The sequence below is a fragment of the Anolis carolinensis genome, chromosome 2 (genome assembly GCF_035594765.1).
Source record: "Anolis carolinensis isolate JA03-04 chromosome 2, rAnoCar3.1.pri, whole genome shotgun sequence".
NCBI lineage: Eukaryota > Metazoa > Chordata > Lepidosauria > Squamata > Dactyloidae > Anolis > Anolis carolinensis.
In genome coordinates, this window is record NC_085842.1 from 61,041,513 (window position 1) to 61,113,601 (window position 72,089).

At 40.2% G+C, this 72,089-nt stretch overlaps 2 protein-coding genes and 1 long non-coding RNA gene across 4 annotated transcripts in view; 2 read left to right on the plus strand and 1 right to left on the minus strand.

Annotated features, from left to right (window-relative positions):
* Positions 1 to 2,864: 2,864 nt before the first annotated feature.
* On the plus strand, positions 2,865 to 23,701 carry zxdc (ZXD family zinc finger C). The gene is made up of 10 exons (XM_008105304.2): positions 2,865 to 4,013; positions 7,629 to 7,781; positions 8,619 to 8,697; positions 8,788 to 8,918; positions 13,982 to 14,152; positions 14,811 to 15,496; positions 16,301 to 16,385; positions 18,723 to 18,877; positions 20,041 to 20,139; positions 20,414 to 23,701. Exons 1-10 carry the CDS (start codon positions 3,038 to 3,040, stop codon positions 20,498 to 20,500), a joined length of 2,622 nt encoding a protein of 873 aa, XP_008103511.1. The 5' UTR covers positions 2,865 to 3,037; the 3' UTR covers positions 20,501 to 23,701.
* cfap100 (cilia and flagella associated protein 100) lies at positions 23,689 to 50,126 on the minus strand. 2 transcript variants are annotated; one of them, XM_008105305.3, is made up of 16 exons: positions 49,970 to 50,126; positions 45,341 to 45,494; positions 42,717 to 42,794; positions 41,996 to 42,102; positions 40,142 to 40,334; positions 38,874 to 38,941; positions 36,937 to 37,100; positions 34,647 to 34,727; positions 33,722 to 33,897; positions 33,068 to 33,245; positions 30,534 to 30,600; positions 29,381 to 29,532; positions 28,360 to 28,495; positions 27,660 to 27,862; positions 25,610 to 25,703; positions 23,689 to 24,227 (listed from the first exon to the last, which is right to left on the minus strand). In XM_008105305.3, exons 2-16 carry the CDS (start codon positions 45,405 to 45,407, stop codon positions 24,114 to 24,116), a joined length of 1,878 nt encoding a protein of 625 aa, XP_008103512.1. In that variant the 5' UTR covers positions 45,408 to 45,494; positions 49,970 to 50,126; the 3' UTR covers positions 23,689 to 24,113. The 2 variants fall into 2 exon arrangements, with proteins under 2 accessions (XP_008103512.1, XP_062825869.1); XM_062969799.1 differs by lacking the exon at positions 49,970 to 50,126 and adding an exon at positions 48,310 to 48,325.
* Positions 50,127 to 67,530: 17,404 nt separating this feature from the next.
* LOC134297183 (uncharacterized) overlaps positions 67,531 to 72,089 on the plus strand; it is a 5,706-nt gene continuing 1,147 nt past the window's right edge. Inside the window, exon 1 of the long non-coding RNA XR_010003943.1 lies at positions 67,531 to 68,243. This is a non-coding gene — a long non-coding RNA (uncharacterized LOC134297183). The remainder of the gene's footprint in view (positions 68,244 to 72,089) is intronic.

Sequence of the window (72,089 nt, forward strand, 5' to 3'; positions counted from 1 at the left end):
ATCTCTCTAGTCTGTCAAGATCGTTTTGAATTCTGCTCCTGTCTTCTGGAGTGTTAGCTATCCCTCCCAGTTTTGTGTCGTCTGCAAACTTGATGATCGTGCCTTCTAACCCTTCGTCTAAGTCGTTAATAAAGATGTTGAACAGAACCGGGCCCAGGACGGAGCCCTGCGGCACTCCACTTGTCACTTCTTTCCATGATGACGATGACGCATTGGTGAGCACCCTTTGGGTTCGTTCGTTTAGCCAATTGCAGATCCACCTAACCGTAGTTTTGTCTAGCCCACATTTTACTAGTTTATTTGCCAGAAGGTCGTGGGGGACTTTGTCGAAGGCCTTACTGAAATCCAGGTAGGCTACATCCACAGCATTCCCTGTATCGACCCAACTCGTAACTCTATCGAAAAAAGAGATCAGATTAGTCTGGCATGACTTGTTTTTGGTAAATCCGTATTGACTATTAGCAATGACCGCATTTGTTTCTAAGTGTTCGCAGACCACTTCCTTGATGATCTTTTCCAGAATCTTGCCTGGTATCGATGTGAGGCTGACCGGACGGTAATTGTTTGGGTCGTTCTTTTTTCCCTTCTTGAAGATAGGGACCACATTCGCCCTCCTCCAATCTGCTGGGACTTCTCCCGTTCTCCAAGAACTCTCGAAGATAATTGCCAGTGGTTCTGAAATAACTTCCGCTAATTCCTTCAATACTCTTGGATGTAGCTGATCTGGCCCTGGGGACTTGAATTCGTTTAGAGAGGCCAGGTGTTCCTGGACAACTTGTTTCCCTATTTGGGGTTGGATTTCCCCCAATCCTTCGTCCATTCCATGTTGCCGAGGTTGAAGATGGCTTTCTTTTTGTGAGAAGACCGAGGCAAAGAAGGCATTGAGCAGTTCTGCCTTTTCCCTGTCCCCTGTCGCCATCACCCCATCTTCTCCTTGCAGAGGCCCTATCGCCTCCTTTTTCTTCCTTTTTCTACCAACGTAAGCAAAAAAGCCTTTTTTGTTGTTTTCTATGTCCCTGGCAAGCCTGAGCTCATTTTGTGCTTTAGCCTTGCGAACCTTTTCCCTACAGGTGTTGGCTATACGTTTGAATTCTTCTTTGGTGATTTCTCCCCTTTTCCACTTCTTGTGCATGTCACTTTTGAGCTTTAGCTCAGTTAGCTCAGTTATGTTGATGTTGTTTTATTTATGTGTTAATTGATTTGTTTGTCTGTTTTATTATGGCATTAAATGTTTGCCACTTTTGATGGAAACCGCCCTGAGTCCCCTTGGGGTTGCTGTGAGTTTTCCAGACTATATGGCCATGTTCCAGAAGCATTCTCTCCTGATGTTTTGCCTGCATCTATGGCAGGCACCCTCACAGGTTGTGAGGCCTATTGGAAACTAGGCAAGAAGGGTTTATATATCTGTGTAAAGTCCAGAGTGGGAGAAAGAACTCTTATCTGTTTGAAGAAAGTGTTAATGTAGCAATTGGCCACCTCGATTAGCATTTAATGGTCTTGCAGCTTCAAGGACTGGCTGCTTACTGCCTAGGGGAATCCTTTGTTAGGAAGTATCAGCTGGTCCTGATTATTTTCTGTCCAGAATTCCTCTGTTTTCAGAGTGTTGTCCTTTATATACTGTCCTGCTTTTAGAGTTTTTTTTTAATACTGGCAGCCAGGTTTTGCTCATTTTCTCTTTTCTGTTGAAATTGTCCACATGCTTGTGGATTTCAATGGCTTCTCTGTGTAGTCTGACATGGTGATTGTTAGAGTGGTCCAGCATTTCTGTGTTCTCGAATAATATGCTGTGTCCAGATTGGATCATCCAGTGCTCTGCTATGTCTGACTTCTCTGGTTGAATCAGTCTGCAGTGCCTTTCCTGTTCCCTGATTCGTGTTTGGGCAATGCAGCCTTTGGTGGTCCCTCTGTAGACTTCTCCACAGCTGCATGATATACAGTAGACCCCTGCAGAGGTGAGAGGATCCCTCTTGCCCTTTGCTGAACATGGCATTTGTTGGATTTTCTTAGTGGGTCTGTAGATTGTGTGTATGTTGTGTTTCTTCATCAGCTTCCCTATGCGCTCAGTGGTTCCCTTGATGTATGGTACGAACACTTTTCCCTTGGGTGGATCTTTGTCTTTACTCTTGTGGCTTGTTCTTGGCCTTGCCACTCTTCTGATGTCTGTGGTGGAGTATCCGTTGGCCAGTAGAGCCCAGTTTGGGTGGTTCAGTTAATCTTGGAGGACCTCACAATCTTTGAGGCTGCCTGCCATAGATGCAGGAGAAACGTCAGGAGAGAATGCTTCTGGAACACGTCTATACAGAAAGGAAAACTCACAGCAACCCAGTGATTCTGGCCATGAAAGCCTTCATTATTACAGTAGAGTCTCACTTATCCAATACTCGCTTATCCAACGTTCTGGATTATCCAACACATTTTTGTAGTCAATGTTTTCAATACATCATGATATTTTGGTGCTAAATTCATAAATACAGTAATTACTACATAGCATTACTATTTATTGAACTACCTTTTCTGTCAAATTTGTTGTATAACATGATGTTTTGGTGCTTAATTTGTAAAAACATAACCTAATTTAATATTTAATAGGCTTTTACTTAATCTCTCCTTATTATCCAACATATTTGCATATCCAACGTTCTGCCGGCCCATTTACGTTGGATAAGCGAGACTCTACTGTATTATTATTATTATTATTGTATTATATTATATAACCCTGTTCAAAGCAGAAAATGTGGGGTTTTATTCAGCTGTGTGGAAGGGGCCTGAGAGTGTTCATTTCCGAGATACAGGTTCCTATCTTTCTTTGTCCTTCCTTGGCCTGGGAACGCTTCCCTTCATTCCGGATGGGAATCCTGGAGAGAGAGCAATCCTTTTCCATCGACTCCGTTCCAGCGGAGAATCCAGTCTTCCGGGTTTCTCTCGCTGCCGCGGCGCCTGGGCTCCAGATCTTCCCTTCCGCGATTCCACTCCGGGCTTCCCTGCTCGCTCGTCAGGCTCCGGTTTCAGCCCCGGCGCTGCTACAGGGACCCCCAAGATGGAAACGCAGGGGCTGCCTGCCGCCCTGGAGCCCGGCGCCGGGCAAAATGGCGGCGAGGGAGGCCTGGCGGGCGACGGGGCCCAGTCTCCTTCCTCCTCCTCGGGGCCTCCTCCGCGGCAAGCGGCGCCGGGAAGCTGGGGCCTGGACGTGGCCTTCCCTGTTCTCTTGTTACTGGAAGGGAAGAAGGTGCCGGAGCCGCCTCCGCAGCCGCCATTGCCGTTGCCGGCTTTGCCTCAGCCGCCTGCGGAGGCGGGAGAAGAAGGCCTCGGCCCACCTCCGGACAACGACGGCCTGCTCCTGGTGGTCAACTTAGTGCGGGACGCGGCCTCGAGGGACGCTCCTAGGCCCGAGCCTCCCGCCGAGGAAGACAAAGGCGAGGAGGAGGAAGGGGAGAAGGAGAAGGAGCCGTCCTTCTCGGGGACGCTCACCATCAACAACCAGAGCCTCCTGGTACGCTTCGAGAACGGCCTCCTCAGCTTGGGAGGCCCCGCCGCGCATGCGCAGGCCTCGCCGGCCCCTTCACGAGCTGCGGCCTCGTCGTCGTATCCCTGCCCGGAGCCGCGCTGCGATGAGGCCTTCTCCCGCAAGCAGCTCCTGCGCCTGCACCGCTTGTCGGCCCATGGAGGCGGAGGAGGGGAAGAGGAGGCGGCTTCCTCGGCCCCGGCGCCCCCGCCTCGGCCTTTCAGCTGCCCGGTGCCCGGCTGCGCCTGGGCCTTCGCCACGGCCTACAAGCTCCGGCGGCACCTGCACTCCCACGACAAGCTGCGGCCCTTCGCCTGCCCGGCCCCCGGCTGCACCAAGCGCTTCACCACCGTCTACAACCTGCGGGCGCACGGGCGGGCCCACGAGGCCGAGGCGGCGGCCCACAAGTGCGAGGCCTGCGGGCAGCGCTTCCCCACCGGCGCCCGCCTCGCCGCCCACCGCCGGCGCAGCCACCTCCAGCCCCCCAGGCCCTACCGATGCGAGTTCCCCGGTAAGACAGGTTACCACATTGGGGAAACAATCTCTTCCTGGGTTGCTGTGAGTTTTCCGGGCAGTATGCCCATGTTCCAGGACCATTCTCTTGATGTTTCACCCACATTTATGGCAGGCACCCTCAGAGGTTGTTAGATCTGTTGAAAACTAGGCCAGTAGAGTTTATATATATCTCTGGAAGGTCCAGGGTAGGAGAAAGTACTCTTGTCTGTTGGAGGCAGGTGTTATTTATTTATTTACTACATTTATATCCTGCCCATCTCACCCCGAAAGGGACTCAAGAGCAGCTTACAAATTATATGTACATACAATATATTATATTATTAGCATAACTCAATATTAGCATTATATATTACTGTATTGTACTATACAACTAATGTTATTAGTAATATTTCATGTAACATATAATATATAATTAATATTAATATTTTTTATTGTTAGTATTATTTTGTATTCCATTATATTTCAATATTTATATATATATATATATATACACACACAATATATATTATATATTATATTGTATATTGTATACAATATTATATTCTTAGCATAGCATGTTACTGGAGGGAGGGACTCCCAACTGATGGTACAGGAGACAAGCTGGAACTGCCTTCCTGGCTCCCTCCCCCTCTTTGCTCTGACCCTGGAGCATCAGATGGTGATGGAAGGAGGGGCCTCCAGCTGATGGCACAGAAGACAAGATAGAACTGAATAGACAAGATTAGCATTGAATAGCCTTTCAGCTCCAAGGTCTGGCTGATTCCTGACTGTGGGAATCCTTTGATGGGACGTGTTAGCTGGTCCTGATTGATTCATGTCTGGAAATCCTGTTTTCTGAGTGTTATTCCTTATGTACTGTCCTGAGTTTAAAGTTTTTTTTATACTGGTAGCCCAACTTTGTTCATTTTCATGGTTTCCTCCTTTCTGTTGAAATTGTCCACAAAAAGTGGAAGCAGCCAGGCTTTGAAGCTGCCAGGCTATTCAAAACTAATCAAGCTGGCCAATTGCAACATTCATACCTGCCTCAAGCAGACAAGAGTTCTTTCTCTCACACAGGACATTCCATAGATATATATACCCAACTTGCCTAGTTTTCAACAGACCTCATAACGTCTGAAGATGTCTGCCATAGATGTGGGCAGAATGTCAAAATGCTTCTGGAACATGGTCATATAGCCCGGAAAACTCACAAAAACCCAGTAATTCCAGCCATGAAAGCCTTTGACAACACATAGGTTGAATTGGTTGAGGCTTTTATAATAAACTTTATTTGTAACCCACCCTATCTTCCCAAGGGGACTCAGGGCGGTTTCCAGAACAAAAGTGGCAAACATTCAATGCCATAATGAACAAACCATTCATAACAATAAATAAATAGCATCAATATAAAACTTATAAACGTAAATGACTAACCAAAGAATACTTAAAATCAGGTAAGCCTCATCATACACATCTACATCATGACAAAATCCAAGTAATTAAAGTGCATTAAAGGTTTAAAATGGGGATGAGTGATGCTGTATAAAATAATGTAATGACAGGAATGGGAAAACTCCGAGTGTTTTGGACTTCAACTCTTACTACCGGCTGTTAGGAATTTTGGGAGTTGGAATCCAAAACATCTGGAGGGCCAAAGTTTACCCATGCCCGCTCTATGAGATATTTATTGAAAAACTTGCTGCTAAATGAATTTAATAGACTTTCCATGTTTTTATCATACAACCAATTAGGGAATGATATTTATAACCCAGGAACAAAAATTGTGTTACATAGTGTAATAATCAATAAAATCATACTGGTAGTCCCCGACTTACAAACACCTGACTTACAAATGACTTATAGTTAAGGCAACAGGAGTGAGACAGATCTCCCCCTCGGAAGGGAAATTCACTCCTGGAAGAGTTGTCATGGGTAAAGGTTGTTTCACTGAAGTTTTCTCACCAATCCTCGTTTCCACAACAAGCTACATTTTTCAGAATCTTAATTGACACAGGGACAGAAAATGAAGTGAAATCTCTTGAACAGGGGCACAGACAGCAAACGACAACATTGGGTGTTAACCTTTCCCTATGTTATCCAAAGCAAGCTTACACACACACATATGTATGGCTGGAGTTACATTCTTCAAATGTAGCTCTTTTTGACTTGCATACAAATTCAACTTAAGAACAAACCTAGAGAACTTGGGGACTGCCTGTTTTTGTGAATGGCTGTCATCTGACATTCTGAGGCTCAGCCATGCCCAACTGAAAAGAGTAGGAGTAGTAAGTAGTTATTATTCATTTGGTATCCGTTATTCGAAAACGGTGACACCTTTGCTTTCTGATAATCATAGTAATAGCAGTTATTATTACAGTGGTAGTTGTTATCACAGTTGAGCATCCATTATCTGGAATCCTTACAGTCCAAAATCCCAAAATAGTGAAACCTTTGCTTTATGATAATAACATTGGCCAACACAGATTTTGGTCGCTCAAATGTTAGACCTGTTTCTGGGTATATATATGACTTGATTTCCAAAAATGGCACCAGTTTTCCTCTATCAGCTCTAGTTTTTGATATGCAGAACATATGGCCTTTTTTAAGCCGCTATCTGCTTGCCCATACAAAACTATGATAACTATATTTAAGAAACTAGAGCCGATGCGATTTAGCCAATGCAGTTTTCTGAATTTACTTCTCAAATGACTCCAGGAGCAATACTAAAAACCCAAGATATAAAGAACATTTTTGTTGTTGGGCTGTGGTGAGTATCCCTTACCTGGAATCCTTATAAGTCCAAAACCCCGAGAACAATGACACCTTTTTTCACATTACAATAATCGTAGTTGTTATTGCAGTTAAAGCATCCCTTATCTGGAATTCCCATTATCCACAATTGGAAAATAGTCACACCTTGCTTTCTGATGATGATGATGATGATATTATTATTATTATTATGGAATCCTATAATTTTAAGAGACCCCCACCCCATTCTGTCATGCAGGAACACATAATCAAAGTACTCCTGACAGATGGCCATCCAGCCTCTGTTTAAAGATCTCCAGTTGTATGCAGCTTGTGCAAAATTTATGTTGATGCATTGGGATGAAAAGAGGTATTTCTTAGAAGCCTTCCTCAATCTTTCCTTCACATGGTCATAATAGCTGGGACTGGTGGAATATACGTAGTTCAGCACATTTGGAGTGCACAAGGTTGGGAACGGCTGCGGGAGAATAAAGGTTCTGGTCCAGTCTTTGTAATTGAAAAATTAATAATCCAGGGTTCTGTTTCCAAAAAACCCATCCAGAAGTTTACAAACTGAGCATAAAATTAGATGTGGAAGACAAATGCTATTAACCTGATGAGGAAACATAGCCAGGATTTTAAAAAAGAGAAACTTCACAGCCACTTTTAAAACTACGGTAGATATAAGGTGATATAAGTTGTACATATTACTTAGCAATTGAAAGAAAAATATTTGATAAATTAAAACCTCTGACTACAGGTGTTACCTTAAAGAAAATGATAATTACCATAATGTTTTCCAGATTTTTGTGAATATTAACCAGTTGCCTTATTTGTGCTGCTTTCCCCTTAGAACACAGTTTGACCTTTCCTTCTTTTCTAGGTTGTGAGAGGACCTTCATAACAGTGAGTGCATTATTTTCTCATAATCGAGTCCACTTCAGGGAACAAGAACTGTTTTCCTGCTCATTCCCGGGCTGTAACAAACAGTATGACAAAGCCTGCCGACTAAAAATCCACATGAGAAGTCATACAGGTGTGAGCTAGTGTAATAATTAAATATATTTGACATATAAGCTATACATGAATTAAAGGGTATCTGTTTCTTGAAAGTCTCTTCTAGGGAATCTAAGACCCCTTCTACACCGCCGTATACAATCCAGATTATCTGCTTTCAACTGGATTATATGGCTGTGTAGAAGGGGCCTCAATCGTCTGCTGTTAAAGAATCAAATAATTAAACTCAAAGCTGTTTAAATACAAAGGCAGGATTCACCAGAACTTGCAAGCAAGTGTGTGTACCTAACTGCCCAGTCATTTTGGCTCCTGTAAGTAGAAGGGTACTTTAGTTCTAACATATCTGTTGATTAGTAGATTATGAAACACTGGTTTATCTGCTTTCACTTGGGGGTGAGCCATTTGGAAACAGTTGAGCTATGTGCAACCACCATACTCATTATTTGCTTCTTGGCCATGTTTACATGAATGCAAAGTGAAAAATCCAAATTCTGTTGTAGTTTTGTGTGTGTGTGAATGCAGCAAAAAGAGAGAGAGAAAAAAAAGAAGAAATGCTGGGAGAAGGGATGCTTGATATATGAGTAGAATTCATTTTAAAATTGATGGTTCAATAGTCGAGAAAGCCTTTAAAGGTTGTAAGTACTATAAAATGATGCAGTCAGCAGTAAGGGTGAAATACGGGTTAGCAATTAGGAATAGCTAAATAGAGTGTCAAATTAATCTAACTGAGCTGTTATGAATGATCAAGAAATAAATCTGATAAATAAGTGACACAGCATAATTTCAGAATGAGTCTGTTGCTTTTTTCTAGGTAATAAGATAATTAAAATCTTTATTTAATTTTTTCTTCCTTCAGGTGAAAGACCTTTTATCTGTGACTTTGAAGGTTGTGGCTGGTCCTTCACCAGCATGTCGAAGCTATTGAGACACAAAAGGTGAAGTCTTGATTAATTTTATTGATACAGTGAACTGAATGTACAGATCCTCGTGCCCTCAGTGATGTAAAATACATTTAATTGTTGCAGGAAACACGAAGATGACAGGAGATTTACATGTTCTGTAGAAGGCTGTGGAAAGTCGTTCACAAGAGCTGAACACTTGAAAGGCCATAGTATAACTCATCTTGGTACAAAGCCGTTCGAATGCCCAGTAGAAGGTAATATTTGTGAATTGGTATCTTCTGCTTTTGTTTCCTTGATTGCTCATTGTGTGGAGAGAGACAGAGTAGATGAAATTATAGCAGTCTTGTGCATCAGGGTTGGGTTGCTGCTGAATCATGTTCTGGGAGAAAGATCTTATCAAGGCACAATTGAAAGAAAAGAGCTGGTACTTTTTGACTCAAGGGATAATTTCTCCATGACTACATTTTTCTTGTGAGGGAGGGAACTATTGGATCCCACACTGAAAAATAAGCAGTTTGTTTAAAAAGCCGTTATGGGGAAAGGATGTGATCCTTGACTCTAAGCAGCACTGTAATTGATGTCTCCTATTGAATTATTTACCATATATACTCATTAGGGTAGGGCCAAAAAATTGAATCCGTCGTATGTCAGATCCAATTTCTTTTGTCACTTTTGAACCCGGTTTCGAAGTGGGTTATTCTGTCGTGTGTATCCCACGATATCGAACCGGGATAGCCAATTTTTCTAATAGCTTTGTATGTTTTTCGGTACTTAAGCCAATAAACCATGCATTTTTAAAGCATCCAAACTTGGTTTGAGGGAGGTGCAGCCTAGCCTGGGCTTGCCTTGCTTCCCTGTGGCCAATTGCAGAAGGGAGGGATTCTTGTTTGCAAAGGGCATTGGTGGCTGGCTGCGGTTGCTATTCAGGAGAGAAATCCCCTTTCCTGTCCTAGAGTGGTTGCTTTCTATGGGGCTCTTAAACCGGGTTGCAAGAGGAGGGAGTCTCATTTGCAAAGGGCATTGATGGCTGGCTACTGCTTTGCTCTGCAGGATCTCTCTTGCAAACCACTTGCTCTTCCCCTTCGCAGCCTTCCCTCCTGCTTTTGCCAGAAGCTTTAAGTGAGGAAAGGGGGAAAAGGAGGGGGGGGATTAATCCCAATCCACGATCCAGATCTCTTCACTCCGGTTTTGTGCTGGCAAAACCTCAAACTGGAACTCTCCACCCAGATTGGTGTGTGACTGACTTTCCACTTCAGGGGGAGAAGAAAATTGGAAATGGGTGGGGAAAGCAAGCTATCACCCTGCTAAGGATTTTCCACAACCCCCCCCCCCCATTATTTTAAATTACTTTGATATTATTATTATTGGCACCCCACTTTTCTCTCTAGATTCGAGATGGAAAGGGAGTCACGTTAAAATATATATAATATTAATAGTATTCTGGGAAGGGAAAAGTTTGCATTCTTTTAAAATTTGCTCTATATTTGTGTGTATGTGTCGGAACACAGGCTTCTTAAAGAGCCACACACACAATACTCAGTCTTAACAAAAGATTTATTGCAACTAAAAAACAGGCTCAGAGACACTTAACTGCAGTGTCTCTGACCAAAACTCAAAGTTTTAGCCCAAACGGCTCAAAAAGAAGAACGGAAAATAATCCAAATTAAATGGATGGATAATCCGGATTAAAACGTAGTCAATGGAATTGGCAGCAAACAGCACTGTAACAGGCTTCCTGGAAGACAGCGCTACACACAGAAAGTGAAGAAAACCAGCCAAAGTTCAAAAAACAGCAGAACAGAAGGTCCAAACTAACGTCGTCTTCAGGGTGTTTACACAGGCCGCAGTCGAGTCAAACAAGGAGCCAGGAGCAGGGGAAAACCGCACTCACGATAACCAATCCGAAGTGGGTAACCTGAGCTGAAGTCAAGTCAATCCAAAGCCAGGAAGGGAGAAAGCTGCTTCCACGAAAAGCCAATCCAAACGTCATTACCAAAGATCATCAAACAGAGCCGAAGTCACCAGTTCAAAGGTCCAGGAAAAGCACACTCACGATAGTCCAGTCCAAATCCAAGAAACACAGGAACCAGGAACGCCAAGCTGTAGGGCCAGGACCCAAAGCCCAACAGGAAAAACAGGCAGGGACAAACCTACGCCAAAAGGACACTTTGCCTTCTGCAAAGGATCCCCATTTCAGACCCTACTTTTAACTTACACATCATTATCTGAAGATGAGCTGGCCTCCACCCCATCGTCATCTCCCACAGCTGTTCCTGTCATCATATGTGAATCCCGCTTATCATCTCTCCAGCTCCTCCAGCTCCTATCAAGACTTAGGTTTCCCCATGACCCTGGTGTATCAGCTGTTTGCCAATTCTCCTGTCCCGAAAACCCCACAAACGCATCACTAGAAGTTGGCTCTGCACACATATGCCTTATTTCTTGTACCCTAGTCTAGTCCAATGTGCCCTCTACATTTTCATCACTCTCAGGCCCATCATCCCCAGAGAAACCCAAAAACAACGACTCCTCTGTGGGAGCAGTAAGTATATCCCGGAGCTGCTTCCTCTCCTGTTCCTCATCTGATTCCTGCTCCCGAGTAACCCTCTTAGTTTCTCTATTCACATTCATCCCATCTCCTTCTTCAATCATTGACTCCTCATCACTTGAAAACCCTTCAAATGTGTCTTCCTCAGAAGGTGCCATAAGTATCTCCCGGATCCATTTCCTTTGCTCTTCTTCATCTGGCACCTGCTCAAGATTACCCCTTTTCCTCTTACTAGTACTTCTACTACCGTTTGTAATATTGCCAGCAGACTCAACTACAACAGTATGTGACATGTGTAAGCACCACTCCTGAGCGCGTTCCCTCCCCTCCTGGTTAGAAGCAGGCTAAGCCCCATCGGAAGAAATCCACTCCTATATTATCTTCTTATCCCAGATTATCTGGCAGTGTGGACTCATAATCCAGTTCAAAGCAGATAATCTGGGATGAGATCCTGGGATAGAAGAGAAGTGTTGAAGATCTACACTGCCCTATATCCCAGGATCTGATTCCAGATTATCTGATTTAAACTGGATTATATGAGTCCCCACTGCCATATAATCTGGGATAAGAAAAGGAAGGAAGGAGGAAGAGGGGGGAAAGGAGAAGTTTCCCTTGGCTTCCCTTTCTCTCTCCCTCTTTGGCACAAAGTTTCTCCAAAGCTTTGCAAACCTTCTCCTCCGGAAGGAGGAGGAGGAGGATAATATATGTCCCCACTGCCATATAATTTGGGATAAGATCCTGTGATATAGGGACGGCCTCAGGCTGGAATTACGCTGCCCTATATCCCAGGATCTTATCCCAGATTATCTGATTTAAACTGGATTATATGAGTCCCCACTGCAATATAATCTGGCACACAGACCCAGCATGGGCAGCTTTGAATCCTGGGGGAGTTTTGGGAAGGGTGGCCCAAGACTTTAAGGAATTTCCAGTTCACCCACATCCTTATACATTATCTCATGGGAACATTCACAAAAAACAAAAGACAGGTGTTTTCCTAAGACATAGTGTAACATTGGAAGCGGGCTAAGCCTCATAGTGAAGAAACAGTAGGCCCCTTTTTGGGACAGCATGGCGTAGTGCAGTGGTTTGAGAGTTGTACTATGATTGTGGCTTGATTCCCCATTCAGCCATGGAAACCCACTTGGGCAAGTCACACACTCTCAGCCCCAGAAATCCCAATGAAACAGGAAATAACACTTTCAAACCAGGAACAAATTTCCTTATTCAGAGGCTGATGGCCATCTGTCAGGAGTGATTAGATGGTGTACTATGATTTCTGTTCCTGGGTGATAAATGTCATTTCCTAATTAGTTCTGTCATAGAAACATGGCAAACATTTATTACACTTCCAAAACTTCGTCTTTGTGCAAGGGACATGGTACTATCATAGCACATTATGGTCTGCTGGGACACTGCCCACCAATTTCACTGAGTTTCAGCCACAAAAACAAATTTCTGAAGTAGAACAACGACTTTCAAAGTAAAGACAACCCAATGAAACAGAAAATAAGACTTTCAAAGCAGGAACAGATTTCTGCAATTATTTAAAAATGGTTTCTTGTATAAGCTATGAAAATTCACCAAAAATCAGAGGATAAGGGAAACGTTCTGAATTTTGGTGAGCTAGCAATGTTAAATATGTTCTACCACTGTACCAAGTTTGAAGAGGATAGCTCAAAAATGAGGGTGGGAGAGTCCTGTAAAGTGTCTCCCCCCCCCCCCGTGCTGTTTATGGCCACTACGCATGCACGTTCACCATTAATGAATTAATTACGAATATTCGTTAAGTTTCAAAACTTTTTGGGCCAAATTTCGGAAATAGTTTCAGAAACGAAGCGCCAGCGCCCCCTACTTTAGAAGCGAGTTTTGAACCATTTTTTTCATGGATCGCACATGCCTAATCATGTATACGTTAACATCATATATAAGTTGACTTGGGGGCCAAACCTATGGATTTTGATATGACCTGTGGATAAATTGAGGGCTAGTCTGCAGAGAGGAGAATGTAATTTTGCTTCATGGGCCAGTTGCATTTCCCCACGCAGGCATTCAAAAGGCCAGAAGCAGTGCCATAGTGAGAGTAGAGGGGTCATTGCATTTTTAGGTTTTTCCAGAACATACTGAGCTCTCACCTTTTGCCACTCTATTCACACACTGAGGTGGCTCCTTTTTTTTACTAAGAGTTAAGGTACAGTACTTACTTTGCCACATGGATACGGAGGTGATGTGTTGGTTGAAAAACAAATTGAACCTGAATCCAGATAAAGCAGAAATGCTTGCCATTAAGGGTATTAACCTGGGGGTGGAAGTGTGTCAACCAGTTCTGGATCGGGTTACACTCACCCTGAAGGACTGTTCTCAGCCTGGGAGTGCTTCTGGATCTGTCCCTCAAAATGTCAGCTCAGATAGATGTGATGGTCATGAATGCTTACAGCCAACTTACAGTCTGATATGCCAGCTGGACCTTTTCTACAATTAGAAGACCTAACAATGGTAGTACATGCACTGGTGACCTCAAGGTTGGACCTCTGTAGTGCGCTTTACATTAAACTATATGGCTTGCATTTTTCCCAATTTTCCAAGTTAAATGGATGTTCAGTAGGGACATTGATAATCATGTATTATACAAAGAGAAAAGGGGTCTATCCTGAGCATGGAAAGCAAGATCAGTTGCCATCTTATTTATAACTAGATCATTTCTGAAGTAAGGTCATGGGTCAGAATTGTATTTTAGATTTAGTGTCTAAACTTTACATCTTATTTCAGGCTGTTGTGCAAAGTTCTCAGCACGCAGTAGTCTGTACATTCACTCCAAAAAACACCTTCAAGACGTGGACTCATTGAAGACTCGTTGCCCTGTTTCAAGCTGCAATAAACTATTCACATCCAAGCATAGTATGAAAACTCACATGATCAAACAGCACAACTTTAGTACAGGTACAAAGTGCTTAATGTGTTCTATTGTCTCCATTATAGCTCAAGGAGAATGTTACTTCAGATCTGTTTCTGGTGGAATTTTACAATTAAATTACTGTATTACTTAATAGCTTGTTTGCCATGAAAGTTGTTTGTGTGTGGATGGAAGCTTGAATTGTCCTTCCCATGTGACTCACTCAAATTGAATGGTTAGTGCAGCCTTCTGTAGGGATGCAGCACCTCCCACTTAATCTAGCTGGCATGTGCAGAAATCGCATTCAAATCCACTATAGCTTCATGTGGCATTGACTGTATGAAAGTGATTTTTAATAGCAGCCATAAAACTGTGCATAGATAGAAATTAAGCTTTAGTTTTACCAATAGGAGATAGAATTTCTGGTAGAAAACAAATAACCTTAGGGGTCAAGCAAGCTGAAAGTAGTCATAGTAGTCATAGACAGAAATGGGTTACTAGCAGACTTTGGCAACATGGATTACTGCCTGACAGGAGGGGTTCTGGCATGGTTTAATTAGGATATCAGACTATCGGAAATTTGGAGCATGGCCAGGTAGAGGCAGTGTTTGGGATTCATTATTGGATTTTGATTCTTGTTTCTCATAGGCAAGATGTAATGTGTTGGTTTTGGAAAATAATCATAACAAATCTTTTCTCCCTCAGATCTCTTAAATCAGATGGAAACTTTTGGTTCACTTACACCTAGCAGTGAACTTGCCAATTCAGGACAAAGTGACCTCAGCAATGTAGATCTTGTGTCCCTCTTTTCCAATGTGTCTGGGAACACTTCCGGAATTTCAACTGATATGGCTTTGATAAACTCTGGAATTCTAACTATAGATGTTGCCTCTGTTGGAGCCACACTCGGAGGCAATCTTTCTGTTGGTAGCAATCCTCTTGGTCAGACGGTTGACCCGCTGATTCTAGTGGCTGGCAATGACATTCCAAACAGCCTGGATAGCTCTCTTCTGTTGGGAACCACCACCACTGTTTTACAGCAAAGCACTTTAAGTTTAGATGATGTACAGAATGTAAATGCAGAAGCCCTAGGCCCCTTGGCTTCTTTGTCAGCAAAGAGTTCCAGTCAAGACCTGCATGGCTTACCTTCCAGCAATAATCTCTCCGTAGACACAACCACTTTAACTCCGTCTAATAGTCTCAGCGGAAACAGCGGATCTGATTTATTGGCTCCAAGTAGATCGGAACAGACTTTGCTTCCTAGCCTGGATGTTGTGGGGCAGCAAGAAGGCAGTAAAGTAGTGACTCAGTTTGTGTTCTCCAACCCTCCAGGAAGTTACAGTGCACAGAAAGAAACTGATCTGAGCACCGTGACTGGCAGCTCCTTTCTGGTATGCAGTAACTCTCAATAACTGTAGTTTTCGTTAGTGTCTTAGTTTTGAGGATATTATATGACCATGTATGAGTCATCCTTTCTACCAGATCAAATGGGTTTGTGGAATCTTTGCCATGAATGAAGTCGTCATATATTTTGTACAATGTAAGTGATATAAATTGTGATTGGCAGTGCAAGTATTAAACCCGGTTACACTTGTGTGTATCATATCTGGAGGAAAGAGTATATCCCCACCACTGAGCTTAGTATTATTACTTCTCCCAAGTAGTTATAAGTATTTAACTCGGAAATGGGTGGATTAGGGTGGATTCAGCAAAAGAGTTGCCTTTTTACTGCCTATATGTTGTTCTCTCTTTCTTGGTATTGACTTTTCCTTTGTATAATTTGTTGCCATCAAAATGTTAAACTTATTAGCCAAGTTCATGGCATCATAGAGATGGAAGAGATCTTAAGAACTTTCCTGTCCAACCCCAGACCATGCAGGAAGATAACTGGATCTAACATTGGGTAAATGGATTTCATTTTGCTCAATGGAATTTCATATTCTTCTCCATTTTACAGCTCCATCCCCACATAGCTGCTCTAAAAGGTCCGATAGGTTTCTAGTACAGATTTTTAGGGTGGTGGAAACCGACAGGGTGGAACAGATTTGAAAGTTTTGAATACAACAGTCTAGAATATTGAGAGAAACTGCAAGGTTCCTATCAGTGTTGTTTGGGGGAAACGATATTTATAGTCTGAAACAAGAACCTTGGGCTCTTATTGTTTTGGTGACACATACACATTCTTCTCTCATCAGGAGAGTGGTGGGTCTGCAAGAACAGATTATCGGGCCATTCAGCTTGCTAAGAAAAGAAAACAGAAAGGAAGTGAGAACGACATTGGTAAGTACCGTTTCAGGAGATAGTATCATTTCCACAACGGAATAGGTTGAAGTGTTTGAACAAAACTGATGCAAGACTATTATCTTGTATCAGATAACAAATTAGTCTTATAGTGCCATGATTAGTTTTGTCTGTTCTGGTAAGCAGAGCTCTGGGAAAAAGAAATCCCCCCTTTTTTCAATCTCTTAAAGATTTATTTATTTTTATCCCACCATTTTCTTGTTATTGGAACTCATCAAATATGACACAATACAATTACAACATGAATATAAAAATTACAAACACGGAATATTTTGTGTCTTGAGACATAAAAATATTAAAATATGTTTATAGTCATATAAAAGCAGGCCCTCTCCCATGTTTCCACCAATTGTGCTTGACCTGGTGGTGAGCAGGCCTTCTCCAGGTGATTGTAGAGTTCTAACAGGTTTATAAAGATAAATATGGTCCTTCAAGCAACTTGTATCCAAACCATATAGGTCAAAACCTTGAATTTTGTCCAGAAACTATTTGGCAGCCAGTGAAACTGCTGCAACAAGGGAATTGTTTATATATTACACAGTAGGGCTGTGCAATCGATAATAAAAGTTTCAAAAGTCATTACAAAATTATAGGGCACCAGTGTTTCATTTCTATAGTGAAAATTCTGTTACTGTAACAACAGTAACGAAATTTCATTACTTTTTCGTTAGAGTACCGTATATACTCGAGTATAAGCCGACCCGAATATAAGCCGAGGCACCTAATTTTACCACAAAAAAACTGGGAAAACATTGACTCCAGTATACGCCGAGGGTGGTAAATTTCAGAAATAAAAATAGATACCAATAAAATTACATTAATTGAGGCATCCGTAGGTTAAATGTTTTTGAATATTTACATAAAGCTCTGATTTAAGATAAGACTGTCCAACTCTGATCAAATCGTTATTCTCATCTTTTTCAATGTAAATGTGCTTCTGTATCCTTTTAATAATAATAGAGTAAAATAATACATGTAATAATAATAATAATAATAATAATAAATAATACAGGAAAATAATAAATGTAATAATAATATCAGAGTGAAATAAAACATGTATTATTAATAATAATAATAATAATAATAATAATAGAGTAAAATAAATGTAATAGTAGCAACAATAGAGAAAAATAATAAATGTAATAATATCAATAATAATAATAGAGAAAAATAATAAATGCATAAGCTGACCCAAATATATGCCAACCAGGACCCTCACCCGAGTATAAGCCGAGGGAGGCTTTTTCAGTCTTAAAAAGAGGGCTGAAAAACTAGGCTTATACTCGAGTATATACAGTAATTGCACAAGTAGGGGACTAAAGGGGCTCCTTTCTCCCTCATTTTTACAGCTGTTGGGGTGAAACTTGCTACATTGATAGAACACATTTACCGTTGTTAGCCCATCAAGTTTCAGAACATTTTGGGGAATTTTCAAAGTTTTTATAAATACATACTTTTTAAAAAACTACAAGAGCTTCCTCCTTGAATTTTCTATACAATGACACATGATAATGAGATCATTGCCCCATTCATACATCTACTGATTTTAGGGATTTTTTAAAAGTTTTGACAAAAACCTTGGCGGGGGGGGGGGGGCATTGATTTAAAGCCACAACAGCTATCTCACTGAATGTCTCTCATATTAACCAATAGAACTTCCATTTAGGGATTTCCTCCAGCTCAACACAGATATGTACTTACTAGAAGTATCAGTCAGTCCTCCTCTTTGCAGATTCAACAATTTATTGGAACTCTGGCTGGCTGCTGCTCTCTCCCTATCCTGATTGGGGCTTTCTGATGCTGAGCAGAATTCTGGGAAATGTTGGTTAGGGCAGAGTCTTTTGAATTCTCTGGCATAGGGCTCCTTGCCTTCCCAAACTACATTCCCCAGAATTCTATGCTTTTTCAGTCTGCTTCCCAGCAAACTCTGCTTTGTCCCTGCTGCTTCCCTCTCCTAATGGCAAGAGGCCATTCATTTAAAGAAGAAAGACAGCCTTTTTGGTTTTGTTTTTCTTGCTTGCCCTGAAAATGAAACAGACTTTGGGAGACTTCCAAGATTTACAAAATTAAAATGAAAAAGTATTGGGTAAGTTTCGATTCTTGTTTTTGGCATAGGCCATGCCCGCGAATTGGATATTGCATCTTAAGTATGAATTTAACAAATTTCATATGACTTACGATGACTAACGAAAAAATTGCACACCCCTATTACACAACTCTTTTAAAATGTAATATTTATAAGTGCTGGTTTATTACAGATGACTTACTTCAGAACATGGTTTTACATTACAGCTATGTCATATAACTTTATTTCAGGAATCCCTAACAGTGGCATAAGAAAAGGCAAAAGTGATAAAGTTAGTTCTTGTAGCCATGGGAGTCGGCTATGCAACAGTGTTTTACCAAATGGAAGTCTGACTGTGAGAGATGCATCAGCTGGTACACAATTTGTTCAGATTCAGCTGCTTCAGGTAAGAAAATTTTACCTAATTTATGGAATTTTTCCTAATCGTTTATATAGGAAATGTTCAAGATAAATCTGACTTCAAAATATTAGAGACTGATTATTTTCACAGTGTACAATGAAGCATAACATAGTCTACTGCAGTAACGCACACCTGAAAAATGCTTTATATTCTTCCTTTTTCTTTTCAGTCACAGGACAGATAATTATTTCCTGTTCTTGTATTTATTGGAGACAGATTGCTTTGAAATATTTGTGCGAATGATGTTAGAATCTAGCAGTAAAGCTGCAAATTGGACGATGTGCCTAGAAAAACCTCTTTGTGTGGCAAAATGTCTACTAGAGTGTTACCAGAAATGGGATAAGCTGGGAAGCCCGATACCATGCAGTCCTAAGCTCTCTTGTGTCATTATTTTATCCCAGAAATGGCCATGGTGCTCTGCTACTCCCTAATTTGGCCTGGCAGATTTCTTCCCATTGAAACCAGTGAGAAAGTGGGAGGAAGATTAAGAACACTGACACTTCCCATGCCTATAGTAGGTTAACAGGATGTTGGATGTGGTAGAAAAATTGATGTTTGTATGTATGTAGAATTGCTGTCTGTATAAACCTGAACATCATGTTGGGAGGAAAAGGCATCTCTTCAAAAATTGGACTGTAATTGATATGCATTGGGGTAATGGTGGTGATGACCATGATAATACTGTAATCTTGGTAGTAGGGGATACTGGAGAAATAGACTAGCACCAGAAGATATTTTGTTAATGCAAGAAATAAAATGCTTTAAGATACTTTTCTTTGGCTTGGTTCTTTGAGCAAAGTCTTGGAAATCTTGCAGCTCAATCCTAGTTGTGCTTTTTTGGAAACAAATCTCAACAATTCAGTGGAAGTTGTCCTCAAGTACCTGTATAGGTGTTTCTGCAACATTAGTTTACCATATTAATGACTTTTTTCTGACTGGCTTCTTGTAATGATGGTTACAATAACGAGATAATGGTGTCGTCTGTCATTCAGTGCTGGTATGACGTATGTCTCTTTCACTGAAGTAGTATTGCTGCTCTCAGGAGGGCAATTTATGAATATATTGCCATGTACTGGTAGCAGAAGATTGGATGATTCCTGTGGCAATGTCCCTAGCTGGAAATTCATGATTTATTTCCTTTTCCTTAGGATGATTCCCCGGGAGAGGGAGATCTCCCTTTCCAGCTCAGTGCTCAGTCCTCTTCACATTCTCAGCTGACAGTGGACTTACCTGTCTATATCCTTCAGGTAGGACTCCTCAATGTTGCATATTGGATGGTCCTAATGCTCTGTGTATTTCCTGTCAGTTTTGCTCTCTGTAAAGGAACTGCAAAGACAAAGACGTCCCATAGACAGCTATGTGTTTTTGTTACTTGATATGTGTACACTAGGTATTGGATAAAATTTGCAAGTTTAATCCAATAAGCATAAATATCAGTGAGCCTTATAGAGTGCAGTGCAGGCAAACAACAACAGTGAATGTTATATGTGAATTTTCCTTTTTTAAAATTAATTTGAACAGGAGACACACAATTCTGCTGAAGAGGATGCCAGTTCTGACAATTCTCAGTTTACAGGAAGCACCATTAATCTACAAGACCTTGAATGAATGCGTTGGGGAAAGAGATTCAGTTATTCGCATGAAGCAAAATCTTGAGAAATAGACTTGTTTTTGCATCGATGGAGAGAAGTGGCAAACTGGGAGCATGCACACAGCGGTGCTACCTTGCGGCTTGCTTGATGGTTACTGTGCAATGAAAAATTGTTCAGCAATTTTTATTTGATTGGATTCTTGGAGATCTTGATATACTACTCTGTTTTGTAGTCAGAACAAATACCTACAGGAGAGTGTTTAGGTTATGCGGTGGATGACTTGGAATGCTGTCTTGGAGTGAACATACTGTGATGATATTCCCTACCAAATGAACAGTTATGCTTGGCACTTTTTTATGTTCAAAAGAAGCAGGCAATGAGACGTTTCCTTAATTCAGTTTGGGACTAAAAGGGTAGCATGGTGGTGAAGACTATTTAAAATCAGGGGTAAGGAAAGTATTGCCCGTGAGGTGCAAGTAGCCCAAGGGGCCATTTTTTGAGGACCCCATGGGTAAAAATAAATGGCCCATTTTTGCTTTAGAATGCCTCCAAATGTGCTTTAGGAAACATAGAGGATGTTCACACCACCTTTAGAGGCCCATTGGGCCCATAGGAGTCCAAATGAGTTTTGCAAAATATAAAGTACCTTTTTTACCTGGAATTGCTCCAGAATCCATTAAGAGGGCATGGAGTGCGTTTCCACCAGATTTTGTGGGCCAGTTTAATCCCAGGGCAAGCCTTTTGAAATGCAGACAGGACAAAAATTCCCATGCCCCCTAGAAGCAGTTGGCATTTTCATTCCTTTTTTGGCAAGAGCAGGTACAGCTCTGCAAGGTTTCCTAAGGGGCTAATGTGGTGATTCCCTACTTTTCCGCAGTTGCTTACCCTGACTTAAATGTTTCACCATAAACTGACAGTTCTCTGATAATGTTGAATGCAGCTCCAGGGAATCAGAGACAGAAGAAATAGTACAGTACTCGGGAGTAGCAGGCGGTGACGAAGAACAGTGTATTTCTTGCTCTTACTATATTGGTCGTATTGCATTATGCATTGTCCGTTAGGAGGCCGCCTGCCAGATTTTAATTCTTACAACTGTTGATCAAGTTTACAGTAATACAAGCCAGTATTGCAATTTCTTTTTAAGATGTCACTTTAATTATGTGTAGTCCAATCAGATCTATGTTTGGTCGGAAACAAATCTTGCTGAGTTCAGTAGGATTTAATACAAGTATTCAAAAAGTTGTATCCTTTGCATGTTGGCCATTTACACAGACACTTTGCTTACGCCAAAGCACATGTAACTAGTTTTCATAGTAAGTAATAAACAGGTAAGTAACTTGTTGACTGATAAGTGCATCTTTAAAAAGAAATCTGCCATTTTATTGTAGGCATTTGGAAGATAATTGTATGGACTTAAAAGAGCAAAGTTTAAAATTTCATCTAGAACAAAAAAGATCTCAATATTTGACAACAAATCTGGAAGCTGGAACTGTAGCCACCTGGCTTTAAGTCATACATATTTAGGTTGAAAAGCTGTGTGTGTGTGTGTATGCATTTCTTTTCCTTTTGATTGTGAGTGCAAATGCATTTCTATATATTTTTTAAGAAAAACAAGATTTCCTAAAGAAGAAGTCTTGTCATCTTAACCTTGCTTATATTTATTTGCAATAATGCACTGAAATGATATATGTCGATTAGAAATAACAGTGGTGTGGATGTCACCAGTTCCCTGGAGTCCCCCCCCCCCCTTCAAACTCCTATATTCAGAAGTTCATCACCAGTAATGAATGGATTTCTCTCTTGCCATCTGAACTTTCCTGACACCAGTAGATAAGAGGAGGCTGGTTAATTGTATTGTATTGGGCTATTGCCAGAAAGGTCTCTTGTCCTTCCTAGGGATTCTAGGAGACTTGGGGTCTTAGTTGACACCAGTTACTTGGTTCTCATGTCAATTCTGTTTTATGTCATCAAGAGCCTGATGTGGCTAAAGTGGCCTCGAAAACAACTGCTTCCCAATCTTTCCATATTGGACCACTAATCATTTTCACTTTAGCCAAATGGAAACTGGAGGGGGCAACCGATCCATAATTTGGAATTAGGTATGTCCTAATTACTTACTGTGCCTTTTCCATGTCCAAAAAAAAATGAATCTATTTGAAAACTTTTTGTAGGGATTATTTACCTTGCATTTTAATATTTGGGCATCATCCTTCAAAAAGACATTCTTAACTGGTTTAATTTTTCATTCTGTTGCATTATACAAAACCTGCCTGACCATTGTATTAACCCTTTACTGTACTTCTGCAGTAGCGAATATGTACAATACATAATTTTCATTATACAAATCTCCAAGCCAGAAGGAGTTATGAAACTACTACTGTTTAAAGCCTTTGGCTTTACCCACTTCTACAACACTGAAATTCAGTTTAAGAGAAATCGAAATATGTAAAAGTATGCTGTTTCACCTCAAATTCCTTAATGAAGTGGTTCACACACTTATCTTGCCAGTGATCCTCCGGAGAGCATGGGCACACCCTGCCCTTCCCTTTAGCATGAAGCAGGTGGCCCATTTACACAATATTCTCACTGTCCCAAATCTCTTTTTCAGGGAGACAAATGTCTCCTTGATATCCTTTTCTATCTGTTCCATTATCTTAGACCTGGAAGAGAGGAAGAATGGGGAGCATGTAGGCCCCAGGAACATTTTCATTTGATTCCCAACATTTTGAAGAAAACTTAGTTTGACTTAAAGTGCTTTTGCATTTTAATGGAGATGAGGGGGGGTGAAAACATGATAGTTTTGTTGCACACATCCCCTAAATGGTACATTGAAATACATTGAATTAAAACAAATATGGGGCTCAATTGTTCAAGATATGGTGAATTGTGGACTGGTTTGTGGGTAGCAACCCTGCACTTTTATCATTGAAAGAAGATCACTGACTGGTCAAGAGTATGAACTAGATCTCTCCTAAGTGGTGCTTCTCTTCTACAGAATCATGCCTGCTGAAGAATAAGAACACTTCTATGCGACAACATGTAAATGTGTTTCTTCTAAAAAGTTTCTTTACTTGGCTTTGTATGTTACTGTAAATTTCTAATGGCTTAAGGGTAAGCATCAGATTTATTCCAGCAAAGTCCATTGCTGGCAGTGGACAATTAAAACATTGCGGAGATAACAAGGACGAATAAAAACAACCAATGTCCAGTTTCACCATTTCAGTTTCATTGTGTGTCATTTTCATATTGACCTCAAAAGATTGACTCACTAAGATTTCCGAATTTGGAGACTTTCAACATTCGGTAGAAGAAATATGATCATGCCATTGTTGCCTCTTTTTTTTGTTCTAAAATTAGTATACAGTATGTGCAAATCAGCTTTCTGATGCTTTCTTTTGTGATCCTACTGCTTTAACAATTTTGAAAACCCGCTATGAAGGGATTTTGATTCAAACAGGATCAGCACTTTCTCTTCTCATCTACTTGAAGTGTGTAACTGGTATTAGGAAATGAAATTTTAAGGAAGTGTAGGGTTTTTTCTCAAATAATTTGCACACTATCTACCAAAATCTTCCCACTCAGTTTTGTCACATTCCGTATGCTTCAAAACTTCTTGCAGCTTTGAGCTGTTAAGTAAAGTAGTAGAGTAACTCTTCCTTTTCCTTGTCGATGAGCCCTTGATCATCATCTTCCTTCTCCCTGAAGGCAGGAGGCTCAGAACGGAAAATCAATCTTCTGCCAGTCTAAAAAAAAACATCAAAAGTGGTTGTAAATAAACTAAATTATAAATATACATAACAATAAAATCAGTTATCTGCACTTTAAAATAAATTTAGCAACTAGTTAAGTGGTAAATGTTTTCATCTATGTGTGGGAAGAAATTCTGTGTTACATAAAATTCTACTATTGAAGTAGTGCTTCACCCTTTCTGCCATAACCATCTACACTTTGGGCCAGTGCTATCAGCCGTCCTACACAGGTGGAACATAATCCGGATTTTTTTTTCTGGTGGAAAAGAGCAGAATGTCTCAAATGGGTGGGGATCAAGGCCTTCCAGATTCCCAACATTTCTCACAGTTGGCTAGGACTTCTGAGAACTGTAATCCAATAACATCTGAAAATCCACTGCTCTTAAAGATCTCACAGTTCTTTAATAACAGGGGTAATCGATTTCCAACAACCATATTAATGATTTGGTAGACTGTAAACAAGGCTACAGTAATTTGATATGAGGGGATTTTCTTTCTCGCAATACTATGGTAAGTGGTAAAAGAAAAGGAAGGGGGAAAAGCCTATGCACAAACAAACCTTACAATGAAGTAATGTAAGGTTTGAGTTTCTGTAGAAGGATATGTGTTTTCTTAATTGAAAATGTTCAGGTAACACCAAATCAGGATGACAAAAACAGATTGTGAGACTGGGTTGTTGTGTGTTTTTCGGTCTGGAGGCCATGTTCTGGAACATAGCCATACAGCCCGGAAAACACAACAACCCTGTGATTCCGTCCATGAAAGCCTTCGACAACAAATTTTGAGACCATCATAAATGATTTGAACTAGAAGAAGTGCCACATGTGGGCCTTTTAGCTAGAAAATAGTGTGTATGTGATTAAATACCCTAAAGGCACCAGTTTATGACTGATCTAGAAGCTATGCAGGGTAAGTTTTGGTTAGCAAGTGGATGGGAGGCTGCCAACAAATAACGTGCTTTATAAAATATTTCAGAGGAAAAAACGAGATGACCTCTGAGGATCCCTTGCCTAAGAAAATCCTATGAAATGCATGGAGTCGGCATAAGTCAAGTTTTGGACCACGGGCTACTTTTGACCTCTACAGTTGTAATCTCTAAAATTAGCTTTTGGTTGCTGTTTAGATGTGACAGTAAGCCATATAATATGGAGACAGTTATATTTATCACAGCCTCTGTTGTAAAATGTAAAGCCACCAACCGCAGAGTTATTTTGGGCATGTAATGTGCGGAATCAGTATATTGAATCAAAGCTTATCCTTTTTTATAAACACAGTTCAGTGGAGCCCTTGTAGGACATCGAACAGAAGAGCTTGTATAGATGAAACTGCAAAAGGGGGAACAAATTCTTAGCATGATTTCCCTTGTCTGAACATACCTTTTTCTTAACTTCTGCTTGTGCTCTTGCCAGAGCCCGCTGCAGCCTCTCCTCCTGCAGTTGTCTCTGCTGCCGTATCTTTTCTTCCCTCATTCTGGAAAAATGAAGAACCAGGTCAACAGTGAGCTATATGAACAATATTAATCTGATTCCTAATAAGTTAGTTACGGGCTGGGATCTAGGTGATGAAAGCAAAACGGCTCAGTGGGTGAGGTCAACAATCTGTCTCTTTAATTTACAATACAATCTCTACATCCATGAGGTATACATTCACAGACCATGGATATGCCTCAATGCTATGTAATCCAGGGAGTTGTAGTTTTACAAGGTCTTTAGCATTCTCTGTCAAAGTATGCTGGTGTCTTACCAAACTACATGTCCTAGGATTCCATTGCATTGAGCCTTTGCAGCTAAAATGGCGCCAAACTGAATTAATTCTACAGTTTAAATTAGGCTTGTGCATTTTGACTTAACCTCAAGACGTTTCTGCTATGCAGAATTTGGAGGACCTGCATATCTGTTTTTGAATGCCTCCTGAAAATAAGTGGGTGTCCGAAAGGGAAATTTTTGGTCTGCAGCTGGGAAATGCGGCTAGATCCGGCCCATTGGCAGCAGTGGGGGGGCTTTACAGGCTCTTCTTCCTGTCATTTTTAGGGCTGTTGGGATAAAATGGCCACACTTGGAGGACACATCTACCACTGCCTGCCCACCAAGTTTCATAACATCCCCTTAAAATTCCCAACATGGTATCCCCCTGCTGGCCCCACCCTGTAACTTCTTCAGAAGCAGCGGCAGGGCATTATTCCTTTCTGCCAAATGTCAAAGATGTACTTGTACATCATACACCACTATTACACTCTCTTTACTAATAAAAAAACAACAACTTCTTACAAAGCTTTTGCATTTCTTGTTCTCACAACATACTGGAAGAGGCCAGCAGCCCACTATCCACAAGCAAGCAAGCAGCATTTCCTCTTATTAGAAAAACACTCCTGTATGATCCAGAAATTATTAGGTAAGTACAGTAGATAGTTTTTTTTGAGAATGAGGCTTTGCTGTTTACTGGAATTTCGATAATTATTAATAACATTAATATTTTAAAAGTACTTTCTGAAAGAGAGGAGGGAGGAAAGATAAGATAAGAAGTTAAAGACTTCAGCAGAGGCTAAAACTCAGAGCCACCCTTAAAAAAGCACATCCCCCCACAAGTCCCCAAATGCTGCACACTTGCCCACCCACACTTTCCAACTCCCAGTCCCACTAAATATTCGGGAAAATAAAGTAAAATTTTAAAAAAATATGATGCTACAGAGAGGCCACGCCAAAAGCTAAAGCTGAGAGTGAGCGGCAAGGCAATCAGTCTGAAGCACCTCTCTCCAGAGCCAGGACACAACTGAGCATTCGAGGTGCTTGTCCCAATGGATAGACACAGCTTGCATAAGATGCATCGTGGCTTTGTTCTATTCTGATTCACCAACAGGGCTCACACAGGAAAACATGTGAACGCACGACAGCCTCTATGCACACCATGTGCTCCCAAATAGAGCAGAAGGAGCCACGACCAGCAGTCATGTAGTCTGGCTCGGTCGAAAAAAGCATGGCGGCGGAGCCCTTGCCATTAGAGCTGTCCAAAGAAGCCGAAGGCAAATAGCCAAAATGAATCTGTGCACAAGACTAGTGTAGATGTGTTCTTAATTTTTCTCAGCCTTTTCTGTGCTGACCCAGATATAACCAGCAGTAGCCCATTTGATGCTGATTCAATCACAAGCCAGTTTACTATAAAGCTTCATCAATTCACACATATCAGGGGCAATATGACTTTTGAGTGAGATTCCCTGTTGAGGAAGGAGTCTTTGTTTTCCCATTCCACCCAAGTCTGATCTAGGGGAAAATCTCAGACCTTGCAACTGATTTGGAAAAGCTGAAGGAGGCCATCATCTTTGTCCCTCTCCCATGGACAGAAGTGGGTGTTTTTTTTTTGGGGGGTGGGGTGGGGGGGAGCTCTAATTGCATACAACATACAACTCTCCCACTGTGATAGCCTTCTCACCTCATCCTTCTTTCTTTTTCCTTGGCTTTCTCAGCTTGTTCTATTTTTGCTGCAGGTACCCTCTCCAGACACTCCAGCAAGTCATCTAATTGGTGTTCTATCACCGTTAGCATCTGCAGGGTTCCTAGGTTTGCCTCATTTGCGCCAATGCAGCGTCGATAGACTTCTAACACCTTTTTATTCAAACTTGCCAGCATTTTGTCCTGCAGGCAAGCACAAATACTAATCTAGGACTGAAAAGAGATTGTACAGTTATATATATATCTCCCCCCTCCCCACTTCCTGCTGCCCTAATAAATTTTGCCAAGAAAAAATTGTTCACCTTAAGTTCACCTTAGAGATGCAATAAGTCAGAAATAACTTGAAGCCACACAACAATATACTGTACAATTATTTTACGTTGATAACTGTTCCCAACTAATACTGAAGATATTTTTTGGAAGAATAGTTATCTTCTCATTAGTTATCTTATGACCCCTCAGATGTTATTGAACTATGATTCCCATGAGCTTTTGTTGACATAGCAAATGGTGAGGGATGGCGTGTGCAGCAACATTTAAAAGCCCACAAGTTGTCAAATCTTACATTAGTAACCTTCCACTTTATAGACTATAGGAGTTGTCCACAAGCCAGATATGTGCCAGCTATTCTCCTAGCTGTTGTATTTTATTTGTTGACATGATTCACATACAGTATATACCTGAACTTCCGCTTTGTATTCTCCAAAGGAAAACACACGTGATTTGAGTTCTAGATCTGCTGCAGTCTCCTCTTCTTTAATGATGTTGGTCTGAAGAGTGACAGTAAGCTGTTTCAGCTGTTCTATTTCATTGTCCCTGATCCAAAAGAAATGGAAGGAAGTTTTATTGGAATTTATTTATCGCTCAAACACATTCAGCTTTCTAATAAATAAGTTCTAGATATCCTGGATTTACAGTGTTTTGTGTTCTATTTTTTAAAGAACAGATGGAATATCCTTTATGTGCATTGTTTAAAGAACCATGTGAAGGAAGTGGAAGCAGGATATTTGAAGTCACCTGTCAGCAGTGTAAGGACTTGAACATTGGACTATGACTCAGGAGACCAGGATTCGAATCCCTCCTCAGCCATGGAAACCCAGTAGGTGACCTTGGGCAAGTGCCATTTTCTCAGCTCAGAAAAAAGCAAAGGCTGCCCCCTTCTGAACAAGTATTGTCAAGAAAACCTTGTGATAGCATTGCCTTGGGGTTGCCATAAGTCAGAAAAAATTGGAAGGCATGCAATAACACCTACACTATATAACGAAATTTGAAATGTTTTCTGTTCCTGGACTGAAAGTGTTATTTCCTGTTTCCTGTGGTACTTCATTTGAAAGTATTTGTTATACTCCAGAAAATTAATTTTTGTGGCTGCCAGAAACCATGTTGAATTGGATGAGACAACAAGATATTCATCGAAAAACTATAGCAACATGTGCTGTAGGATGTCCCACAAAAACATTTTTGCAGTTTAATAAACTTTTTCCATGTTTTATGGCAGAACCATTTAGGGAATGACAGACATAACCCAGGAACAAAAATTGTGTTACATAGTGCTATCAACAGTTAGTAGCAAGATAACAGTCTAAGCTGAAGTACAGGTCACCTGTTTACATACATCGCAACAATGGCGCATTTTAAGTCCCTTTAAAATTATAGTGGATTGTAGTGATTTATTGTGGGTAGAAAGCTTCAATCGCTTACATTTTAGTCCGGGTGTTAGTCAGAGTATGTCGAAGCTCATCCATGGTTTCCTCTGTTTCTTGAGAATTCTGAATTAGGGACAGATTCTGTTCTTCCAGTTCAGTGAACAGATGTAACAATTGGTGTGGATCTGTGAAGTATAATTCAGGTTCCTGCAAAAGGAAAGATTGACACCAAGGGAACTTTTCTGTTACGTAGCCTGGAGAAGTGGCAGGGTGAGCAGATTAATTTTTCCTTTTTATCCCCTTTTTTCTTTCTTGCCCACCTACCAATAAGGAATTGGGTACCTTACTTTTAAAACCATCCTTCCATGTAATAGGTGAGATTTATTGATTGTAACTAAAGGGATATTGGATTGTGCCGTGACAGCATTACTTTGGTTAATTGCCTCCTTTTTGGATTAAGAAGAGAGAAACTGTTAGAATTATTTTAAAGATTGTATTGTATTTACAAAACGTTTAATTGGATGGTGATGTAATTATTTAAATTGTTGAAGGGTTGTAATAACATGAAAATTGGAAGCTTTTTTCTTTTGGTGGAAACATACTGGATAATTTCTTATAGTATGTAAAGTAGGTCATGATGGACATGTGGGCCAAGTTGGGTTCAGATCCATTGTCAGTAGGATCACAGTGCTCTCTGGATGTGGGTAAACTAGAACTTCCATTGTCCATGGTCAATCCTCCCCAAGTATGTAAAGTTGGTCATAGATCACATTTTGCACGCATACAGCTCTGTCTTGCTCCCCGCCCTCCTGTGGTTATTCCTGGAAAGAGGGTGCATCCCCATGTGACCTCTTTGCTGTTTTAATTATGGCAGCAAGTAACATTAAATCAAATAATATTAAATAAAGAGTAGCAAAAACAGAACCTTCCCATTTGAAGTAAATTGGTAAGATGATTTTTAGACAAACTTTCTTTAATTAGGCAATATTTTTATTTGATAAAATGTCCTAGTTGGAAGTACTGTTTATCTGTAGGGGACAGATAAATACTCTTCATGGATATCTAAAAATATGGAAAATAGTATTTTTACTATATCTGGGTCAGAAGCAGGCCCATAAATACTTCTGAGGGGGAACGTGGATAAATTAAACCAAAGATTTCAAATATAGTAAACCAAGAGTAATAGAGCTGAAATCATGGTCACTAGCCTCATCCTCTTCCTCTTCATTTAGCTCCTGAATGAGCTTCTCTTCTGATGGGGGATTCAGAACGCTCCTGCAGAGGTTACAACAGAGTTAGATGTATGTATAAAGCAACTACCTACAATGTACACTATGAATAACACAGTATTATATTTATTTTAGTTTATAGACTTCCCAAGGTCTTGTTCCTTTCAGTACACTGTGAGCCATAAAACAAAAACAAAATAAACCCAATAAAAATAGAATACCAAATCATTGCTGCAATTTTATGGTGCCTGGGAGACCTACATTGTGACTGAAAGAATATGCCATATTCTCCATCTCCAGGGGAAGAAAACAAAAACCACCTGCAGAACAGAAGATTCTCCTTCCATTGCCTACAGATACCTCTAAGGACCTCATCACACTGAGATCCGAATCCACGGGGCAGTGGGGGGGGGGGGGGGGACTGTTGCCCTGTGTCCCTCATCACCCACTGCACCTCTTATCCCATTCCATGGCAGGAAGCGTTGCCGCCCAGCTTTCCCCCATTCTTCTCTATGGAACACAAGAAGCCTCCCGTATTCTTGGGAAGTGTTCTATCATGCTGCCAGGGCGCTTCCTTTATGGAGCCCTGCCGGAAGTTGCCTTATGTCATCTGATGGTATCCAGTGGGCTCCAAGGAGGAAGCGTCCTGACAGTGTGGCAAGACACTTAATTCTCTCCATGTGATGAGGTGGTAAGTCCAGCCATTCACTCTTTGCAGAACTTAGCTACTGAAGAATGAGGAACGGAGATGTCTTATTCCAAAACTGGGTGGAGTTCTAGGCCTCTGCAAGAGTTCTTTCAATGCCAGACACTGGACATACTATACTACTTATCACATAAACATTATTGATGGTGAATCGTGCAACATATAGTGCACAGCAGAGCAGCATTCTAGCCCTTTCACTCTTCACAGCCAGTGGAAGAACTGGGTCACCATATCAATTCTTCCTGGGGGCAGGGGCCCCACTCATTACAGGGGGCATGCCAGTAATTCCCTGAGGGCAAATGCATCCAAAGTCCTCCTGCTTTTCCTGCAACATGTCTCCAAACCAGCTGCAGATAGGGCGGGGTACCATCACATAAGAATCCCTCCCCAATGACATTTTCATTCTGTCTCCAAATCTCTAGCATTGGGATGACTTAAAACACCAAGTGAACATTTAGAAATGTAAAGACAACTAGTCGGGGATATCAGTACGCAAAGGGATCTTAGAGACTAACTGGGAGAACAAAGTTAGTACACTGAGGGTGTGTCTGCACTGTAGAATTAATGAAATTGACACTGCTTTAACAACCATTGCTCAATGCTATGGAATCATGGAAACTGTAGTTTTACAAGAGCTATAGTCTTCTGTACCAAAGAGTGCTGGTGCCTCACCAAACTAGAAATCCCATGATTCCATCCAGTTAAAATGGAGTCAAATTGCCTTAATTCTATTGTGTAGAAGCACCCTAATTTCCTCAGATGAATCACAGAAACATAGTTGGATAGGACTGCAAGAACCATTCTAATCCAATATGGAGATTCATGACTAAAGCATTTGAAAAATGACCATCCAACTTTTGTTTAACAATCAACGAAGAAGAAAAGCCCACCTTGCGATGCAGTCTGTTCTACTATTCAACAGCTTCCAGTCTTTGGAGCAACAGAAAATAAGTTGGCTCCATCTTTTACATGACATCCCTTCTAATATGGCTATAGTATCACCACCCGAGCTTTTTTTTTTAACCTGGCTAAATGTACCCAGCTGGCTTTGTCATTCCTTGCAATAATTGTGTATTGTCTATTTATCTATGTGTCCACCTTAGATATGAAGTTTACGTAATTGCTCTTAGTCCAACCTCCCGTCCCACCCCAAACCTGACCCTCTACTATCCAGACACTTATTGCAGTGGCTGTTGCCACATTAGTGAGGTTTGGGGGACTTTTTTTTACAATAGGATTGTGGATAAGAATTGATCATGAATATGTATCTCTGGGTTACACATTCGTATCTATGTACTTTAATGAATTCTGACATCAGTTCAGTGAAACAGGCATATCTGAAGATTTAAGAATACTCCATATATCTCATCAGTTCAAAGTGTTGCATCAAGTAGTGTCTGTTCTCTATTTATGGAACATATTCCTCAGAATATTTGAGGAGGACAGCAAAAAAAGAACAAAAGGAAAAGTGTCATTACGCAAACAGGAATTGATTTGTGTGGCATTTATGTTGCCCATAGTTATCAGGACTCCTTTGGAGATGTGAAAGCATGAAAACATGCTCTAAAGCAAAACTCACTATATATTGTAAACAAGAGGTTTAGAGTGAGAGACCTTTATAACAGGCCACTTATATTCATTTACATAAATTTCCCTGCCCTTGGTTGATTTCCTTTACTTCTAATTCCAATTTGAGACACCCAGAGTGCAAGTTATTCATTCAAAAATGGGGCTATCATAGGATTATCTGGATTCTGAGTGCCACAGAGTATAGTCACACACAACTCCACCTTTTTCATATACTTACAATTTTCTGCTTTGAGATGATCGGACAGTGCCCCTTGAAGACCTTCGGCTTATCTTCATAGAATCCTTTCTACCCAAAATCTGACTTGCTGTCCTGGAGGAGCTAATGTCTGATGCAGATTGGTCAAAACTGGAGTGTTTTGCTATACTCATGCCTCGACGTCGGCCTTTTTCTTGAACTGGGCACAAAAATAGAAAATCTCATGAAAAGCTGAAGAATGAGTTTGCCATTGCCTTCCTCTGAGGCTGAAGGAGTGTGACTGTGCCCAAAGTCACACAGTGGATTTTCACGGCCAAGTGGGGATTTGAGCTCTGGTCTCCAAAATCAGAGTACAACACTCAAACCACTACACCATACTGTCTCTCTTAACAGCCTGGGGAAATCAGCCCAGTTGCACATTCCTAAATCTAGATGCAAGTTGATCTTTGTAATAAAAAAATTTGGTCAATACCTCTCAATCACAGTTGCTTCTATATGTGCATCGATATTTCAGAGAAAGGAACTGACCAAATTATCTTGAGTATTCCTTTATGAAATTCATGGGGTTGCCATAAATCGACCAGTGACTTGAAGGCACATACATGCACACATGTGTGTGAATGACTGAAAGTGAGAGCAAGAAAAGAATGGATACATTTTTGCTGGAATTCTAACCTTTTGGGGGTGCCAGTGTAGATTTGTCTTCTGTTGTACCAAGGACTGTTTTTCCCCCTTTATCCCTCATCCGCCGTCTTTCATAATCTTCCCGCCACTCTTTGGGAGAGAGCTGGTAGAGGAAGTCCTTAAATACCACATACTCCTGAAGTGTGTCCTCAAACCTTGCTATTTCACTAAAGGAGAACAATAAATCATGGTCAATATTTCCCCGTAGTGTATGGAATCATTTCCAATCTTCAGTTGAGCCATAAAGAGAAAAGGAACTTTCTGGATGACTGGATGATTTTTTAACTTCACTTGCCCACAGTCTGGGCAAAGAAAAATTAGAGGACTATTACATTTCAGCAGAGTTACTACATTTTCTACACCAGCAGCAAACTGTTGCATCACAATGCTGTCTCCTAACTGGGAAAAATTGCCTTTCTCCTCAAATATGTAGACACAAAATGGTTTTCTTGGGATTTTCAGATTAATTAGATGACTACACAGTACCTCCTTTGTTTCAGTCTTCTCCAAAAGGAAAAATAATGTTCAGTCTTGTAGAAATAGAGAACAAGATGCAGTAGGGAAATGCATCACAGAGCAGGTAAAAAGGTAGGAAAGGAATGAATTCAAGTCCCTAAGCTGAGATGATTTGCAGCCAAAGGTATTAAAAGATCTTATAGAAGGGATCTCAAAACCCCTGGTAAATGATATTTGAAAATTCCTGGAGAACAGAAGAAATCTCAGCAGACTAGAGAAAGGCAATCCACATCTTCAAAAAGGGGGGAAAGAGGACCCAAGAAACTACTTGCCAGTCAGCCTGACATCAATACCAGAAAATATTCTAGAGAAAGTCATTAAAACAACAGTATGTAAACACCTAGAAAGGAATGCTGTGAATTACACATTTCTTTGTGATATTTTTCTGGATGATTGCTACCTTTGGATGTTCATCATTTGTGCAGTCAGTTCCCGGATCTCAATTATTTTTTCAAGTTTGGCTTTAGTTTCTCTTTCAGCACTGGAGAGGAAGGCAAAAATTTTGCAGTTAGATGCACACTGGACAGCAGCAAGCCATGACAGAAAAGAACAACGGTCTTCAAAGTCAGAGACAGTTGCTAAAGGAGAGACACATTTATTCCAGATTTTATTCCATTTCTGAGCCTCCTCCTCACATTCTCCATCTAGATTTTGTGTGTAAGTGCACATACATTGGGTGTGGTTTCTTTGGAAGTGATTTAGCCACTTTATTCAGAGAAGGGCTTTAAAAAAATACCAGAAAACCTAAGGTACAGCACTTATAGTGATCCATGTAAGTTGAGCCAATTTATTCAGTCAATTTTTAAAATGTCTAGACTTATACATAATAGGCCTGTGCAATCAATGAAAAAAAATGTTTCAATACTCATTACTAAATTGGGGTGGTGGTGAACCATTTAGAGTGTTTCTAAAATATCTTAAAAGGTCAGTATCATAACTGTAACAATATAAAACTGTAACAAAATAAATAAATAAATAATGAAATCTTTATCACTTTTTCGTTATGTAATTGCACAAGGGGGAAGCTTTTCTCTCTCATTTTAGAGCTATTGGGATGAAACTTGCTACAATGATAGAATACATTTACCATTGTTACTTTCCAAGTTTCAGAAAGTTTCACACATCCACTGATTTTTGGGAATTTCAAAAAGTTTTGATGAACAACATTTTTAAAAAAAATCCTACAAGTGCTATCTCCTTGAATTTTTATTTTCAATGATATAGCATAACCAGGGCATCATTCCCCCCAAGTTTCAGAAAGATTTACACATCCACTGATTTTTAGGGAATTTTAACCAACATAAACTTAACAGTACTATTTCACTGAATGACCCCCAGGGGCCATCCAGTCCAACCCCCTTCTGCCAGGCAGGAAAAGCACTGCCAAAGGAGCCCAATAGATGCCCATCCAGCCTTTGAAATAATACTAATAGGAAACCTACTACCCTGTTTCCCCTAAAATAAGACATTTCCAGAAAATAAGACCTAGTAGAGGCTTTGCTGAATTCCTAAATATAAGGCCTCCCCTGAAAGTAAGACTTAGCAAAGTTTTTGTTTGGAAGCATGCCCGCCAAACAGAACACTGGAGCATGCAGGACTGGGAAATGTACATACCATAGAGTGTTGTACATGGAAATAATGGTAGAAACAAGAAATTCTTCATAGGATTCACAGTTTGTCTGGTTATGCTGGTTTGTGATGACATCTACTATACAATATATAATAAATGCCATTTTTTTGTTCAACAATAAATGTGAATTCTTCTTCATGGAAAAATAAGACATCCCCTGAAAATAAGACCTAGAGTATCTTTGGGAGCAAAAATTAATATAAGATACTGTCTTATTTTCAGGGAAACACGGTAGGTAATTTTTGGAGTTACTGTGTCTCAACTTTGCCTACCTCGCAGCTCCATCACAGTGTTGGTCCAACTCCCAACAATCTCATTTTATCTCAAAATCCCTTTAGAAAATGAACACCAAAACTTTCAGGGAGGAATTGTGGGAAATGTAGTTTGGGAAGGCAATGACCCTTGTGGCAGATAATTCAAAAGATCCCGCTCTAAACTACACTTCCCAGAACCTGCTTGCTTCAGAATATCATTTAACACTCAATGTGAGTGTGGTTTTGCCTGTCTCTCTGGGCTGGCCATGTGCTGGAGGGGCTTCTTCCTTGTCCAGCCATCCAGTCAGGTCTCCCTCCCTCCTGCTCACCTGCCCCAAACTCCCCTCACCACCCCCTTTGAGGAAAGAGCGGGACTTCTCCCTCAACTACGGGCCTTGCCATCCTCCTCGGGGCCCTTTGGGGGAACCAAACCCAGCCCTTTTGGGGGAGAAGCAGTACCCGTGATAGAGACCTGGAGCCACTTACAAGACTTACATAACTCTTCTAAAAAGTCATAGGTCAGTGTTTTGAATTTTACATTTTTTTTGCATGGGGGCCCGTTGTATTTCTTAATATTGTGTTGTATGTATGAATCTTACGAAATAGTTACAACAAACAAGGCACAAATGAAGTTTTGCACAGCCCTGCTACATAAGTATGATACAGCAATGACCAGAAAATATATGGTCCTCTAGACAATGCTGGTCTGAAGCTATCATAACACGCCACTTTCAGCCAACATTTGGACCTATTTCCCCCCCTCCCCCCTCAAGTGTTACCATATAGAGCTCATGTGCTACCATTACATTTTCAAGGCCTGGGCAGAATTTCTATCATTCTCCTTCAGGAACTCATCAAACATGGCAGCATCCCTCTCTAGTTCTTCTTCTGCTTTTTCCAGGTTGGCTTCTTCTTTAATAGCGAGATTTTCTAGTTTCTGAATTTCATCTTTCTTTACAGTTACAGCATACTAAAATGTAAGATGAACAAAGAATGAGAAAGAGAGAAAAACAAACCTATTCATTTGTACTGGGGGGTCTGCTTAATTGTTGGCTAGGACTTTGGGGCATCATTCACCTTTGGTGGTCTTCATGCTAAAGCAACCCTTGAAAGGCAGGTAGGGAAAGAAGTTAAAACAAAATATACTTAACAATTCCTTCAAAGCAATATAAAGAAAAGAAACACCTGTGGCAAGATCAGGAATCCACTTCCTCAGTACCCACTTGTATGACATTTGTGATGTTTTGTTCAAATGTATGCTCCTGATGAGGAAAGGTTTTTTCTTGGAACCAAAAAATTTCAAGTTTGAAACTTTCCTCATCCATGTGCTGTAATGATGTCAGGTGACGGTAGAATCTATTTCTTCTTTGCCAATAACAAAATCCTTTTAATGTTTTTATGAGTCTCGGGAACTTCAAAGTAACATATTTGAAGTAACAATGCCACACAGAATGTTACTTTGGAAGAAGAAGTAAAGAGGGTGTAACAATGTTGATTTTTCAAAACAACATAATGGTCGGAATTAAAAATCAAGAAGACAAGTGAGGGTGGGGGATCTTGTGTTATATTTTGTTAGCTGTTAAAAATTGTTTTCTTGAAGAAGACTGGGCCAATCATCTTCCTTAATCCTAGATTGTAACTACAGGGGGGCAAAGTTACCAAAGTAATTGAAGTGCAACAAATTGACTTAAGGTATTAATAGTATTTAATATCTTATTCTCTACAATGCTACAAATGTGGGGACTGAAAGAAACTTTTGTTAAGAAATGTAATTCTTACTAGCTGATAATGCTCTCACCCCCCCCCCCCCCGGGTACCTATATCCCTGATTACTATAGGATATCTCGGGTGGCTGAATATGATTTTCTTCGAAGGATCGAATCTTGGTGGTGGGTCTGTAAGTGACTGTAGAGACCTATTCTGGATCTGCATTGCCTTTTGTAATGATAACATAAGTTTCCAGTTGGAAAGCAGTCATGACAAGGATTTGCTTGACATGCCTTACTCTTGGTGTCTCATCCCTGATTAGCCTTCATACATCATGCAGTAGAAGACATTTTAGCCCCCTAGAACCACAATTTGTTTCAGAGGCCACACAGAACTTCACCTATATATACCGTATATACTTAAGTATAAGCTGAGTTTTCCAGCCCTTTTTAAAGGCTAAAAAAGCCCCCCACAGCTTATACTCGACTGAGGGTCCTGGCCGGCTTATATTTGAGTTGGACTATATCCGAATATATAGATAATCAGAGTTGGATAGTCTTATCTTATTAAAGTCTTATTATTATTATTATTATTATTATTATTATTATTATTATTATTATTATCTTAAATTACAGTTTTATGAAAATATTCAAAAACATTTAACCTACTGATGCCTCAATTAATATAATTTTATTGATATCTATTTTTATTTTTGAAATTTACCAGTAGCTGCTGCATTTCCCACCCTCATCTTATACTCAAGTCAATAAATTTTCCAAGTTTTTTGTGGTAAAATTGGGTGCCTTGGCTTATATTCAGGTCAGCTTATACTCAAGCATATATGGTACAAAAAAAACCTTCAGCTAAAAAAAACTCATTGAAAGTTGAAAATTAGGACTTAGAATAAGAGAATCATAGAGTTGGAAAAGACGACACAGGCCATCCAGTCCAACCTCCTGTCATGTCCTTTTAAAGACCAGCCAGGGGTTTTTACAATCAAATAGGAGGTGTAAAGTCACAAACCACCATCCAATACCTGCAGCAAGAACATCTGCCGTTTCTGATTGATGTAGTCATGCATGGTCTCTCTTTCTACAACTTGTTCTGGGGAAAAGGAGAATAAGGAAAATTGGGCAGGTAAGAACAATCAGAGATTAACTGCAGAAATGTGTTAATGGATTTCAGGACCCTTGATTAATTCACTGAAATGGTGAGAGATGTCTGACTTTGGTATTAGGCTGGAAGTAAAAAGAAGACGAGCCCCATGTGCTAATTGATGGCTGAGATTTTTTTAAAGGAATTAAATAGTTGACCATCAATTAGCACAAAGAGTTCACCTCCTTTTTGTTTCTAGCTTCAGTACTCTCTCTTCTTAGGAATTGTGATGCAACCTGAATTGCAAGTCCCTTCCCATTACCATAATCCTAGTACTGAAGAGATCAGTACTTGGATTACTCATAGTGAACCACGCCACCATTTGGAAGTGATAATCTGTGACGAGAAAAACACTTGTGGATGTTTGAATGTTTTAGGGTTTTTTTTTTAATTGCTTTAACAACAACAACAACAACAACAACAACAGATCCCAAACACCATGCCCCCACAATGGCAAAAACCTGAGGGGGGATTGGTAGGGACTTGGCAGGATTCTGTGGGGAATCTTCCCCACTGATTTTGGGCCCTTCTACACAGCTCTATATCCTAGAATATCAAGGCAAAAAATACCACAATATCTGTTTTAGACTGGGTTATATGAGCCCACACTCAGATAATATGGGATTTTCGGCCTTTTAAATAAATTTTTATTAAAGGTTTACAAAGGTAAGTAGGATTTTTTGCCTTGTTATTCTGGGATATAAGGCTGTGTGGAAGGGCCCTTTATCTGTTCAGTTTTCACCACTGTCATAAATTGTTTTGCATTTTCTAAACCCGTACTGCCACTCATAAATACCTACCTATCTTCACCATATATAAAAGTGCCAGAATACCGTATTTCATCAAATCTAAGGTACACTTTTTCCCGTTTAAGGAAACTACAAAAAAATTAATGTGCCTTCAATTTGATCGTGCCTTGGATTACCTGGTTTTTGTATTTTTAAAAAACTGTCTTAACTCTGAGAGAGAGGAGGAGAAAGAGTATAAAGGGTCCCAACCCCAAATGACTTTGATAGCCCCCACTATTTTGTCATCAGCCTCAGCCAAACTGGAGCCCACTAGACTGAATCCACAGTAACCACTAGAACAGGCTCCTGAGCTTGGCATATCCTGAGATGTGGACATTTCTTGAAAAGTTCTCTTGGCTACCTTTAGTGATTGCTATCTTCCAGGAGATGCTTTCTCGGAGAGCTTTGAGCCGCTCTGCTTCTGCTGCCAACTCTTTATCCTCAGCTTCTTCTTGCAGCTGAATCTCTTTCTTGAACCCAGATTGCTTAGCATTCTGCAGAGTGGAGCAAGTCATCTTCTCGTGGACCTTCTGGGTTTTCCTTTTTTCTCGTTCCTAGAGGGAATGGGATAGATTGTCTAATTTTCAAGTGACCTCTAAAAGATTATGTTGCAAACTGGTTTGATCCATCCAGCACATTAGGTTTTACTCTGAAAGTTTAAAGGAAATGTCCATGCTGCTGAACCCTATCCTCAAATTACATTCACTACACTAGATAGGTCTTAGAAAAGGAAAACTAAAAATCTGAAGCAGAGTCACTACGTCCCTGATATGAGAGTCACCAGCCTCCACTGCATGTTATATCTAGCAAACTACAAGCCATCTTTATATTTTAGGGCAAAATATGGCTCTCAATGCCCTCTTAGAGAGCATTTGTGGCTATTCCCCCTTCCCCTAATTAACTACCAATTACATTAATAATTCATTCAGTTAATTCAGGTTTGGGGGCAAAGGGTCAGTGTGACTCTTTACAGTTCTATGGCAGTGCTTCTCAACCTGAGGGTCAGGACCCTCAAGGGGGGGGGGATTGCGAGGGGGCGTCAGAGGGGTCACCAAAGACCAAAGACCTAAGAAAACATTTGTGCCAAGTCTGGTCCAGATGCATCCTAGTTTGAATCCACAGTGCTCTCTGGATGTAGGTGAACTACAACTCCAAAACTCAAGGTCAATGCCCACCAAGCCCTTCCAGTATTTTCTGTTGGTCATGGGAGTTCTGTGTGCCAAGTTTGGTTCAACTCCATTGTTGATAGAGTTCAGATTAACTATAAATCCCAGCAACTAAAACTCCCAAATGACAAAATCAATCCACCCTAAACCCACCAGTATTGAGTGTATGGGTCATTGTGCCGAATTTGGTCCAGTGAATGAATGAAAATACATCCTACATATCAAATATTTACATTATGATTCATAACAGTAGCAAAATTACAGTTTTGAAGTGATGGTTGGGGGGGGGTCACCACAACATGAGGAACTGTATTAAGGGGTTGCGGCATTAGGAAGGTTGAGAACCACTGTTCTATGGAGTGCAGCCACTGACATTGCCCATGCCTGGTATAAGGAATCCCCCAAAAGGTAATGCATGTCAGACACAAATCAAAATGTTATATATACATCCAATCATTGGTTTTATTCCTATTTTTCCTTAACCAATTCCCCTCAGTCTACTCATTATGATCATTAGGTTATTTTCTTCTATATCATTTCCAGCCCTGTTGAATAATAATTTTGTATCTGGCTCTGTATCAGAGAGTGAATTTACACTGCATGATTCTATCAGTTTGATACCACTTTAACTGTCATAAGTCCACCTTAAGGAATTCTGGGATTTGTAGTTTGGAGGAGGATATTTACAATTTTCTAATCCATTTTCATGAACTGCAGTTCTCTGGCAATGAATTCCATGTGCCTTAGGAAACAACAAACCCCAGGATTCCTTAAGATGTGGCTATGGCAACTAAAGTGGGATCAAAGTGCTGTAAGTATGGACACTTAGAAATTCCCTCTAGCATATTCAAAATTGTGCTAATGTATCATTCTCATTATTTGCTTCCAAACAGGGATAGGGAACATGTAATCTTCCAATTCCGACTGGATGAATTACCATTCCCATAATCCTTCAATATGAATTACATAGAATAATACTGATGGAGGTGGTCCATGCAGTTTTGATCAGAAATAAGTCCCTCCATGAATATCTTTTGATTCATACATACCGCTTTTGCCTTTTCCCTATATTTGTCCCGCAATAAGAAGATATCAACATCTGATGGGATTTTAAACGGGTTTTTGTCAAACCATAGATTTTGCTCCTGGGCCGAATCTGCAAGAAACAGGTTTGTATTAATCCAGTAGCATCAATACTGCTTTTTAGGACTACAACAAACACATAAATAACACATTCGCATCTCGAGCAGCAAGAGGTTGGGAGGATTCCAGGGAATGCTGGGAGCAGAAATTCAAGGATATATATAATCTCCTGAGCTTTGGATGACATAATACCTACCCAGGCCCCGAGAAGCCTGCATTCATTACACTGAACTCACATGTTAACAAATAAGATAGAAAATACAAATCTCCATCTAAACAATTATAGGTAAGTGATTAAGAAACAACCCTTTTCTGTATCAGAATATTCTATTGTGGTAGCCTAGAATTGCAGTGGCTTTTTTAGCTTCCACATCACATTGTTGACTTATGTTCAGATTGTGGTCTACTAAGACTCCTACTAAGACCCCTACATATCAAACTTTTTTTAAAAAAACAAAAACAGACATACATTCTTGTCTCTTGCAAATAATTGGAGGTCAGAACTCTTTGCTAGTCTACTATAGATCATCCAACAGTTGCTCCTTATCTCCTTTTTGCACATCCTCCACAGTAGAGACAAGCAAAGAAGGTTAAAGGGGTTAACCACAAACAGAGCGAGCCATTTACCTGATGTTTCCACATCTTTTCCAGATTGTGAGGGAATCGTAAACACATCTCCGGTTTGCCGAGACTCAAGCCTGAATCCTGTTTCAATACAGATCAAAACCTATTTTAGTTGCACATATATTAGGAGTCAGAAACGACTTATAACAGTGCAGGAGAGCAGGCGCTTGAGATGTTACCATTAAAATGCCAGCTATTGCCTTGAGGTGACCATACATCTTCTGCTCTACAGAAGACCATCCTGTATCTGAAGACAAAAAAGGCACATCTAGGCTGTAGATTTAATGCACCCTGGCACTATTTTAACTGCCATGGCTCAATGCTATTGAATCATGGGAGTTGTAGTTTTACAAAGTCTTTAGCCTTTTTTGCCACAGCAGGCAGGTGCCTCAGCAACCTACAACTCCTGCGATTTCATACCATTGAAGCATAGCAGTTAAAGTGATGTCAATCAGCATCAATTCTACAGTGTAGATGCACCCACATAGTCTGATTGAAGGGTGATGTGGACTAAGTGCCAATGAATAATGAAGAACATTAGAAGCCCCTGATAGTGTGGTTGACTAAACCCTTGTGACTTGAACGTTGGGTTACTGACCTGAAGGTTGCCAGTTTGAATCCAACCCGAGAGAGCATGATGAGCTCCCTATATTAGCTCCAGCTCCATGTGGGGACATGAGAGAAGCCTCCCACAAGGATGGTAAAAACATCAAAAAACATCCAGGCGTCCCCTGGGCAAAGTCCTTGCAGACGGCCAATTCTCTCATACCAGAAGCTACTTGTAGTTTCTCAAGTTACTCCTAACACACACACACACACACAAACCCCCCCCCCCCCCCAAAGAACCCTAAGAAACAGGATTCATTAAGAGGTAAAGTCTGAATGAGCACACAGGATCAATTCATCCTACAATATTATAATGCGCCCCCCTCACACACACACACATAAATGCCATTCCACAGGACAGAACCATGGCAGCGAAAGTGGAAAGTCAGTGCTATAAATCTGAAGTGTGAATCAGCCACCAGCCACTGTCTTACAAAGAATATATGTCTCATATTTTCATTGCTGCATTTTTAGTCTGTCATGCATTTTTTTTAAATCTCAGCAAGAACCAGTTGAGACAATAAAGTATTTAGGATTAAATTGAAATCATAAAAATTTGGAAGGCCCTATTCAGCTTAAATATGGTATCTGTTTGAGTGAAAAGAGACACATCTATTGGCCTTACCTCCCATGCTCCAGCACATTTCAGCCTGTGCTGTAATTTAGTCCTTGCAATGTGTTAGGGTATCTTAGGTTTGATATATTTATTATAAATGATAACAATAACAATAATAATAATAATTCATATTTTAATATCACACCTTTCTTCCAGGGTGGCTCATAAAATAGACAAAATATGGTTAAAATTCTACCAGCACTAATTGAAAACAGTTTAACGGCATTTAAAACATAACAATAAAAATAAAAGTACACAATCCTCATACATGTTTCTTTCTAGGCAGCCAATTAATAGCCAAATTCCCTAGAAAAAAAGGTGTGCTGTCAGAAGAAAAAGGAGTAAGCTAGCCCTGGGGACGGAATTCTTATCATGGGAACAACCACCAAAAAGACCCTTCCAAACAGGTCTCGGGTGGTGGTTGGACCAAGAAAAAGGTCTCCAAAGATAAATCTATGTTGTAGAATTAATGTATTTGACACAACTTTAAATTCCATAACTCAATACTATCCTGAAGTTTGATGAGAACTTTTTGAAGGCACCGGAACTCTTTGAAGAGAAAGCTAAAGACCTTATAAATCTACACCTCGCATGATTCAATAGTATCTAGCCATGGCAGTGAAAGTGATGTCAAAGTGGTGTCAACATTAGGAAGAGCTTCCTAACTGCGAGAGCTGTTCAGCAGTGGAACTCTCTGCCCTGGAGTGTGGTGGAGGCTCCTTCTTTGGAGGCTTTTAAACAGAGCCTAGATGGCCATCTGTTGGGGGGTGCTTTGAATGCAATTTTCCTGCTTCTTGGCAGAATTCTGCCAAGAGAAAAAACAAAAAAGGTAAATACATAAGGTATGAATAATGTCTAGTCATACACATTGATGTAAGCTGAGCATTACCCTGGGGGAGAAGAGCGGTATATAAAATAAATAAATAACATGCATTTTTTTGAAACTCTCTAAAATGAATGTTTATGACTAGTTAAAGGAGGAAGATATTCTGACTATTGCCCAATTAATTATCAATGTTAATCTTCTTCTTTTACTGAAAATAAATCTTGTTACTTCTTGAATGCTTTACTGTTGCATAAAAAGTTTACTCCTGGGGTATAAAGACGAATACGCTTCATCTTTTATTCAATGGTCAGAAGTTCTTATTGACGTAGAAATGGATGAATATATATTTTATAGATATAAATGTCAAAAAACTGTATTTTTGGAAACAGCCTGCCTTTTAACTCCTGGAACAGAGCAAGTGCTCCAGCCATTAAACATTTGGGCATCAAGTCATCCTCCCATCTGGTTGCTTGATGGCATTTCCCTGAATTTTGCTTTAGAAGCTGCTCACATCTTGACATGAACTCAAACACCAAAGGTGCCAATTCCGTTAGTGAAAGGAAGAAAACAAAATCTTACTGAAATTGGATTCAGAGCTCTCCGCCTCCAGAGTTGTATTTGATCGGGCAAAAGAGACTGCAGACATGTTTGTGGCAGTCAGCCTTCACAAAAAGCAGGACAAGGTTTGTACTGGATGTTTGCTTCCCGGCAAAGGTATATTTTTGTTCACTTCCTAGAATTTAAGCAGAAAATACCTGTTACGCACAGTGGAAGGTTAGCTGATAGCATCAGTTGTACTCACATTTATAGAGAAAGTCACCAACTTTAGTAGCAAAAAATATACATTTCCAAGATACAGTACGATCCTTATATCCACAGGAGATACATTTCAAGATTCTTCTATGGATACCCAAAAGAGTGGACAAGAATTAAAAGTTATTATTTGTATCCAGCTTTATCTCTCTGAAATGAGACTCAAAGCAGCTAACAAAGTGGTTCTCAACCTGAGGTCCCCAGATGTTTTTGGCCTACAACTCCAAGAAATCCTAACAGCTGGTAAATTGGCTGGGATTTCTGGGAATTGTAGGCCAAAAACATCTGGGGACCCCAGGTTGAGAACCACTTAACACTAAAGGCAATACAATATCCTATAACCACATTGGAGGACCTAAAGAGACCCACAAACATTTCTGAAGATGGAAGGGAAATACTTTGGTGGGCGGGGGGGGGGGGGAGGCATGGACATATGAAACAATAGATAGTGAATTTGTGGATAAAGAGGTCATACTGTAGCAATTTATCTCTGTGTTAATCAGACTTCTAAGTGTTTTACAAGCCTGCTCATTCCACAAATTATTGACCAGGGCACTGTCAATAAGTGTAAATGGTTGAAAAACAGAACCCAGTCTTTTTAAACCTTTCAAATGTAAAGATAACACTAGAGGGCACCAAACTGATTGAGAATTAGAAAAAAGGGCTGTCTGTGGTTGAAAGAGGGGACCAGGGATTGAAAGTGGCATACATGGCTATAATTTAGATCTGCTGAAAGAGCAGGGCATCAGAAAGTGAGGTATCAAAAGGTGAGGGAAGCCTGTATTCTCACTTTTTCATAACACTATTTATCTGACTATGCTTAGCTTCCAAGATTGGATGGGATCTGGTGCCTTTAGGATACTCTGACCCTCAGGAAGTTTTTCCTATTGTTTAGGTGGAATCTTATTTCATACAATTTGAATCCATTGCTCTGTGTCCTATCTCCAAAGCAGCAGCAAACAACCCTTCCCCCTCCTCAATGTGACAACCTTTCAGATATTTAAACATAACTGTCATGTCCCCTCCCAGCCTTCTTTTCTCCAAGCTAAACATACCCAGCTCCCTCTGTCATTCCTCATAGGGCTTGTTTTCCAAACCTTGTATTGTTTTGGTCACCCTTCTCTGGACACGTTCTAGCTTGTCAACATCCTTCTTGAATGGTGGTGCCCAGAACTGGACACAGTGTTATTCCAGGTGAGGTCTGACCAAAGCAGAATAGAGTGTTACCATGACTTTCCTCTGTCTAGACATTAGACTCCTTCTGATGCAGCCCAAAATCCATTGGCTTTTTTAGCTGTTGCATCACACAGTTGGCTCATGTTCAACTTGTCGTCTACAAAGACTCCAAAATCTTTTTTCACATGGACTGTTGTTGAGCCAGGCATCCCATTCACCATGTCGGACTACACAGAGAAGCCATTGAAATCCACAAGCATGTGGACAATTTCAACAGAAAGGAGGAAACCATGAAAAGGAACAAAATCTGGCTACCAGTATTTAAAAACTCTAAAATCAGGACAGTAGATAAAGAACAACACTCTGAAAACAGGGGAATTCCAGACATGAATCTATCAGGGCCAGCTAACACCTCCCAACAAAGGATTCCCCCAGGCAGGAATCAGCCAAGCCCTGAAGCTGCAAGACTTTTCAATGTTCATTGAGGTGATTAATTGCAACATTCACACTTGCCTCCAACAGACAAGAGTTCTTTCTCCCACTCTGAACATTCCACAGATATATAAACCCTACTTGCCTAGTTTCCAACAGACTTCACTTCTGAGGGTGCCTGCCATAGATGTGGGTGAAACATCAGGAGATAATGCTTTTGGAACATGGCCATATAGCCCAGAAAACCCACAGCAACCCAACTATAAAATGGCTAGAGCACAAAATCCAAAGTAGGTTTATGGGAAACTACATAAATTCAGCAAGTTATATAATAAGAGATGAAATCCACTGTTTCTGAATCAGACTTTCTCCTACATAAGTGTGCAGAGGACTGCTGCTTTTTTCCTAACTGTATACTGAGATCTCCCTTTGAATATGCGAACAAGAACTGAAGTGTCACAACTCCTCTCCTGCAGCGGAGAGGTTGAAAACCTTTATGAATTACTAGCTGTGCCCAGCCACGCGTTGCTGTGGCTTGTCTGGTGGTGTTGGTGAGAAATTGTTGAGGTAGTGGTGGTATTGAATGTCTGTTGTATGTTGTCTTTATGTTTAGTATGCACACTGAAGTAGATTATATGGCAGTGTGGAGTCAAGACAATCCAGTTCAAAGCAGATAAGATTCTAAATGGGTTATATAGCTGTGTGGAAGGGCCTTGAGTCTACACTGCCATATAATCCAGTTAAAATCTGATAATCTGTGGAAGAAGCCTAAGTGAGGCCTAACTGTGCCTGTCCCCTGGGCTGAGTGAGTTGCTAGGAGACCAAGTGGGTGGAGCTTACCCTTCAAACTGGCAGCAATTGGATAAAAACTATTATTCCTCTCCCTGTAAATAGGACTTTATTTTTCTTTTCTTTTTGTTGTATCAACCTAGAGCCGCGAATGATGGGTTGTGTTGTCAAATTTTGAGGTTGGGGGGCCTGTAGTTTTGTTGTTTTGTCCGCTGCCCTGATGCCATCACTCTTTTATATATATAGATGCCATGTCTCCTTCCACAGCCGAGGATGGACTACTGAGTATGATATAGCATAGGACATGAGGCATACATTATTACAATATGCAATATTACCCTCACATCTCCACATGGACAAGCCAGCAGGACTCCAGGCCACCGTAACTTCTCTCCATCCCTGATCCCTTTCAGAAAGATGAGATGCCAGAAAACCACAAGCATAAAATATCAGCGCCTTGAATGGACATGTTGTATTTCAAAGCACAAATCTATAAATCACCTGCCAAGAGCAAAACACTACCTGGGTTGAGAAGGCACTGAAAATATTTTTCAAGCCCTTGACAGGAATTTAAGAGGCAGATGGATTACCGTAGGTGTAAATATTTTGGAAGGACAGCATGAGCATCAACTCTCTCAGTCTCTCTCTCTCTCTCTCTCTCTTTCTTTTTGGTATGTGAATAAATATTTGTGGATGTTTGGAACTGCAGGAGTGATGATTACTTGGAAAATTAAATCTGTAATTTGCCCCCCTGAGATAGGATAGATTTTTTTAACATTTTCATAGTAAACCTTTCTTATAAATATACTAGAGTTTCCCTGCATCCCCGGGACAAAGTTAGATGCATTGTCGAAGGCTTTCCTGGCCAGAATCACTGGGTTGCTGTGAGTTTTCTGGGCTTAATGGCCATGTTCCAGAAGCATTCTCTCCTGACATTTCACTAATATCTATGGCAGGCTTCCCCAGAGGTTGTGAGGTATGTTGGAAACTAAGCAAGCGAGGCTTATATATCTGTGTAAAGTCTGGGGTGGGAGAAAGACCTCTTGTCTGTTGGAGGCAAGTGTGAATGTTGGAAGTAATCACCTTGATTAGTATTGAAAAGCCTTGCAGCTTCAAGGCCTGGCTGCTTCCTGCCTGGGGGAATCCTTTGTTGGGATGTGTTAGCTGGCTCTGATTGATTCATGTCTAGATTTCTCCTGTTTTCAGAGTGTTGTTCTTTATTTACTGTCCTGATTTTAGAGTTTTTTTAAATACTGGTAGCCAGATTTTGTTCCTTTTCATGGTTTCCTCCTTTCTGTTGAAATTGCCCACATGCTTGTGGCTTTCAGTGGCTTCTCTGTGTAGTCTGATATGGCCATTGAAATCCAAAGCATGTGGATAATTTCAACAGAAAGGAGGAAACCATGAAAATGAACAAAATATGGCTACCAGTATTTTAAAAAAAAACTCGAATATCAGGACAGTAAATAAAGAACAACAATCAGAAAACCGGAGAAAGCTAGACATGAATCAATCAGGGCCAGTTAACACCTCCCAACAGACGATTGGAGGCTTCTTCTTTGGAGGTGCTTAAGCAGAGGCTGGATGGCCATCTGTTGGGGGTGCTTTGAATACGATTTTCCTGCTTCTTGGCAGAGGGTTGGACTGGATGGCCTATGAGGTCTCTTCCAAGTCTATGATTCTATGATTCCCCCAGGAAGGAATCAGCCAGGCTTTGAAGCTGCAAGGCCATTCAATGCTAAACAAGGTGATCAACTGCAACATTCACACTTGCCTCAAGCAGACAAGATTTTTTTTCTCCCACCCTGGACCTTCCACAGATATATAAGCCTCACTTGCCTAGTTTTCGACAAACTTCACAACCTCTGAGGATGTGGGTGAAACGTCAGGAGAGAATGCTTCTGGAACATGGCCATACAGCCCGGAAAACTCACAGCGACCCAAAGTTAGATGCCCTTCTCCCCGGGCCATAAAAGGCAAGATACTGTTTATGCTCACCCTGAATTCTCTGATCCGATGGACGGGGAGAATCATGAAATGTAGGGAAGGAAAGCAATTCCAGCCCTATTCTTATTGGGCCCTTCTCTGTTCCTCCCCACGCCCCGATACAAGCAGCAGCCCCGTCGAAGGCGAGCCCCGAGCCCCTCCGTTCTGCCTCTTCCATTGTTCGCCTGTCTTGTTGACATCGCCCAGGCAACCTTTCTCTCCCGTCGCTAGGAGATACCAGGTCACAAAGGGGAAGGAGACTTCTCTCGGAATAGGGAGAGAGAGAGGTTGCATCGCGTCCAGTCTGGGAGGGAGACAGGGATGCTGTGGGTGCATCTTTACCAGGCCTGGGCAAGCTTGGGCCCTCCAGGGGTATTGGACTCCCACTCCCACCATTCCTCACAGCCTCAGGCCCTTTCCTTTCCCCCCTCAGCCGCTTAAGCTTTGTTTTGACTTTGTTATGTTTTAGATGTGATCTTGAATTGGTGTCTTTTAAATAACAGAGCTCTGCTTTGTAACTTTTGTACTAATTGGGTTTTTTTAAAAAAAGTAATGTTGTGTTTTTAAATGATTGCAAGCTACCTTGAATCCTATGCTGGGAGAAAGGCAGAATATAACATGCATACTCTAGAGCAGGGGTCCCCAAACTAAAGCCCTGGGGCCGGATGCAGCCCTCCAAGGTCATTTACCTGGCCCCCGCCCTCAGTTTTATAATACAAGGGCTATCCAGAAAGTAGGCTACGTTTTGGATTTTAAAAAGATCAAAGTATAGAATAAATCATTTACCATATGTAGCTGAAAGACACATCCCAAAACTACAATCTCATGTAATCCCCATCTAAATTTAGCCACGTTTCTTATAGATAAATGAGTTTGAAAAGTACTGCACCAGTAAATTCCCTGCCTGTGTCCTCGGCTCTTCCCCCTTCTCCCTTCCTGCAGCGTAGCCAAAACACTGCGCTGCCAGCCACGCCCCCATTGTTGGAAACGGAGGAGAGAGGCGGCAAATTTACTGGTGCAGTACTTTTCAAACTCATTTATCTATAAGAAACGTGGCTAAATTTAAATGGGGATTACATGAGATTGTAGTTTTGGGAAGTGTCTTTCAGCTGCATATGGTAAATGATTTATCCTATACTTTGATCTTTTTAAAATCCAAAATGTAGCCTACTTTCTGGATAGCCCTCGTATAATATTTTTATATCAGGGGCCAGGCTGTGGCGCAGGCTGTTGAGCAGCTGCAATAAATCACTCTGACCATGAGGTCATGAGTACGAGGCCAACCCGTGGCGGGGTGAGCACCCGTCAATTAAAAATTAAAAATAGCCCCTGCTCGTTGCTGACCTAGCAACTCGAAAGATAGTTGCATCTATCAAGTAGGAAATAAGGTACCACTTATAAAAGTGGGGAGGCAAGTTTAACTAATTTATGACCTGGAATGAGGAAGTGCTGTCAGAGTGGATGATGAAGCAGCTGCTCCCCCCTGTGGCCAGAATCGAACATCCCCTCAGGAGAAGGTTAAATTGCCTCTGCGTCTGTCTGTCTCGGTCTCTGTTTGATGTGTTTATGGGAATTGAATGTTTGCCTTATGTGTGTATAATGTGATCCGCCCTGAGTCCCCTTCGGGGTGAGAAGGGCAGAATATAAATACTGTAAATAATAATAAATAATAATAATATAATGTATTGTATATACATATAATATTGATAAAATATTATGTTATACAATATAATAATAATAATAATAATACCATATAATAATGTTAATTATATGTTATATATTACATATAATATTACAGTATAGTGGTATAGTTCAATATAGTAATATATGATGCTAATATATGCTAATAATATATTGTATGTACATACAGCTGCTCTGAGTCCCCTTCGGGGTGAGAAGGGTGGGATATAAATGTAGTAAATAAATGTAGTAAATAATTAATTAATTAATTTTAGACTTAGGCTCACCCAAAGTCTGAAATGACTTGAAGGCACACAACAACAACAACAATCCTAATTAACCTATTTCATTAGCCAGTAGCAGGCCCACACTTCCCATTAAAATCCTGATAGGTTTATGTTGGTTAAAATTGTTTTCATTTTTAAATATTGTATTGTTCTTTAATTAGTATTGTTGTATTGCACGACAAATAAGACATATGCAGTGTGCATAGGAATTTGTATTTTTTTTTTTCAAATGATAATTTGGCCCCTCAATAGTTTGAAGGATTGTGGACCGGCCCTCTGCTTAAAAAGTTTGAGGACCCCTGCTCTAGAGGTTTAACTTGTTTTTGTAGATTTATACAATCTGATCATGATTTATTTCACATATGCACATTATTACTTTTTAAAAATGTTTCCTGAAATGTGTTGTCGAAGGCTTTCATGATCAGAATCACTGAGTTGCTGTGAGTTTTCCAGGCTGTATGGCCATGTTCCAGAAGAATTCTCTCCTGATGTTTCACCTGCATCTGTGGCAGGCATCCTCAGAGGTTGTGAGGTCTGTTGGAAACTAGGCAAGTGGGGTTTATATATCTGTGGAAGGTCCAGGCTGGGAGAAAGAACTTTTGTCTGTTTGAGGCAAGTGTGAATGTTGCAGCTGGCCACCTTGATTAGCATTGAATGGCTTTGAAGCTTCAAAGCCTGGCTGTTTCCTCCCTGTATCTATATTCTAGAGGTTTAATTTGTTTTTATAGATTTATTCAATCTGATCATGATTAATTTCACATATGCACATTATTACTTTTAAAAAATGTTTCCTGAAATAGTCTTCTTTCTTTTTTTAAAAAGGGAAGCTTTGCAATTGCCGAGTTCTGCATCTGATGAGTTCCCTTGTCTTCTATTTTTTTAATTCATTCTGATTTATGATTGGTTCCAAAATATGGATAATCTTTATCAATTTCAATATTTTCATTGTCTGCTCTAAAGCGATATAAAACATCCGTGATCATGATTTTTGAGGTATGTATGTGTATGTGCCTTTAAGTCACCCATAGGGTTGGGATACACCACAAAGGCCATCCCGTGCTAGATAGGAATGCATAATCAAAGCCACTCACAACAGATGGCCATCCAGCCATGAAATTTCATGGGGTTTTCTTAGACTAGAAGCACTCAGATGTGGTTTTGCCAGTCCCTTCCACATTTGTGATTTTTTTTTTTACTTTTGTGGATTTAATTTAAAATGTTCTCTGTAGAAATCTCCAGGTCCATCATGCGTCAACTTTCTCTAGTCATGCTGGAAGACATTGTCTAGAGAAGTGGTTCTCAACCTGGGGTCCCCAGATGTTTTTGGCCTTCAACTCCCAGAAATCCTACAGCTGATAAACTGGCTGGGATTTCTGGGAGTTGTAGGCCAAAAACATCTGATGACCCCAGGTTGAGAACCACTGGTCTAGAGAAAACACTCCCTAGGACTCTCTAGGTTCTCCAATGCAATTCTTTGGTAAGTTGTCAGTGCAAGTTGACCATAGAATCTTGCTGGAGTACCTAGAGATTCTTAGAAAGGTGTTCTCTCAGGTTAAAACAGCAATTTATTTATTTATGACTTTTCACTTTCATGGTGGTCCTGTACCCCTAATCCCAGTAAGGTGGAAGATCTCCTACTTAATCTGTTCTTTCAGGCACCAGTTCAAAGGCAACACAAAGAAGTTTCCTTCATTCCTCAATAGGGGAGTGATGGAGCAGTGGTTCTCAACCTGGGGTCCCCAGATGTTTTTAGCCTACAACTCCCAGAAATCCCAGCCAGTTTACCAGCTGTTAGGATTTCTGGGAGTTGTAGGCCAAAAACATCTGGGGACCCCAGGTTGAGAACCACTGAGATAGAGGAATGATTCTTAAGTTATGTTATGCAAAGGACCAGCATTAAATTGACTCCCTTGCCTACAATATTTTACTTCTTCCCTTAGCAACTCAACATGGATCAGCAGCTGATAACTTTGGTCTGACATCTGTTCAAAGGCCACTATTTTGAGTAGCACTATAGTAGAAGATGGGACACTACCCTGATAGCTGAAAACAGAGGAAAATATGTATTATCCTCTGCTAAGTGCACTACCGCAATCTGCCACAGGATGTCATCCAATATTGGGTTTTACTCTCTTTTCAAGAGGGGGAAAATAGAGGAGGTTGTTCAGAGTTTTAAGGCTTTGTTTTGATTGATTGAAAAAGTGTGCCTCCTGCCTTCTTTGATGACATCTTGGACTTTCAGTCATCTCCTAGATACCTTATTGTCTAACAGTTATGTTACTGCATTTTTCACCTATATTGGATTGGATCCTAAATTTGTAGTCTGATTAGGAGCTAGAGCTCTCAGGCAGAGGATTTTAAGAATCTTTCCCTAAACTGCAAGCCTCGGCATTCCATAGGATGTTATCATGGCAGTTAAAGTCCAATCATGTTATTATAATTCTACAGTGTGAAAAGGTCCCAGGAATTTAATTTGTTGGAGAAAAAATGCATTTTACTTAAATGAAATTTTGTTGATGTGCCAATTCTATTGATGATTTCATTGAGGGTATTATCGTTGTCTGCTTTTAGTGATCCAAATACGAAACTATATTCTCCATAAGAACTACAGTAGAGTCTCACTTATCCAACACTTGCTTATCCAACGTTCTGGATTATCCAACACATATTTGTAGTCAATGTTTTCAATATATCGTGATATTTTGGTGCTAAATTTGTAAATACAGTAATTACTACATAGCATTACTGTGTATTGAACTACCCTTTCTGTCAAATTTGTTGTATAACATGATGTTTTGGTGCTTAATTCGTAAAATCATAACCTAATTTGATGTTTAATAGGCTTTTCCTTAATCTCTCCTTATTATCCAACATATTCGCTTATCCAACGTTCTGCCAGCCCGTTTACGTTGGATAAGCGAGACTCTACTGTATATAGTTCTCTATGTTTTTAGGTGACATGTCTTTTTTTAAAAAGATTTTAGGAGTGTTTGCAATCCCAATGATAGTTAATTCTCCCAACTGCACAACAAATTTGATCAGTGTAGTACTTTCTTCTATTAATTGGTTAGAGTCTGCTATGTGGATTTAATCTAGAGATTATCCAATCCACACCTGCTATCTTCAGAGGAAATTCCACAAGAGCTAGAAGTATGATTTTTTTCTCTCTAAGCACTGCTTCATTTGGCACTTTGAATTCTATGCAGGTGTTAAGTTGTCTATTTTAAGAATTTCCATTCTTGTCTCAGTCATTAATCAGAATGGAGGCTGCAGTGAAGAAATCAGACTAGGGCTGGAAAGGGCAGCTATGAAGAAACTACAAATGATCCTCTAGTACCAAGATATATAATTAAATACCAAAGTCAGGATTATCAATGCCTTTATATTTCTGTTTTCTATGCATAGTTGTGAAAACTGAATAGTAAAGAAATGTAATAGGAAGAGAATTATCTCATCTGAAAAATGTTGCTGGAAAAGAGTTCTGTGGATACTGGGGACATCCAAAGGAACAAATGGCTCTTAGAACAAATGAAGCCTGGACTCTCCCTAGAAGCCAAGATGACTAAATTGAGGTGAGAAGACAGGACTAACTAGAAAAGGCAATGCCTTTTGGTAAGATGCAAGCAGCAGGAAAAGAGGAAGGCTGCATTATATGTGGATAGGCTCAATAAAGGAAGCTGAGTTTGCATGACCTGAGTGAGGCTGTTGATAACAGGGTGACTTGGAGGTCTGCCATTCATAGGGTTCCCATAAGTCTAAGTTGACTTGATGGTAATTAACATAAACAAAGCCTTGGGAAGAATTTTCTATCACAACAGAATGTGAACTCCTGAAAGTGCTTGGTACATTTCACCTCATGATGATGCAAAACCATGAGGAACAACTCCATCAAAACCCTGAATCTTAAGCAAAACAAGTGATTTTTAAAAAATGTGGATTTTTATTTTGTTAGCACTTTCACAGCTTTAGAAGCAATGTTGTAGTTGCCCAGCTTGCAGAATTGTGATCTCCCAGGTAACCAGTAGGCAGTAAATAGCAGACTCTACCAGGTTATTCTGACTCAGCTGGTTAGTTCATCCTGGCTCCATCCCTGTTCCTCTAAAGTTTACCTCCTAGAGCCAGGGTGGGTATTGTGTGACCATTCAGTTGTTGGCAAAGTACAATTCACAACATTCTCCAGGTCCAGATGACCCTGATGTCATCTGGCCCAGGGAAATGGGATAATCCAGCCCCATCACCTATTTTATTCCCCACGATAAATGTTACATTACCGACACCATAAGATTCTTGCAAAACCTTCATTTTTTCTTTTCAAATATCTGGTCTTTCTGAGGGCCAAACATCCTTGAAAAAAAATGTCAGACAACCCTAGAACCTCTGATGGACAAATCTCATTTGTACATGTCTGCCAACTTCTGTTTAACTTCTGTTTGCTTTGGCTATTCCTTGCTGTAAAATGATAACTTTGACAGTGTCTTGTGTCAGATTCTGTTCTTCAGTGCCCAGTCTATGAACTATTGTATTCATCATTTCCAGAGTACAATATATCAGTTTTGGGGGAATGTATCATCATCCAGATCCCATTAAACTATAACCTCCATAAACTCTAGTCATCTTAGCTCAGGCATGGGCAAACTTCAGCCCTCCAGGTGTTTTGGACTTCAATTCCCACAATTTCTAACAGCCTACCGGCAATCTAAGAGTACAACATTTCAAGAGAAATGTTTCAAGAGAAATGTACCGGCTGTTAGGAATTGTGGAAGTTGAAGTCCAAAACACCTGGAGGGCTGAAGTTTGCCCATGCCTGTCTTAGCCAGTGGTAAGAAGTGATCAAAGATGCAGTTCAACAATATCTAATGAGCCACATGCGCCAACTACCTGCTATGTTCTAGTAACAATCTCTTTATGTGTATGTCCATCATTTCTTCTTTTTGCTGTTAGGAAACCTCAAGTCTAATTAATTTATGGCAATCCTATATTAGGGTTTCTTGACCAGATTTATTCAGAGGTACCAATCTCTGCTAAATGCAGGAGCTTGAATCTCAATTACAGAGATAAAAATGGGATGGTGGTGATGATGATAGAGCATCCCCAGCAGGTAGCTGCTAACAATCTTTTCAACTTATGAATGGCTGTTTTTACTCTTTGATTAATGTATCAGTTTATTGTGTTAACTTCTACTTCTCATTTTAACTCATTTTAACATTGATTTGTAGGATTTAAATTTTATATCACTGTGTTATTGCCATTAATTATCTTGAGGGTCTTTCATTTCACAAAAATAAAGTGTATGAAATTCATAGGATTGCCATAAGTGAACAAACAAACCAGAATGATGCTTTTAAAGTAGTTATAAATTGCCAGGAAGCTTGGAAGGGTAGTGTTCAATGCCAACTTGTGATGGATTTCAGTGAATTTCTACATCAATTCAGAGATTCTTGCTAGTTTCTTCAAGGTGTGTTAAAGAAAGCACAGAGAGAACTAGATAGAATGCCTGTCCCTCTCCGCGAAGCCTTATTGTCCATTGTGAGGGTGACTTAGAGTGCTTTCACTCCTGCATAGTTCAAGCAAGGCCAAGTTAATTTCAGGGATAAACTCGCTCACTCAATATGGGCAGGACAAGGATGAAATGCCAAGTTGCTGTTATTTAGAGCTGTACAAAATCCATCTGAACTGACCAGATGAAGGGGTTGGTCACAACATTTTGAAATGTTGCACTCTTGGGTAAATAAAAGAACACACTTAGCAAACTTTCAAGGTGAAATAAGTCTAGAGCAGAGAGATACTTGTTTCCAGTATGGAGACTGAAAGAGACCAGCCATTCTGGAGGCTGAAAGAGACCAGTTCAATGGCTTTGGAGGCTATGCTAAGCAAGGAGGGTATGTTTATTTTAGATTGATGGTTCTCAACCTGGGGTCCCAATATGTTTTTGGCCTACAACTCCCAGAAATCTCAGTTTACCAGCTGTTAGCATTTCTGGGAGTTGAAGGCCAAAAACATCTGGAAGACCCAGGTTGAGAACCACTGTTTTAGATCTACAGTTGACCATAAGCAAGCAGAACCATGGAGTGGTGGATCATTTATGAGAAGTCCCATCACCAAGTACTTCTATAGCTTGCGGCTCAATCCAGTTCAGGTTTCCTTTGACATCAGGCATGCGGTGTTTAAAGGAGCCTAGTCCCTGCCATGGTATAGGGTTGCAGTTTAGTCTTATCTTACAAAACATAAATGTTATCAAGAAGAAGAGGTTGCATTTCTCCGGATATTCACAAAATCGAGCAATTCTGTCCCTATAATCATACCTGTTTGATACTACTTTAACTGGCATGATGGCATCCTATGGAACACTAAGATTTGTAGTTTGGTGAGACATTTCCCTGCTATAGGAATCTAGTGTAGTTCTGGGGAATGAACAAAAACAGAGTGTTCTAAGAATCTTACTAAACTGCACATCGTATGATATCACAGGATGTCATAATGACAGCTCTGGCGCTTGGTGGATTTTAAGTTAATGGGTCTGTGAATCTGTTCTGGGTGTTAGTCTGAATTTTTAAGGAGCCACCTAATGTGTGGAACCATACCAATCCTCCATCCTCCCAAAGGAGTCAACACTTTGAACAGTTCTTTAAAGTTCAGACTAAAAAGCAGTGCTCCTCTGACATTGAAGGCACCAGCACTACTGAAGGACACTTAAAGTGGTATCAAACTGCAGTCATAAATATACTCATATAAAATGGTTCAGATACCAAGTGGACTTGTATGATAATTTTTTTATTCCTGAACCCATAGCTTAGAAAAAAACCCATCAAGAAAAGGTGAGGGTTTGGTTAGTTTGTGAGGAGCTCTACCCAGGCCTGTACTTGCATAGGAAAAAAATGCCCTATTTCCCAATAAAAACATGGCATATCCTACGGGGCAACATTTCTTAAGCTATGTGTCTTAAACCTTTTTTTCAAAGTGTCTATTTGGAAAGAAGTTAGACAATCTATTCAGCAGCAGAGATTAAAACACGCACAACTAAACATAGTTGACTATGGCTGTGGATAAGCTTGCAATTTTAAATACATAAATCACACTCAAACTAAATGGGAGTCTTTTTTTGTTAATGTTTTTGGCCTGAGCTGATGAACTTGATAATAAAAATTGTAAAAACAATCTGCTTCTCTGTGGGGTGTCTTAGGTCTCTTATGGCCATGAGGGTGGTTTTAAGTTGCAATCAGACATCTCTGCTTGTGTAATGGCATGTTTTAGTATTGTATTATTAGGCTGAAGTTCCTATGAATTGAGGATGCATGACTACAGGTCTCTCTTCAGTCCTGCAAACATCGCTTGTTTTATTTTTAAGACTTAACACTCTTGACTGCCTAAATCCACTCTTCTTCAGTCTGTACTAGCTTAAATGTGTGAAGGGGAAAACTCTTTTCCACCCCTGATCTTTCACAGCACATTTGTGTGTGGTTTGCTTTCTGCCGTGTTGACTTCCATTTCTGGCGTTATGTTGTGTATTCTGGTCATGAGTTGTACAAAAATGTCAATTTCCCCCCACTTCCAATAATCAAATCATGTGTGTGGTGAGTCAGACAGAAGCAAACAGCTTTATAGGATATACTTGTTATTTTTAAAGCTCCTGTTTTGACCATTTCTCCAGACCATGAGTAATATCAATTATCTGGGTGTGGCTAGTTCACTACAAAAAGGCATTGTCCACCTATAAGTGTTTATTTACACTTTTTTCTAGCTTTGCCAAATTATTGCTGCTAATTTTCTCCTAGTGCTGCCAAAGCATTGTTTTTTCCACAAGTAGCTAGATGGAGAACAAACACAGTGATTCTATTCGGCACTTAATATAGAGCTGTGTGTTATATTTAAAATGGTAATAGATGATGGAGATGAAAGGGGAAGGCCTTTTACCTTGTCTGCATATTACCGGTATATGTTGTTGTTGTTCACTGTGTAAAAGGCATTGAATGTTTGCTTTATATATGTATACTGTAATCCGCTTTGAGTCCCTCCGAGGAGATAAAGCAGAATATAAATAAAGTGCATTATTATTATTATTATTATTATTATTATTGACACAACGACGTTGTATGACACAGCAAACAAGATAGTTATGCTGGATTTTGTTTCACAAAATCACAAGTCGAACACTTCCCAAGTGTCTAGGACTGTGTGATGTATTTTCGGATGATGCGTGCAGATCCCAGTAGGGTGGCCTTTTGCAGTTGGCAGATTGTAATTTTGTCAATGTCTATTGTTTCCAAATGCCGGCTGAGATCTTTTGGCACGGCACCCAGTGTGCCCATCACCACCGGGACCACCTGCACTGGTTTCTGCCAGAGTCTTTGAAGTTCAATCTTGAGGTCCTGGTAGCGGCTGAGTTTTTCCTGTTGTTTTTCATCAATGTGACTGTCACCTGGGATAGCGACATCAATGATCCAAACCTTGTTCTTTTCCACAACTGTGATGTCTGGTGTGTTGTGTTCCAGAACTTTCTCAGTCTGGATTCGGAAGTCCCACAGTATCTTTGCGTGTTCATTTTCCATGACCTTTGCAGGTTTGTGATCCCACCAGTTCTTTGCTGCTGGGAGGTGGTATTTGAGGCATAAGTTCCAATGAATCATTTGGACCACATAGTTGTGCCTCTGTTTGTAGTCTGTCTGTGCAATTTTCTTATAGCAGCTGAGGATATGATCAATGGTTTCGTCGGTTTCCTTGCAGTCTGCACTTTGGGTCATCAGCTGATTTTTCAATCTTGGCCTTAATTGCATTTGTTCTGATGGCTTGCTCCTGGGCTGCAAGGATCAGGCCTTCTGTCTCCTTCTTCAGGGTCCCATTCGTGAGCCACAGCCAGGTCTTCTCCTTATCAGCTTTTCCTTCAATTTTGTCAAGGAACTTTCCATGCAGTATTTTGTTGTGCCAGCTGTCAGCTCTATTTTGTAGTGTGGTTTTCTTGTACTGGTTTTTTGTCTGCTGTGTTTTGAGGAGTTTCTGATTTTTGACTTCAATCAAAGCAGGTTCTTCACTTTGCTTGACATATTCTGCCAGGGCATGTTCTTCTTCTTTGACTGCTTGTTTTACTTGTAAGAGTCCTCTGCCCCCTGATCTTCTAGGCAGATAGAGCCGGTCAACATCACTGCGAGGGTGCAGTGAATGATGAATGGTCATGAGTTTTCTTGTTTTTCTGTCCAAATTGTCCAGTTCCGCCTGTGTCCAATTTATAATGCCAGCAGTATATTATTATTATTATTATTATTATTATTATTATTATTATTATTATTATTATTATTATTATCTCTATAGTTATGATCACTCTCTCTTTATTCATTTATTCAAAACCTGTTCAGCAAGTGTCTTCTGCAATGTTAATTAAAACTTTTTTTCCTGACAAGGGCCAACTGGTTCCTGTTCATCATAGCTGTTGTCCAACATGGAGGATTTGTAACAAATTGTCCCTTAATTCTGCAGCTCCTGCTATCTGCAAGGAGTAGGTTATGGTTATCTCACCGAACTGACCATTTCTTGTTATTATTCCTCTTTCGGAGACAAACTCACACTTCTTAGTAAGTCCTCTTTGACCTCTCCTACACTACAAGATGAAATCCAGATTATCTGCTTTGAACTGGATTATATAGCAGTGTAGACTCATATAATCCCATTCAAAGCAGATAATCTGGATTATCGTCTTTGATAATATGGATTATATGGCAGTGTAGAAGGGGCCTCGGTGGCACAATGGGTTAAACCCTTGTGCTGCTGAACTGCTGACCTGAAAGTTGACAGTTCAAATCCTGTCAGTTCCCGCTGTTAGCTCTAGTTCCTGCCAACCTAGCAGTTCGAAAACATGCAAATGTGAGTAGATCAATAGTTACTGCTCTGGCAGAAAAAGGCAGAAAGATGCTCCAAGCAATCAGGCCAGCCACATGACCAGGAGGTGTCTATGGATGCAAGCTTCTCAGCTTGGAAATGGAGAAAAAGCACCTCCCCCAGAGCCGGAAATGAGCACCTCCTCCAGAGCCAGACATGAAAGGAGAAGTCTTTGCCTTTGCCTGTGTATTTTTGTCTCATTGTATGTCATGTAACAAGGCACTGAATGCCTGTCTGTGTCTGTTATATATACCTTAATCCACTTTGAGTCCCTTCGGGGAGAAGTGTGAAATATAAATAAAGTGTTTATTATTGACACAATGACAGATTATGACACAGCAAACGAGATCTATATGCTGGATTTCATATCTCAGAATCACAAGTCAAACACTTCCCAAACATTTAAGACTGTTTGATGTATTTTCAGATGATGCATGCAGATCCCAGTAAGGTGGCCTTTTGCAGTTGACCGATCGTAATTTTGTCAATGTTTATTGTTTTCAAATGGCAGCTGAGATCTTTTGGCATGGCATCCAGTGCACCTATTTTTCTTTTCTGCACCGTGAGGTCTGGCGTGTTGTATTCCAAAACTTTGTCAGTCTGGATTCAATGTCCCATAGTATTTTTGCATGTTCATTTTCCACTACCTTTGCAGGTTTGTGATCACACCAGTTCTTTACTACTGGCAGGTGGTACTTGTGACATAAATTCCAATGAATTATTATTATTATTATTATTATTATTATTATTATTATTATTATTATTATCTCCTTTAAGTTGCTCTTGATGGACAATGCCGGCTCTTCGGCTTAGAAATGGAGATGAGCACCAACCCCCAGAGTCAGACATGACTGGACTTAACATCAGGGCAAACCTTTACTTTACCTAGTACTCCTGTATAGGCATATCATATTTATGTAGGGAAACATGGAATGAGAAAGAAAGATTAAAATTGAGCTTTCAAGACTGAAAGGCCACAATGAACTTTATCACACCAGTTTGAGGTCTCATGGTAATCACATTGTTTCTACAATGGTTCCACTTTGTTGATTTTAGCTCTCGTGATAAGTCTTCTACACGGTCACACTGGCTCCTTCTCCTTTCTTGTATTTGCCTTGCTCAGTTCATGCACAGTGGCATTGAATGACCACATATTGGTTGGGGATGGGAAGGGGACTGGAGGAGGATCACACCAATTCTCTATATGTGGCTGCAGCAATTACAGGACTGCTTCCAAAGGAAACTATTGCACCAGAAATAGTGCTGCAACTACAGTGGTATTGGAGCCATTAATACATTTCCCCTGTAAATGATAATACACTATCCAAGAACGAGTTGGAAACAATTAAACTATGGTAAGATGCACCATGTGGTAATCACCAGACAAACACACTATTATTGTGCAGGAATTGCACTTGAACAGTGTTTTTCTTTATTTAACAACGTAGAAGGGAACAGTTCTTGGTAAAATTGCAGAATGAGATTAAATAATCTATCAAGCTTCCTCTAGGATTTTCTCTAGAATCAGGGGAGCAAGGATGTGTGATTTTTCATATGCATGTGGCATTAGGAGATATCTTTCCCTTATCATTAGATGGAGGATTTTGTGGGGGATGGATATTGGATAGAAAAGAGGCAAATCTCCTCTCCCTTCCCAGAAACTCCTTTTTCACATCTCTCTCATTAGTTGAAGAAAATACAGAGGAGCAGCTGCAGGCTATAGATTAAATATAGCATGGCCTTTGTGCCTTAGCTGCATGAGAAATTTGCTTGTTTGCTAGGATCTTACCTTCCCTTTCTTCTCTTTCCCCGCACAAAATAAGATGTGTCTTAAGACAGCTAATAATAAAATCAAATAGAATGGGAGCAATTAAAACATGAAAGATTAGTTAAAGCAACCAATTAGAACACCTTAATGGTACTGCAAGGCATCACTGAAAAGGCACTCTTTAGGTTGAAGAAAGGGATGAGAGCTGTCCCTATTAAGAGGAACTCCTGAAAAATCATTACATGATCTAAAAGATTACAGAAGTGCATTTCAACAGGGACAGTTTTCATTCATTTCCCTCAAAGAGCATTAAAAGTAAGGAAAGGCACAAAGTACTCTTCTCCATAATCAACAGTGTCCGCTGCTCCCTTTACCAGTTCCTGCTGCTGTTAATGGCACAGGAGTAGCTCAGGCAGGTTTTTCGAGTCATCTGACAACTTTGCTATCCTGAAATGAAGGCTCTAGCGCTCTATGCTTCCTGGAAGCAGCCGTCCTCCCTTGATTTGCATCCAACCCACATGGAGCTGGAAGGATCCAGCTCCCTGGCCAATCATTTGACCTCCCTCAGGCCACACCTGCTTGGAAGCACAGCTGTTCCATGAACCAGGATGTCAACGGATCCTGGAAGCTGTTTTCTAGCTAAATGGCCTCTTGTGTCAATATTGCATTTAAGCTTGCTCTTTCTGAGTTTTCCCATCCACAGTTTGCACAGCAGGTCAATGCCTCCCTCAGTAATGATAACAACACTTACAGCCAGAGGGAGCTGTTGCTAAAACTTTCATTCTGCTCCTTCCACCATGTGTGGTAGCAAACGATCATATATCTCTAATCACTTCTCATAACCTGTATATTTTCATCACAACTCCATCCCAACTACATCCCAGAGAGGCAATCCAGATGGGCTCTTTAACATGCCATGGTGGAGGCTCGGGAGACTTTCTTTGCATGTGTCTTTGCTCAATCCAAATGATGTTCTTCTTGTCTTGGGTTGTTCCAAGTAAACCTCTGAGTTTTCTAATACCAGGAAAAACTCATTAAGAAACAATAATCAGTATTTTCCACTGGCTTGCTTACTAGTAACACTTCTGCCTTTGTTGGACAGTGATGTGTGTTGATGTGTATATGTTTTCCTTCGTGCAACTATTCCACAATTATTGGAGAAAAAACTGAAAGAATAAAAGGAGAATCCTTTTGGGGGAATAGATGGAAGTCTAGAGAAACCCTTCAAAACACAGTATAAAAGTTTTTCCCCATACATTAGATGCTATTGCATAAGACTCCACACTCACACAACATCAACTCCAAGAGGCAACTGGAAGCAAAGAAAGGCTATAAGCTCCTTTTGTGATGGATCAAACCATATTTTCCATATTTGGGTTTAATGAGAGAAGGGAGACATGCTGAAAGTGTGTGGTATTGGAAAATGCATATATTTTAAAGGTGGGTTGGAGGCAAGTATTATGCGGAAAATGTAACTTTGAAGATAACAACAACAACAACAACAACAACAACAACAACAACAACAACTTTATTTTTATACCCCACCACCATCTCCCAAATGAGACTCAGGGTAGCTTATACAGGGGGCAAATGCTCACAAATGATCCATCAAAGTAAAAACATAGGTAAAGCAAAAGCAAAAAAAGTAACAAAACAGTTAAAACCACAATTAAAATATAACATAAGAATATCAAACAACCGCATAAACAATCCTCAGCGAGACTAATTGCCATAGTACAAGATAAAGAGGTACATTTCTCTGTGTGTAATGCAAAATAGCCTGGACACAATGGACAGGTGATGTGAGAGGCTGTCAGGACAGCAAGTCCAGTCCAGTTATTTATTACATGAGGGATCTATTCCAGGATCCTTCATATATAAGGATTTCTGTGTATAATCTGGAACCTTATTTTTCATACCTGAAATAAACAACATTTTAATTTTCTGGCCAAAGTATACTATAGAATTGCATTGGAGGATCTAGAAATCTAGATTCTCCCACATGAATCTATGGCAAAGCTTTCCAAAGTGTGTCGGCTGCAACGAGTAGGTGTGTGTGTCGCCAAGGCAGAATTTTTAAATTTTTTGTACATATTTACATATATTGTAGTTATTCATAAATGACAAAAATCTTGGAAATACGTTATTGTTTACAAATCATGTATTTTTAAAATATATAAATGAAAGGTTTTCATGACATATATTGTGTTCCCGTACATTTATGTATGTGTCTGTATCTCTTATAAGGAATTGGTTTAACCTCTGGTTTGCTAATAAAACTGGATTACGTTGTTGTGAAATGAGGCATTTTGTGTCACCAACATGAAATGCTTGGAGAAATCTGATCTATGGCAACACCTGCTAATATGTGCAATGGTATACATGCAAATGTTCTCATATAACACCATATCTTGAAAAAAAGAGGGCAAGATAATTTTTCCAGGTGCCAGTACAAACAGTGGAGCTACCCTTCCATGGAGGGAATAATGGAGTTTTTTAGGTGACCACGCAATTTTTGTGACCACCCACCAACCTGGTCCTAGCCTTTCCCTTCCCCCTCCACTACAAATCCACCATGATCCCAATTTGGGTGTCAAACAACATATACTTACTCCAAACAGTAGAATAAAGTAGAGGTTTGAAAAATCTCTTTGGGAGGTAATGCAAATCAACAATAACAACAACAATCTGTCTGCAAGTTTCGTTTGAACTCCGTGTTGTTTGTCAAGCAATCAACTTGGCTTTCTGAGAGCTTTGCGCACAGGCTTGGGCATAAGGCCAGAACGTGTCCTTTCCCAGATGTTTTCAATTAAAAGGCTGCCGCTTTAACCTGGGCTAATTCATTCCTCTGGCTCCAAAGTGTATTCTGCTTGCACTTGATGTATAATCTATAGAAAGTGCAAACAGTTTGAACCGACACTTGAGAGGCCTATAAATAGACTGGTTGCACCTGCTGTGATCTTGCAGCTGTAATGACGAAAGCAAAATATCCTTCAGCTTTTTGCTTTGCTCGGGCCTTGGGCAGGAGGTGGCTGCAAGAAGGCTCCCAGCATGAAATAATATATATCAGCAGCTTTGATTTCTTCTTAGAAATATTAAATAAGGAGAGATTTTAAAAGAGAACAATATGTCTCTGCTTGAAAAATAGCTCAGGAATCTAATTTTTTTTTTTTTGCTTTAGGCAAGATCAATCACTATTTGCACTTGCATGTGTCCAAGACAAGTCCTAAGATAAAGAACTCCCCTACCACATTTCACTCCTGTTCATTTTGGCAGGGTCTTCAAGTAATACAGAAATGTATGGTATTGCACACAGTCCCAAACACCCTCTGATTTTTATACAGAACAGTGGGATTCAAAGCTGTAGTACATGGACTGGTGCCACTGATTCATGAGTCATCTGCTCCTGGTCCTTGGACAACTTCCAAGAAAGTAAACCATTGTAGCCAGTGGGCATAAAGATGGTGCCTGTTTCTGCTACCCTGGGCTGAAAGCTCCTGATCCCTTTGCTCACATAGCACATGACATGAAACAGGACATGGGGGAAAAACAGCATACAGTTGATTGTTAGGAACTCTATCTTTTTCTTCATTTTTATTTTTAGCAGGCACTATTCACAAGCTTGAAGTGTGGGAGGTCAGAGATATTCAGTGCTTCCCCGTTTTGCCCAACAGCGCAGCAAGAACTATAAAATAAACACTGAAACCAGAAACTGCTTTTCAAAAAGTAATTTGTGGCCATTATTTGTTACATTTATTTTGAAAATATAATTATTCATTACAATTTGAAAAAAGCAACTGCGTGTTTAACCCATTGTGCCATGTGTGAAGATTGACTGGAAAATAAAATCATTACATCAATAAAAATGATATTGTTCTCACTCACATAATTTATGAGGTGTGATTTCATTGTGCCCTTGCTACATCCATTGTTACCTGTCCAAGGTTGGTTGTAACATCAGTGATGGCTGGTGACTCCGATGCCAGTTGGGACAATGAATCAACTCCCAGGTTTCAGTTTCAACTTTAAAGGACTTAACTAGCATGGTGCCAAACCTATGGTGGGGATAGGGCACAGCAACTTGGAGAGATCTTTTCAAACTAAAGTCCCATCCCACTGTTAGCCCCACCAGCTGCCATTGTTTGTAACTTGCCATTTTTAAACATGAATCCAGGAAGCCTGTCCATCTTGATGACTAGGCTGAGGCATCTAAAGTTGGCTGTGTTACTCCCAAGACTGAACCTGACTGTGTATGGCTCTTCTTCAAATTCTGGGATTGCTTTTCTTCCACTATTGTGCAAGTAAAGAAAATATAATCAAAGCAATATATAACATTTTGGGACTATCTAGGAACATATCACCCATGAATACAGGGGCTGTGTTGTATTATTTAAAGTTGACAACATTGATGTAAAACATTAATGTAAAATCATTTGAAATCATATTTAAATATAAGATTAAAGTCTGGGACACCATATTAAAATACTCTGCACAATTGATGAAAAATCAAAGGCTTTTGAAAATTAAAAAGGTCTTTGCTTGTTGAAAAGACAGCAGGGGAAAGAGAAGCTGAACCTCCTGTGGGAGCAAGCCCCATTGCCTGGTAGCAGCCACTGAGAAGACCATCTCCACCATCGTAATTAAATGCAACTGTGATGGTGGTGGATCTGAGAAAAAACTCAAGGTAAAATTTGATCTATTGTTCTTGAGAGCTGACTGCAAGAATGTCTGTCTAATAGTGTTCTGTTTTGCTGTTTTAATTGGTTTGTTTTGAATGTTTTTAAGTTTATATAGATTATTTTGTTTTATTTTAACAATAACTTTATATGATTGCATTTTTGTAAAGACTTTTAATTGTACTTCTATTAAGGTTTGTTAGCTTCTTGTGTCCCAATATTGGGGAAAAGGTGGGATAAAAATAAACAATCAAGCAAACAAACAAGTAAAGGACCAAATGTCCTTTGGAATAATTTTTTCCTGCATCAGGGGACAACTTGCAGCTTTATACAGTGTATGCCTGCCCTAGACACTGCTGCTTTTCCTTTCTTCCTTTCTTTCTTTCTTTCTTTCTTTCTTTCTTTCTTTCTTTCTTTCTTTCTTTCTTTCTTTCTTTCTTTCTTTCGAGAAGCAGTGTAATGTAGTGGACTACAACTCTGGAGATGATGGTTCAAATACATACTTAGCCATGGAAATCTTGGATATGTTACATTTTTTCAGCTTCAGAGAAAGGCAAGGACAACTCCCCTTTGAACAAACTGTGTCAAGATAACCTCATGATAGATCACCATTCATTGGAAATGGTTTCAAAGCACAAAGCAACATGCATTCTCTCTCTCTCTCTCTCTCTCTCTCTCTCTCTCTCTCTCTCTCTCTCTCTCTCTCTCTCTCTCTCTCTCTCTCTCTCTCTCTCTCTCTCTCTCTCTCTCTCTCTCTCTCTTGCAATTTCAATCCATTGGTTTATGTCCTAATCTCTGAAGCAGCAGAAATCACCCTGATTCAACTTCTACATGACATTCCTTCAAATATATTGCTCTCAACCTTCTCTTCTCAAAGTTAAACATACCCAGCTGCTCAAGCCATTCTTCATGGGACTGGGTTACTAGACTTTTCACTACCCACTTGGTCACCCTCTTTGGAACATGTTCCAACTTGTCACTATCCTTCTTGAACTGTGGTGCTCAGAAGTGGACATCATAGTGATGTCTTACCAAAGCAGGAGAAAGCAGAATAGTATTTCAGGTCAAATGCATGCTTCTTCCCTTGCATAAGACCTGTTTTCCAAGGCACCTGTTTGCAATCTTTACTTTGGACAAACAGATGAGTTTTGTCCTATTGGAATGACGTCAAAGCCTGCAATCTCCTGTCTGTATATCATTTCAACACCAGCAGCGCTAAGGTTTCCTGGTGAGATTGCAGCTGCTGGCACTGAGTGATAGAAATCCTATAATGGTAGTTCGATCCAGGGGATGCGGTTAATAAGTTACCAAAATGGCAGCATGTACAGTTCAGATGGGTTTCCTAAAGGGATACTCATCAGTTTGCACTGCTAGATCTCCCCACAGTTTGGCAGCAGAGGTCAAAGAACCCAAAGAAAATTGGAATCAGAGTTGAGTTACCACTGTTAGGACTGCCAACAAGCCTGTGAACTTGTTCTTGAGGAACTGTCCAAACAAATAGACCTAACTGTTCCCTGAAACCATCGCAAGGACTGTCAGAATGTAATTTGATAGTCTGCAAATTCCTCCAGTCTTTCATCTTAACTGTAAAATACATCTTTATTAAGATTTCTAAATGTTTGAGATTTTCCAGTCACTATTTCAGGAAAGATCCTGCAGAGGAATGAAGGCATGATAGGAAAAAGGTTAATTATTTGGGTTGTTGTGTGTCTTTCGGGCTGTGTGGCCATGTTCCAGAAGCTCCTGGAACATGGCCACACAGCCCGAAAGACACACAACAACCCTGTGATCCTGGCCATGAAAGCCTTCGACAACAGGTTAATTATTTCTTTTTTAAAATAAACCTATGGGATTTATAGGAAATATTAGAAAACATTCTTTCCACTCTCTTCTTCTCTTGTCCTCTTTTTAATCCACCTGTTAATTTATGAAGAGGATACATTTGATTATTTTGTTACATCAGAAAAAATGGGGCTTTGTAGGTTATATAATGGGTTCCTAATTATGCTACTTTGTTTTTATTTCAAATGTTAAATCAAAGTGATATGGCTACTCACAAATTTGGAACATCTAATTTCTAGACTGAAAACAATCCTGCAAGAAATTGAAAATATCTAATTAGCTTTACAATAAATAGGTAAAGAGAGAAGGAACAAAATTAATTTGGGAATACCACTTAATGTAAATGTCAAACGAGGGGATGAAATAAATATGTAAAGAGATAACCTGGTGCTCTCTGTCTTGGCACAGATCAGAAACAATGGAACAAGGTCATTTCCTATGTATTTCCTATGTCACACTGTGAAAGCTGGATTACATCTTTTCCTTTGTTAAGGATAAATGTTAGAGATAGTGAAATGCCACAGATACATTAATTTGGTGGTATTGTATGGTACAGAAGTGTTTCAGGAAGCCAAAGGGATACGAAAGCAATAAATAAATCAAATTAAGTATAAATATGTTTACTGATTTTATATTTGGATAGTAAAATGGGCTTGCAACTTAAAATTGTCTGAATTTTCATGGCTTCCTGACTAGAAGTTGCTTTTGTGTTGAAAGTGATGGATAGTGTCAGATGGTGTTTTCTGTGTCAGTGGGACAGTCCTCTTCTGGGCATGGTTCTGCAATTTGTGGTGGCTTCTCAACTCCTGCGTGAAATCTAGATCCACTACAATATGGCTTCAGGTCTGGCAATGGAACAGAGATAGTTTTGATTGCCTTGGTGGATCACCTACATGGGGAACTGGATAGGAGGAACATGTCTCTGTTGGTTTTGCTAGACATGACAGCAGTTTTTGATACTATCAATCATGGTATTCTTCTGAGTCTCCTCTCTAGGATGGGGCTTGAGGGCACTGTTATGAATACTTTCTGGTCTTTCTTGGAGGGGTGAACTTAGAAGGAGGATTCAGTGCTGTTGGACTCCAGTTTGAACCCATGGCCACCTGCAGTCCCCCATGTTATTTAACATCTAAATGAAACTACTGAAGAAGTTCTCCTGAGTTTGGAGGTTGGATGTCACCAGTATGATGATGACACCTTCCTCTAGTTCTCCTTTTCCCTATGTTAAACTAGTGTCTGTCATCAGTCATGTATTGAATGAAGGCAAACAAACTGAAACTTAATCCAGACAAGACAGAGGTGCTCCTGGTCAGTTGAAAGGCATATCAAGGACTAGAGTTTCAGTATGTCTTGGATGAGGTTACACTTCCCTTGAAATGCCAGGTTCACAACTTGGGTGTGCTCCTGGACTCAGAGCTGGGCCTGGGTGCCAAGGTGTCTGCTATGGCCAAGAGTACATTTGCAAAGCTAAAACTAGTGCACCAATTGCACCCATTTCTTGAGAAGCCAGACCTGGCTCTTGATGCACATACCTTAATTACATACTCTTTGGATTACTCTAATACACTCTGTGCCTTTGGAAACTGTTTGCAAATTTCAGTGGTGCAAAATGCTGCAGCCAGGCTGTTGATTGGGGCAGGTTAAGGAGATCATGTGACCTTCACGTTGAATCAGCTGCCAATCCATTTCTGGACAGAATTCAAAGTGCTGGTGATGACCTTTAACGTCTTGCATGGCTTGGGTGCAGACTATTTGAAAAATTGTATCTTTCTGTATGAACACACCTAAGCTCAAAGATCTACAGAGGAAGCTCCCCCTGCCCCTCCCAGTTCCATCACTGCCATAGACAAGTTTGTAGAGGACACTGGAGAAAGCCTTCCATTATGCCGCTCCCAGGAAGCAGGCCTTCCTTCTACATGAGTAAAGTTGAATCCCTCCCTTCTGCCTTTCTGCTAACAAGTAAAGGCATTTTTTTTTTATTAAAGTGACCTTTGGGTTTTAATAAAACATGG

What these genes read in the sequence shown, in the direction of transcription:
- zxdc (XM_008105304.2), top strand. Translation starts at nt 3,038, where the DNA reads ATGGAAACGCAGGGGCTGCCTGCCGCCCTGGAGCCCGGCGCCGGGCAA. An exon ending in ACAGCACAACTTTAGTACAG is followed by an intron (nt 14,153 to 14,810) that starts GTACAAAGTGCT and finishes TTTCTCCCTCAG; the next exon opens with ATCTCTTAAATCAGATGGAA. An exon ending in TACCTGTCTATATCCTTCAG is followed by an intron (nt 20,140 to 20,413) that starts GTAGGACTCCTC and finishes TAATTTGAACAG; the next exon opens with GAGACACACAATTCTGCTGA.
- cfap100 (XM_008105305.3), bottom strand. Translation starts at nt 45,407, where the DNA reads ATGTCTGCAGTCTCTTTTGCCCGATCAAATACAACTCTGGAGGCGGAG. An exon ending in GGCAGATGTTCTTGCTGCAG is followed by an intron (nt 37,101 to 38,873) that starts GTATTGGATGGT and finishes CTTACATTTTAG; the next exon opens with TATGCTGTAACTGTAAAGAA. An exon ending in TACACTGGCACCCCCAAAAG is followed by an intron (nt 33,246 to 33,721) that starts GTTAGAATTCCA and finishes TTTTGTGCCCAG; the next exon opens with TTCAAGAAAAAGGCCGACGT.